The sequence below is a fragment of the Ranitomeya variabilis genome, chromosome 4 (genome assembly GCF_051348905.1).
Source record: "Ranitomeya variabilis isolate aRanVar5 chromosome 4, aRanVar5.hap1, whole genome shotgun sequence".
NCBI classification, from domain to species: domain Eukaryota; kingdom Metazoa; phylum Chordata; class Amphibia; order Anura; family Dendrobatidae; genus Ranitomeya; species Ranitomeya variabilis.
The window spans coordinates 690695730-690767818 of record NC_135235.1 but is presented as its reverse complement, the minus strand read 5'-3'; the positions used below and the strand labels follow the sequence as shown (position 1 = coordinate 690767818).

Sequence of the window (72089 nt, the reverse complement as noted above, 5' to 3'; positions counted from 1 at the left end):
GCTCTGCCAACATTTTGTGAAAGGCCAGAGCCCCCCGGCAGTTTGTCCATGCTTTCCTGTGCAACGGACTTCGGGGAAATGGCCACCGGGAGGCGACGCATGCGCAGATAGTTCTCGGCACCAAAATCTCGGGAGATGAGATTTCAGCGCCGAGATCTCTTCTCTCGAGATCTTGGTCCGGAGATCTCCATCTGCGCATGCGCTGCTTCCCGGCAGCCATTTTCCTGAAGTCCATCGCACAGGAAAGCATGGACGAAGTGCTGTGGGGCTCTGGCCTTTCTCACAATGTCGGCAGAGCCCCCGCAGCACCGGAGACGCAAGCATCACCGGAGACACCTCCGCAGCACAGAACACCTGCACACCCCTCATCCCAGCCTGCAGCAACGCTCCACTCCTGCCTCCTCCAGCAGCGACCCTGGGACCTCCCTTCACTGCAGCCACCACCTCCCGGTAAGCAATAAGATGCATGGATTATAAGAAGCACCACCAATTTATTAAAAAAAAGGTTTTTTTCCTATTTTTTCCTCAAAATTTGAGGTGCGTCTTATAATCCGGAGCGTCTTACAAAGCGAAAAATACGGTATTATTATTATTTATTGTTATAGTGCCATTTATTCCATGGCGCTTTACATGTAAGGAGGGGTATACATAATAAAAACAAGTACAATAATCTTGAACAATACAAGTCATAACTGGTACAGGAGGAGAGAGGACCCTGCCCACGAAGGCTCACAATCTACAAGGGATGGGTGAGAATACAGTAGGCGAGGGTAGAGCTGGTCATGCAGTGGTTTGGTTGATCGGTGGTTACTGCAGGTTATAGGCTTGTCGGAAGAGGTGGGTCTTCAGGCTCTTTTTGAAGGTTTCGATGGTAGGCGAGAGTCTGATGTGTTGTGGTAGAGGGTTCCAGAGTAGGGGGTGATACGCGAGAGAAATCTTGTATACGATTGTGGGAAGAGGAGATAAGAGGGGAGTAAAGAAGGAGGTCTTGTGAGGATCGGAGGTTGCGTGTAGGTAAGTACCGGGAGACGAGGTCACAGATGTATGGAGGAGACAGGTTGTGGATGGCTTTGTATGTCATGGTTAGGGTTTTGTACTGGAGTCTCTGGGCAATGGGGAGCCAGTGAAGGGATTGACAGAGGGGAGAAGCTGGGGAATAGCGTGGGGACAGGTGGATTAGTCGGGCAGCAGAGTTTAGAATAGATTGGATGGGTGCGAGCGTGTTAGAGGGGAGGCCACAGAGCAGGAGGTTACAGTAGTCGAGGCGGGAGATGATGAGGGCATGGACTAGGGTTTTTGCAGATTCTTGGTTGAGGAATGAACGGATTCGTGAAATATTTTTGAGTTGAAGTTGGCAGGAAGTGGAAAGGGCATGGATATGTGGTTTGAAGGAGAGATCAAGGATTTTAGTATATATAGGTATATAGTTCTGCGATTCTCACTGTGGTAAGATTTTTTTATTTTTTCTTATGTCTGATGTCCATGTACAATATGATTTTGTAACCAGCACCTCATACTGAAGGTCCGCTTGCTGTATTTTTCACGCACAGTAACGTTTTCATAGTGAAATTGTAACATGCTGAGAAATTTTCCTCATGCTGGAGACAGCTTAGAAAAATAAACAGTTCGCCAACGCCTCCTTGAATAACATTGGTCCAAGTGCAATTCCTCTTTTTATCAGATTGAGCTTGGCCAATATGGCTACTTCTGCGAGCGAGCCCAAAATGACATCACGTGTACCTCATTCATAAGTGACATGATCTGTGACTCCTACTAGCTGTCAATGCTTCCTCGCCCCCGTCGGGGCCTCTCCTTTGCTCAGCACTTAGGTCTGTATCATCTTTATTATATCTTAGTACCATGTAATACTTCTGGTCATACCCACTGTGGATTTTGGGGTTACCATCTGCTTATCATCTATGATTCTCTTGCATTATGTGTAGGCTATTATGAGTGGACTTATCTATATTATGTACTAGCTATTTGTAGCAGGTGCGCACTGGTGTATACAGGCATACAGGCCACTATTTTATGTCATGCATATGCTAAACTTCATTTCCCCCAGCATTATGGGCTTATCTGTTTGAAACTACTTGGTACTATACATCTTGCTGAGCAATGATCATTTGGTGTCACTATCCCTGTTTATGCTTTATTGTGTTTTTGTTATGGATTTTTAATGATTATTACAATAAAATAATATATTTTATTATATTTTGCTCTGTGACTCACTTTTTTATTTGGGGAAACATTTATATTTATTAACATGTCTGAACATAGAAAATTACAGAAATAAATTACAAAGGTTACTACATAAAAAATGTCTTGTGTTTTGATCTAAGGAATATAATTTCTGGCAATGCAAGATCAACTATGGTTTCTGTCTCTGGTACAAATTGACATTTCACGAGCCTCCTCCGAGCTGGCGTGAAAAGACATTGCACATGACATCTTTCCCCTACGTATGCCATCTCCTCCCTCACACATGCCATCTCCTCCCTCTCACATGCCATCTCCTCCTCTCACATGTCATCTCCCCATCATATGCTGTGAAGATCTGAGGTTGTGGGTTGTAATAATCACCAAGTTAGGTTAATGATGCTACTATTTTTTATTCCATAAGTCTATGGTTTTACAACAAATCCAGGTAGATGGACAAAATACATTGTCCCTAGACCACAAGAGTCCCTCCCCGGGGCTGATAGTCCCATTGCCTCCATACCAGGCGATACTCACTGTCTCACAACTTTTAGTTCGCCCACAGATTTCGTATTTCTCACCAGTATATTGTGCAGTCACAGTCTAGGCTCCTCCGGATGACAAATAACACAAACAACGTCCATGTATCCAGGACCAACAATCCTTTAGAAAGTTTGTGAAATCCAAACGACAGATCCCTCAATCATAGCAGGGGGTCCAGCACAGCCGGCAACCAATCTCCAAGACACTCCATAGGCCATCCATCCACCTCGCCCATGATCCTATCCTGTTCACGTCATTCCAACAACTCCTCACTAAACATTTGGCGTCTTATTCTCCCTCCTCCTTAAACATTTGCTTTTAGCGCAAAATAGTGAAGTATATTCCTTAAATCCATCACCTGAGATTCCATGTGAGACCCCCTGTGGTGGCGGCTCCCCTGGGTCTACTATCCCCATCCAAACTGCTGGCAGCACAATGGCTTGAGACCTTGAGATACAGATGAGATTAAGAGAATGATTGCTTTACCTTTAGCAATCTCCTGCCTGGCCTTAAGGTACCGTTACATTAAGCGACGCTGCTGCGATATAGACAACGATGCCGATCGCTGCAGCGTCGCTGTTTCGCCGTTGTGTGGTCGCTGGAGAGCTGTCTCACAGACAGCTCTCCAGCGACCAACGATGCCGAAGTCCCCGGGTAACCAGGGTAAACATCGGGTTACTAAGCGCAGGGCCGCGCTTAGTGACCCGATGTTTACCCTGGTTACCAGTGTAAATGTAAAAAAAAAAAAAACACTACACTTACATTCCGGTGTCTGACGCGTCCCCCGGCGTCCGCTTCCCTGCAGTGTGTAAGCGCCGGCCCTAAAGCAGAGCGGTGACGTCACCGCTGTGCTCTGCTTTACGGCCGGCGCTGACACAGTGCAGGGAAGCGGACGCCGGGGGACGCGACAGACATCAGAAGGTGAGTATGTAGTGTTTTTTTTTTACATTTACAATGGTAACCAGGGTAAATATCGGGTTACTAAGAGCGTCCCTGCGCTTAGTAACCCGATGTTTACCCTGGTTACCAGTGAAGACATCGCTGGATCGGTGTCACACACACCGATCCAGCGATGTCAGCGGGTGATCCAGCGACGAAATAAGGTGCTGGCCTTCTAGCTCCGACCACCGATATCACAGCAGGATCCTGATCGCTGCTGCGTGTCAAACACAACGATATCGCTATCCAGGACGCTGCAACATCACGGATCGCTGTCGTTATCGTTGTTAAGTTGTTCAGTGTGAAGGTACCTTTAGGTATCCATAAGATCCAGCCTGCACGTCTGCTTGCTGTCACTGAATGGAAACATTGATTCCTGAGGCTGAACTGATGAGCAAGAAAATCTTCCTCTGCTTGCTGTCACTGAATGGAAACATTGATTCCTGAGGCTGAACTGACGAGCAAGAAAATCTTCCTCTGCTTGCTGTTACTGAATGGAAACATTGTTTTCTGAGGCTGAACTGACGAGCAAGAAAATCATTAATAAAACATAGTAAGCAAATATCTAATAAAATTCAATAACATCAATGTAAATGCGGCGCCTCCTGGTCGTCGCAGTGGTATTGCTTTCCTCTCGGGGAGAGTGATGCTACTTTTGGAGGCAAAGAAGGATAACTGCATCCAGGTAACACAAACATGCAACAAATTTCACACCTCAGGCCACCAGGGGGAGCTTCTGCTCCTATTTATTAGGTCACTCCCCACATAGGTAAAACTGGTCGCCTGTAGGGAAAGTTAGTGAGTTGCTAGCTGAGCTCAGCGAGTTGGTCCCTGACGGGTGGGATCCTGTCAGAGAATGGAGAAAGGACACAGAACTGTGCATGCCCTCAGAGCTGTAGCTCCCAGAGACATTGAAGGCAGAACTGTATTGTAGCGAGCGTGAAGGAAGTCATAGCAAAGGAGTGGATACCAGAAGGGAACCAGACCTACACAGGCTGCCTCCTTCGGAGGTGCAGAATCTCGGTAGCCGGAACACCGAGGGAGTTAAGACCTTTATGCTTTGCTCCAGAGACCGGCAGGACAGCCCTACACCCAGGAGGAACAGTGGCACCCCTTAGAGGCTGAGGCATGATAGAGTCTCTATAAACCGCCTCAAGCCACCAGTCATACAGGTTTGTCCTATCCTATACAGGGGACAGAGAGAGACATTACATCTGTGAGGACCTTATGTGAAGCCTTAGGCAGTAAGGAACTACAACACTGCAGCGCAAGGGACAAGGGAAGGCTAATGATTTCCACCTGGACAAGGGGACTCTGGACTTGCCTCCAAACCGGCCGGACTCTGCCTACCCTGTGATCTGGTGCCCTGGACTGTGGATGCTGAAGTCCTCAGTAAAGGTAAAGAGACTGCAACCTTGTGTCCTCGTTCTTTACTGCGCCTCTCACCATTCCCCATCTACACACCGGGAAGCCCTGGAGACATACTTCACCTGTGGGAAGGTATACCATCTAGCTGCCATAACATCACCCCAGTGGACCCCTTAAAGCAGCGTCGGTCACCCTGACCGAATACCACAGGTGGCGTCACGAACTTTTCCCCTTTAAAGACCTTTCCCTTTTACACGTATGTCCCAGGGTCACGGACCGGGTCAGCTACCATGACATTCCCCCTGTGAACCGAAGGACCCGGTAACGAGTACCCCACGGGCCCATGGAGGCGCTCCAAACTTTGTCGACACGAACAGGATCTACTAAAGTCTGAAAAATCGGGTCATGTGCGCCTAGAGACTGCCAGAATTGTGCCTAACCGTGATTTGTGCTAAAAGACTGTGTGACTAATGAACTGTGATTTGCCGCCAAAAATTCCCGCCAAAACTGCCGCCATTACAGCGCCACGAGATGCGCCGGAGAAGAAGGGCGTGCCAACATGGGAGGAGGCTACCAAAGCGGCGCCAGGAGTGATGAATGCTCCCTCCGACTGGTGCTACATGATGGAGACATGCCCATCAGTCAGGGATGCCCGCCTCCTGATTTGCAATTGCGGGAACCAGAAGGGGAAGGAGTCCCGCCCCCAGAAAAAGGAGGAGCAGTGTGCATGTGCGGCCACAGACCGAGGAGCAGGGATGGCGACCAGCAGGTACCTGAACGACAAAAAAGTGACCCAGGACCATCCCAGGTGACCGGAGGCGAACCCGGACTCGTCACTACAGGAGGATCCGGACTTCCTGGAACCACAGGTGGAGGAGCTGAGCCACCAGCTCCTGGACGCAGAGCTGACCGTGGTGAAGAAATGGAAGTCGGGCCCTGTGCAGGAAGATCGCGCTGGAGGAGTCGCAGTTCGGGCAGCAGCTGACTCCAGCATCCTCATCAGCGGAGCGGACCAGCATCGATGGAACCACATCAGACGCAGGTACCGAAAGCGACCCTGCCCCAGTGACCGGTCAGACTCCAGTGACCGCTCTCCCCCAGCCACCGCTCTCCCCCAGCCATTAATCCCGCTTCAGTGACAGTTCCTCTCCCAGACTATGACCGGACTCCAGCCTTCGCTCCAGCTCCAGTGACTCCCCACACCACCGACGAGACACTACTCCCACTCCTGGCATCCGTGGGCATACCGCTGGACGTGAGCCCTGAGGGGGTGATCTTTCGCTGGGACGCTCCGGGAGCCAGGTTGAATGGGTCCATAGGGGAGGCCCAAAAGGGAGGGTCCTACATCGGAGCCCTCAACTGGGAGGAATATCGACGATGCCTGATATTACAATGGAAAGAAGGAACAGGAAGCCCAACGTACAGCGCAGAACCATAAAACCAAACGATGTAATAGGAGTCCGGCGAAGCGGGGGATAGTAGTAGCCTTTCACCCGAAAAGGGGTGGGGGCTTCATTCAGGAACCAGGACTGCTGGCAGAAGTCTATGTCACCAGCCGTGATGTGGAATCCCATCTCCGGGAAGGACACCCTGACCGAGATTTATGTCGAGAGGATCATGTGACCTACACCCATCACTGGAGCGAGAAGGGCTGGTATGCCCCGAACATTAAAAGATGTGCACCTGCAGGGGCTCCACCTGGTGTCAAAACTAGGACCACCAGAGCTATCCCTCCAGCCTCTGAAACAGCAACTCCTCAAACCAACACTACTATTACTGTGTGCATAATCACCACCACTGAAACTGCCGCTGTGGCAAATGCTATAGCTGACATCCGTACTCAGGCAGCTAATGACTTGACCATACATGAGAGGCGAACCGATGACGTTGATGTAGCATCAGATGAGGACTCGGACACAAACCTTCCCAGGCCAGGAAGTGTTTGTTACCGGCTGATGCCTTGCAAACTACTGTAAGAGAACAACCAAAATCTTGATCTGACTGTATATCGTTCACCATTAACTATTTGCCTTTTGCTGCTAAAGTTTATTGAACCCGACCAGGGTTATTTCTTAAAGGGGTCCCCTGTTAAAGGGATCCTATGTTTTGCCCAGTTATTTTCTATTTAATGGACATTTGGATCATGGACAGTGAATGGTCCACAAACTTTCCATTCCACATAGTTGGCACCCACAAGGTGCACCTTGGTTCTGCCCACTTGCCGGCATGGGTAGGGCTGGACTTTCCTGTATATAGTTTGCACCTTCTTAAAGGTGCTTTCTACTGGTTTTACAAAGGAAGCTTTTACAGAGACTGCTTCTAAAAGACTGTTTCTAACCTTGTTGTGAGAACTACTTTGTTTTACAGAGACCTGAAGAAAAACCCGTTTGGCGTGGCAGGATTCCAGGTCGGGATACACACCTTGTAGCCCGCCCAAAGTCAATGTTGAGGGTTAATAATGGGTCCCTCGCATCGTTCCTGCTGTTACAACGTTATTAACTGACTTGAGTATTGATACTTTGCACTACCCCAGTAAAAGAGACTTGAGTATTGTTTGAACCCTTAAAGGGAGTGTTTGCTAATTGTACTTTGTTAGAATGTGTTAGAGAGTTAATACAGTAGATAATATCCTGATACACTTTTGAATAAGAGAAAATAAAGTAACCCGCGGGGGTTGGACAGAAATTTTGCACTAAAAGAAGAATAAAAGTAATAAGATGTTGATTTGCACTTTGAAGCCTTAAAAGATTGTTTACCTGTAGAGGGTACTTGTGTTTCATAGCTAGTTCTTGGTTATATTGTTCTATTACCAAAAAGTGTGCACACAATGTAGATATGTTTTGTTACGCAACGTTTAAGTGACCTCACCTCCCATAAAGGGAAGCAAGTTATATCAATTTGTTTTATAGCATTTCAAAAATTTGTATGTCTTTTGCCAATCTGTAAAATTTAGCTTTCTTTTCCCAGTCCGGGAGTACTGGATTTAATGAGGGGGGGGGGGGGGGGAGTGCGGCGCACCAGGGTCCTGGTCATCGCAGTGGGATTGCTTTCCTCTCGGGGAAAGTGATGCTACGTTTGTAGGCAAAGAAGGATAACTGCATCCAGGTATCACAAACATGCAGCACATTTCACACTCCAGGCCACCAGGGGGAGCTTCTGCTCTTATTTATTAGGTTACTCCTCACATAGGTAAAACTGGTCGCCTGTAGAGTAAGTTAGTGAGTTGCCGGCTGAGCTCAGCTCAGTGAGTTGGTCCATGACAGGGGTGGGATCCTGTCAGAGAACGAAGGAGAAAGGACACGGAGCTGTGCATGCCCTCAGAGCTGCAGCTCCCAGAAAGAGACATTGAAGGCAGAACTGTATTGTAGCGAGCGTGAAGGAAGTCGTAGCAAAGGAGTGGATACCAGAAGGGGACCAGCCCTACACAGGCTGCCTCCTTCTGAGGCACAGAATCCCAGTAGCCGGGATTCAGGCTACTGATTTCCACCTGGACTTGCCTCCAAACTGGCCAGACTCTGCCTACCCTGTGAGCTGGCGCCCTGGACTGTGGATGCTGAAGTCCTCAGTAAAGGTAAAGAGACTGCAACCTTGTGTCCTCGTTCTTCACTGTGCCTCTCACCATTCCCCATCTACACACCGGGAAGCCCTGGGGACATACTTCACCTGTGGGAAGGTATACCATCTAGCTGCCATAACATCACCCCAGTGGACCCCTTAAAGCAGCGTCGGTCACCCTGACCGAATACCACAGGTGGCGTCACAAACTTTTCCCCTTTAAAGACCTTTCCCTTTTACACGTATGTCCCAGGGCCACGGACCAGGTCAGCCACCGTGACATTCCCCCTGTGAACTGAAGGACCCGGTAACGAGTACCCCACGGACCCATGGGGGCGTTCCATAAACAGTGCTGGAAAAAGTCTGCATCCTGTAGAGCTGTGGACTCCACTCTACGTCCATTTGTCCAATAGTCTTTAGTAAGTGGCCAGCGCCTCACATATGCCATCTCACACATGAGATCTCCCCCTCCATATGCCATCTCCTCCCCCTCTTATATGCCATTTCCCCCATCATATGCCATCTCACACATGAGATCTCCCCCCTCCATATGCCATCGCCCTCTCTGTGATATGCCACCTCTCAGAAGCCATCTCTCCCCTCACACATGCCTTCTACCACCTCTCATATTTTGGACTTTGTACAAAAAGCAGCATAGCTGGCCCTTCACCTGTTACCAATGAATGAAGTCACCGCCCCCCTCCTTTCATCGTTGCAGCTTCTCCAGTATCCAGCAGCTCCTCTCCTCTTATGATCTCCTGCAGCTCCACTGGTAGGGGCAGCTTGCCCAGGACCTATTATTCCGGAAGTGAACTGTACAGCTTCCGACATAACAGGGCTTGTGATAGAGTATAAGTGGAGCTCAGCAGATAGCACTGAGCTATAATAAAATGGCTCCCGGCCACACCTACAACTGTGAATTTAGCAGCCCACAGAGGCACACCCAGTTCCCATCTGATGCAGGTAATAATGTAAGAGATAGGGTCGGTGTCTGACAGTTGTCTCGTATGCCCATGGGCTGCCTTCTGTATTTGCAGACTGTAAGTGTCGTACAGCGACCCTTACAGACCTGCAATGTAAAATGGCAGCCATCAGTGGCTGCACTAAAAATGTTTGTTTTTTTTAAAAAATATATACATATATAGTCAATATTAGGTTTAAAAAAAACTTTATTTTTTTTATATATGTGGCACTCCAGGAGTTCAGGTACCACGGTGGTAGTGCCTTCCTCTTGGGGAGGGTAATGCCATGCCTGGAGAGAGGAGGGATCCCTTTGGCAGGTAATCTTACATGCAACATTTTCTGACTCCAGGCCCAAAGGGGGAGCTCTAAACCCGGTTTAAGGGGAACTTCCCTATATACATCCTTGTCTGGGGGAGGAGCCAGTTAGTCTGGTGCAGACGAGTTGACAGTTGGTAGCAGACAGTGAAGGAGGACAGAAGGACTTAGGAGCTAGAGGAGGGCTGCACCTGGGCCTCTCTAAGCTGATAGCAGAAACTGAGGACTGGGAGCCAAAGGTCACGAGGAACCACAGGTCCCACAGCAGAAGCGGAGGGCAGGAAGCTAAAAGGGACTTGCCCACATAATAACTGAGGTACATCAGTAATCAGAGCCCGGAGTCACCGTGGACAGAGACCCCAGAGAGACAGCTCAAGCTGCCTACCGTGCAGGTACTGTCCCTGGACAGGGGAAAAAGATGACCTTGTTAGACAACTACAGGCAGCAAGGGACCACAGACCAGCACATAGTGGAAGGCTCCCAAACTGACCTGTCAAAGGGATTTCCACTTCTCTTCAGACTGCGTGGACTCCATCTGTACCTGTTACTGGTACCCTGGACTGAGGCTGCTTAACACCAGTAAACCAGGTAAAGACTGCAACCCTGTGTCCTCCATTTATTTGCCAACATTCATCATCCCTGCCAAGCACGCCGGGAGCCCTGGGGACACCGCTTCACCTGTGGCAAGCGACACCATCTTTGGTGCAGCACCATCGCCCCAGAGGACCCCTTTAAGCAGCATCGGTCACCTCTGACTGAAAACCACAGGTGGCGTCACGAACCTTCATTATTTCACACACCCCTTTAAAGACCATCCCCTTTACTTTGGCTCCCAAGGCCACGGACCAGGTCGCTGCCACCGTGACCACCCATTTAATTATGACCGGACTCAGTACCAAGTACCCCACTGCCCTGACGGACGACTCATATACATAATAAAAAAGTCATGGCACCTTCACTTCTTTACAGTTAGAGCCGTGAAACTGTGGAACATCCTACCTCAACAGGTTTTAATGGCCGACACTAGAGCAGCTTTTAAAAAAGGGCTGGATGATTTCCTCAGTACACATAACATTGTGGGTTATAGATAATGGAGTGACAAAAATCTATAACGGGTGAAGGAAGGTTAAACTTGATGGACCTAGGTAGTTTGAAAAAAATATGTACCATATATACTCAAGTATAAGCCAACCCGACTATAAGCCGAGAGTCGAGACCCCTAATTTTTCCACAAAAAACTGGGAAAACATAATGACTCAAGTAAAAGCCTAGGGTGGGAAATGCAGCAGCTACTGGTAAATTTCAAAAATAAAAATAGATACCAATAAAAGTAAAATTAATTGAGACATCAGTAGGTTAAGTGGTTTTGAATATCCACATTGAATCAGGAGCCCCATGTAATGCTCCCTACAGTTCATGATGGGCCCCATAAGATGCACCATACAAAATACGTCCCATATAATACTCTATAACGTTCATGATGGGCCCCATAAGATGCTCCATAATAAAATATGCCCCATATAATGCTCCATAAAGTTTATGATGGGCCCCATAAGATGCTTCATACAAAAGTATGCCCCATATAATGCTGCACAAAGGTTGATTATGGCCCCATAAGATGCTCCATAGAAAATGTGCCCCATATAATGCTGCAAAAAGGATGAATATGGCCCCCTAAGATGCTCCATAGAAAATGTGCCCCATACAAATTTACATAAAGGTAGATTATGGCCCCATAAGATGCTCCATAGAAAGTTGCCCCATACAATGATTAAAAAAAAAAAATGACACACTCACATCTTGTCCTGAGCAGGCGGGTACACCAGCACTTGCGATATTCATCTGTCCCCTGTTATGTTGGGCTGGTGGTTAGGAGTAGGGTTGAGCGAAACGGGTCGATCATTTTCAAAAGTCGCCGACTTTTGGCTAAGTCGGCGTCTCATGAAACCCGATCCGACCCCTGTGCTTGTCGGCCATGCGGTACGCGACTTTCGCGCCAAAGTCGCGTTTCAATGACGCGAAAAGCGCCATTTCTCAGCCAATGAAGGTGAACGCAGAGTGTGGGCAGCGTGATGACATAGATCCTGGTCCCCACCATCTTAGAGAAGGGCATTGCAGTGATTGGCTTGCTGTCTGCGGCGTCACAGGGGCTATAAAGGGGCGTTCCCGCCGACCGCCATCTTACTGCTGCTGATCTGAGCTTAGGGACAGGTTGCTGCCGCTTCATCAGAAGCAGGGAGAGCGTTAGGCAGGGTCCACTAACCACCAAACCGCTTGTGCTGCAGCGATTTCCACTGTCCAACACCACCTTCGGTGTGCAGGGACTGTGGAAGCTATTTTTTTTTTTTTTTCCCCTCAGCGCTGTAGCTCATTGGGCTGCCCTAGAAGGCTCCGTGATAGCTGTATTGCTGTGTGTACGCCACTGTGGAAACCAACTGCTTTTTTCAAAGCACATATCCTCTTGTTCCTTCCTTTCTGCACAGCTATCTTTTATGTTTTTCCACACTTTTTATTTAATTTGTGCATCAGTCCACTCCTATTGCTGCCTGCCATACCTGGCTTACATTACTGCAGGGAGATAGTAATTGTAGGACAGTTTTTTTTTTTTTTTTTTTTTTTTTTTTTGTGGGAGATTAAGATTGGCATTTCTGCTACAGTGCCATCCCTGTGTGTGCCATCTCTCACTGAGTGGGCCATAGAAAGCCTATTTATTTTTTCCGTGATTTGTGTTCTAAAATCTACCTCAACACAAAAACAGTACATCAATCAGTGGGAGAAAAATATTGGCCTCAGTCAGGGCTTGTGTGCCACTGCTGTGTGTGCTATCTCTCATTCAGTGGGCTATAGCAAGCCTATTTTTTTTTTTTTTTTTTAATATTATTTGGTTTCTAATTCTCCCTGAAAAAAAAAAAAAAAACCTAAAAAAACAGTGGGAGAATAATATTGCCCTTTCAGCTTGTGTGCCAGTCTTGACTCCTGGGTGTGCCACCTCTCTCCCTCTCATTCAGTGGGCCATAGAAAGCCTATTTATTTTTTTTTTTAAATATTATTGGGTTTCTAAAGTCTCCCTGAAAAAACAAAAAATACATAAAAAAACAGTGGGAGAGTAATATTGCCCTTTCAGCTTGTGTGCCAGTCTTGACTCCTGGGTGTGCCACCTCTCTCCCTTTCATTCAGTGGGCCATAGAAAGCCTATTTATTTTTTCCGTGATTTGTGTTCTAAAATCTACCTCAACACAAAAACACTACATCAATCAGTGGGAGAAAAATATTGGCCTCAGTCAGGGCTTGTGTGCCACTGCTGTGTGTGCTATCTCTCATTCAGTGGGCTATAGCAAGCCTATTTTTTTTTTTTTTTTTTTTTTTTAATATTATTTGGTTTCTAAAGTCTCCCTGAAAAAAAAAAAAAAACATAAAAAAACAGTGGGAGAGTAATATTGCCCTTTCAGCTTGTGTGCCAGTCTTGACTCCTGGGTGTGCCACCTCTCTCCCTTTCATTCAGTGGGCCATAGAAAGCCTATTTATTTTTTGGTTTTTTTAATATTATTTGGTTTCTAAAGTCTCCCTGAAAATAAAAAAAAAAAATACATAAAAAAACAGTGGGAGAGTAATATTGCCATTTCAGCTTGTGTGCCAGTCTTGACTCCTGGGTGTGCCACCTCTCTCCCTCTCATTCAGTGGGCCATAGAAAGCCTTGTTTTTTTGTTTTTTTTTTAATATTATTTGGTTTCTAAAGTCTCCCTGAAAATAAAAAAAAAAAACATAAAAAAACAGTGGGAGAGTAATATTGCCATTTCAGCTTGTGTGCCAGTCTTGACTCCTGGGTGTGCCACCTCTCTCTCTAATTGTGGGCCATAGAAAGCCTATTTATTTTTTGGTTTTTTTAATATTATTTGGTTTCTAAAGTCTCCCTGAAAATAAAAAAAAAAAATACATAAAAAAACAGTGGGAGAGTAATATTGCCCTTTCAGCTTGTGTGCCAGTCTTGACTCCTGGGTGTGCCACCTCTCTCCCTTTCATTCAGTGGGCCATAGAAAGCCTATTTATTTTTTGGTTTTTTTAATATTATTTGGTTTCTAAAGTCTCCCTGAAAATAAAAAAAAAAAATACATAAAAAAACAGTGGGAGAGTAATATTGCCATTTCAGCTTGTGTGCCAGTCTTGACTCCTGGGTGTGCCACCTCTCTCCCTCTCATTCAGTGGGCCATAGAAAGCCTTGTTTTTTTTTAATATTATTTGGTTTCTAAAGTCTCCCTGAAAATAAAAAAAAAAAACATAAAAAAACAGTGGGAGAGTAATATTGCCATTTCAGCTTGTGTGCCAGTCTTGACTCCTGGGTGTGCCACCTCTCTCTCTAATTGTGGGCCATAGAAAGCCTATTTATTTTTTGGTTTTTTTAATATTATTTGGTTTCTAAAGTCTCCCTGAAAATAAAAAAAAAAAATACATAAAAAAACAGTGGGAGAGTAATATTGCCCTTTCAGCTTGTGTGCCAGTCTTGACTCCTGGGTGTGCCACCTCTCTCCCTTTCATTCAGTGGGCCATAGAAAGCCTATTTATTTTTTGGTTTTTTTAATATTATTTGGTTTCTAAAGTCTCCCTGAAAATAAAAAAAAAAAATACATAAAAAAACAGTGGGAGAGTAATATTGCCATTTCAGCTTGTGTGCCAGTCTTGACTCCTGGGTGTGCCACCTCTCTCCCTCTCATTCAGTGGGCCATAGAAAGCCTTGTTTTTTTGTTTTTTTTTTAATATTATTTGGTTTCTAAAGTCTCCCTGAAAATAAAAAAAAAAAACATAAAAAAACAGTGGGAGAGTAATATTGCCATTTCAGCTTGTGTGCCAGTCTTGACTCCTGGGTGTGCCACCTCTCTCTCTAATTGTGGGCCATAGAAAGCCTATTTATTTTTTGGTTTTTTTAATATTATTTGGTTTCTAAAGTCTCCCTGAAAATAAAAAAAAAAAATACATAAAAAAACAGTGGGAGAGTAATATTGCCCTTTCAGCTTGTGTGCCAGTCTTGACTCCTGGGTGTGCCACCTCTCTCCCTTTCATTCAGTGGGCCATAGAAAGCCTATTTATTTTTTGGTTTTTTTAATATTATTTGGTTTCTAAAGTCTCCCTGAAAATAAAAAAAAAAAATACATAAAAAAACAGTGGGAGAGTAATATTGCCATTTCAGCTTGTGTGCCAGTCTTGACTCCTGGGTGTGCCACCTCTGTCCCTCTCATTCAGTGGGCCATAGAAAGCCTTGTTTTTTTTTTTTTTTTTAAATATTATTTGGTTTCTAAAGTCTCCCTGAAAATAAAAAAAAAATACATAAAAAAACAGTGGGAGAGTAATATTGCCATTTCAGCTTGTGTGCCAGTCTTGACTCCTGGGTGTGCCACCTCTCTCTCTAATTGTGGGCCATAGAAAGCCTTTTTATTTTTTTCCTTCATTTGTGTTTTAAAATCAACCTCAACACAAAAACACTACATCAATCAGTGGGAGAAAAATATTGGCCTCAGTCAGGGCTTGTGTGCCACTCCTGTGCGTGCCATCTCTCATTCAGTGGGCCATAGAAAGCCTTGTTTTTTTGTTTTTTTTTTAAATATTATTTGGTTTCTAAAGTCTCACAGAGAAAAAAAAAAAAATAAATTAGGTGGGAGATTAATATTGACATTAGTGCTTGAGTGACAGTCCTGCGTGTGTGTCATCTCTGTGATTTGGTGTCACAGAAAACAGAGAGTGTAACATTGTGCCTGATTTTCCTTGTGGTCTCACCAACCTGTTAAGGGATATTGAAATCATACTGAAGTTATAGCTCACCGTGTAAGTTGTTTGACAGCAACAAATAAAGTTAGTTTGGTTACGATTTTTAAACAATGAGGAAGTCTGGTGCAAGAGGTCGTCGTGGGCGTTCATTGTCAGCTGGTAATGATGGTAGTGGTAGTGGAGCATCAGGTGGTCGTGGGGATAAAAATATTCCACCTAAGTCTGGAGCTGTGGAGCCAGTTTCGTCGTCAGGCTACACAAGGCCTCGAACGCTCTCTTTTCTGGGAGTAGGAAAACCGCTTTTAAAGGCTGAGCAGCAACAGCAAGTTTTGGCTTACATTGCAGACTCAGCCTCTAGCTCTTTTGCCTCCTCTTCCGAAACTGGTAAATGTAAAAGCAGCGCGTCGCTTGTGGATGTTCACGGTCAGGGACAAGTCGCTTCCTTGTCCTCCTCAGCAAAAACTACAACAAGAGAGAAGGATGCAGCAGGCGACACAACGGGTCACTCCATGGAGCTCTTTACACATACCGTCCCTGGCTTAGAAAGTGAAACATTTAACAGGCCATGCCCATTACAAGTAGATTCTGACATGGAGTGCACTGATGCACAGCCACAGCCAGAGTACTATGCTGCTCCTTTGACTCAGACCACCACATTGCCCTCTCAGGGTACAGATCCACAATCAGACCCTGATGAGACTATGTTGCCCCGCCACGAACGCTATACCACCGACCGACACAGTGACACAGACGAAGTTGCACACGAGCTCGAAGAGGAGGTAATAGATGACCCAGTTATTGACCCCGATTGGCAGCCATTGGGGGAACAGGGTGCAGGCGGCAGTAGTTCAGAAGCGGAGGTGGAGGAGGGGCCGCAGCAGGCATCAACATCGCAACAGGTTCCATCTGCCGGGCCCGTATCTGGCCCAAAACGCGTGTCAAAGCCAAAACCTGTTGGAGGACAGCGTGGCCATCCGGTTAAAGCTCAGTCTGCAATCCCTGAAAAGGGATCCGAGTCTAGGAAGAGTGCAGTCTGGCATTTTTTTAAACAACATCCAACTGATCAGCGCAAAGTCATCTGTCAAAAATGTTCAACTAGCTTAAGCAGAGGTCAGAATCTGAAAAGTCTAAATACTAGTTGCATGCATAGACACTTAACCACCATGCATTTTCAAGCCTGGACTAACTACCAAACGTCCCTTAAGGTTGTAGCACCCTCGGCCAATGAAGCTAGTCAGCAACGCAACATCCCTTCCGTCACTGTAAGGCCACCATTTTCCGCACCACCGGCAGTATCTGTGCAGGTTTCTTTGCCAGCCAAAAGCAGTCAGGGTCAGGGAATCACCAGTTTAGTAGGAGGAAATATTGCATCTAGGGCACCGGCGGAAACAATACCGTCTCCAACCGTCTCTCAGTCTGCCATGTACACCGGCACACCCGAAAGTTCCACGATCTCCTGCTCTCCAGTCCAGCTCACCCTACATGAGACTCTGGTTAGAAAAAGGAAGTACTTATCCTCGCATCCGCGTACACAGGGTTTTAACGCCCACATAGCTAGACTAATCTCGTTAGAGATGATGCCCTACCGTTTAGTTGAAAGCGAAGCTTTTAAAGCCCTGATGGAGTACGCTGAACCACGATACGAGCTACCTAGTCGACACTTTTTTTCCAGAAAAGCCATCCCAGCCCTGCACCAGCATGTTAAACAGCGCATCGTCCATGCACTTAGGCAATCTGTGAGTACAAAGGTGCACCTGACTACAGATGCATGGACCAGTAGGCATGGCCAGGCACGTTATGTGTCCATCACGGCACACTGGGTGAATGTGGTGGATGCAGGGTCCACAGGCGACATCAATTTAGGGACAGTTGTGCCTAGCCCACGGTCTAGGAAACAGTTGGCTGTAGGCGTTCGCACCCCCTCCTCCTCCTCCTCGTCCTCCTGCAGAAGCTACAGCTCTTCCACAGAACGCAGTCGGCCAACCACTCCATCGGCAGATGACACTGTTGCACACCAGTTGTCCCATTATGGGCCAGCTACTGCCAAGCGTCAGCAGGCTGTATTGGCTATGAAGTGTTTGGGCGACAACAGACACACCGCGGAAGTTCTGTCCGAGTTCTTGCAACAAGAAACGCAGTCGTGGCTGGGCACAGTAGATCTTGAGGCAGGCAAGGTAGTGAGTGATAACGGAAGGAATTTCATGGCTGCCATCTCCCTTTCCCAACTGAAACACATTCCTTGCCTGGCTCACACCTTAAACCTGGTGGTGCAGTGCTTATTGAAAACTTATCCTGGGTTCTCCGACCTGCTCCTCAAAGTGCGTGCACTTTGCTCACATATCCGACGTTCGCCTGTACACGCCAGCCGTATGCAGACCTATCAGCGGTCTTTGAACCTTCCCCAGCATCGCCTAATCATAGACGTTGCAACAAGGTGGAACTCAACACTGCACATGCTTCAGAGACTGTGCGAACAGAGGCGTGCTGTTATTTATTTGTGGGAGGATACACGGGCAGGCAGTAGGATGGCAGACATGGAGTTGTCAGGTGTGCAGTGGTCGAAGATACAAGACATGTGTCAAGTCCTTCAGTGTTTTGAGGAATGCACACGGCTGGTTAGTGCAGACAACGCCGTAATAAGCATGAGCATCCCCCTAATGCGTCTGCTGATGCAAAGTTTGACGCACATAAAGGAGCAGGCGTCTGCACCAGAGGAAGAGGGAAGCCTTGATGACAGTCAGCCATTGTCTGGTCAGGGCAGTGTACAGGACGAGGTAGCGGGCGAAGAGGAGGTGGAGGACGAGGAGGATGATGGGGATGAGTATATTTTTAATGCGGAAACTTTCACGGGGGCACAGGAAATTGGTTGCGTGTCACGGCCGGGTTCTGGTTTTTTGAGGGACACAAGTGACGTAGATTTGCCTGCAACTGCCCCTCAACCAATCACAACCGGAGATTTGACAACTGGAACTTTGGCCCACATGGCGGATTATGCCTTACGTATCCTAAAAAGGGACACACGCATTACGAAAATGATGAACGATGACGATTACTGGTTGGCCTGCCTCCTTGATCCACGCTATAAAGGCAAATTGCAAAATATTATGCCACATGAGAACTTGGAACTAATATTAGCAACCAAACAATCAACTCTTGTTGACCGTTTGCTTCAGGCATTCCCAGCACACAGCGCACGTGATCGTTCTCACACAAGCTCCAGGGGGCAGCAGACTAGGAGTGTTAGGGGTGCACACATCAGAAGTGGCGTTGGACAGAGGGGTTTTCTGACCAGGTTGTGGAGTGATTTTGCTATGACCGCAGACAGGACAGGTACTGCTGCATCAATTGAAAGTGACAGGAGACAACATTTGTCCAGTATGGTTACTAACTATTTTTCATCCCTTATCGATGTTCTCCCTCAACCGTCATTCCCATTTGATTACTGGGCCTCCAAATTAGACACCTGGCCAGAATTGGCAGAATATGCATTGCAGGAGCTTGCTTGCCCGGCAGCAAGTGTCCTATCAGAAAGAGTATTCAGTGCTGCAGGTTCAATATTAACCGAAAAAAGGACTCGTCTGGCTACCCAAAATGTTGACGATCTAACATTCATTAAAATGAACCACAACTGGATTTCGAAATCTTTTGCCCCACCTTGCCCGGCCGACACCTAGCTTTCCTATGAAAAGCTCTTGCCTGTGAATTACTTTTCTAATGTCTAATTTGCTGCAGCTGATTGTACAGCATACGACATGTTTACACCTCCCTAAATGGCAAAACTCCCCACACGGGGCCGTGGTATCGCGACTTGGCGCAAGCACCCGTGAGACTGCTGTTTGTCTGAAGAGGTGGGTGTGCTCGCTTTTGGTTGACGGCATTGCTACTGGGTCCCTCATAGTACAATGTAGTGTCTCTGGCGGTGGTGGTGCGCACCCAACGTCAGACACACCGTTGTAACATGAGGGGCCCTGGGGCGGTCCCGCCGGCCTCAAGAGAGTTCCCCCCTACCCCAGCTCAAAATGTGCTCTACCACGTGCAAAATTATGTCGCACAGCTCCACCAATCTTTAGTCTATTCGCTGACATCATTCAATGTCTGGCACTGACAATACAAATTTGTAGACATCTATGATGCAACTTAAAGTAGTCTGTGTCTGTGTCCTATATTGGCACCATTAAATAGTTACTGCCAAATTACAATGTCAGAAACTCAGTAGATGAGCCCACCCCTGTACCTAAGTATGCCACCTTTTTTTTTTGTTTTGGTTGTTTTGCGAGACATTAACATCTATTTATATTTTGGGAGTACTGGGACAGACACTCCTTGCACTACTCCTCCACTCACCACCAAGCTGCCTGTGTATCCATGTAACCGCTGTAAAACTGCCATGAGCCTATTGTTTGTTATTTTAGGCCTTTGATAGCCTGTCTGCGGTCCCTACTTTAAATACTCCTCCACTGACCACCAAGCTGCCTGCCCGTGTATCCATGTAACCGCTGTGAAACTGCCATGAGCCTATTGTTTGTTATGTTAGGCCTTTGATAGCCTGTCTGCGGTCCCTACTTTAAATACTCCTCCACTGACCAGACCACTGCTGCCCGTGTACCCCTGGAACCAATTATAAAGTGCCTACAGCCAGCCCATTTTCTTATGTTAGGCCTTTGAAGCCTGTCTGCGGTCCCTACTTTAAATACTCCTCCACTGACCAGACCACTGCTGCCCGTGTACCCCTGGAACCAATTATAAAGTGCCTACAGCCAGCCCATTTTCTTATGTTAGGCCTTTGAAGCCTTTCTGCGGTCCCTACTTTAAATACTCCTCCACTCACCACCACCAAGCTGCCTGCCCGTGTATCCATGTAACCGCTGTGAAACTGCCATGAGCCTATTGTTTGTTATTTTAGGCCTTTGATAGCCTGTCTGCGGTCCCTACTTTAAATACTCCTCCACTCACCACCAAGCTGCCTGCCCGTGTATCCATGTAACCGCTGTGAAACTGCCATCATGAGCCTATTGTTTGTTATGTTAGGCCTTTGATAGCCTGTCTGCGGTCCCTACTTTAAATACTCCTCCACTGACCAGACCACTGCTGCCCGTGTACCCCTGGAACCAATTATAAAGTGCCTACAGCCAGCCCATTTTCTTATGTTAGGCCTTTGATAGCCTGTCTGCGGTCCCTACTTTAAATACTCCTCCACTCACCACCAAGCTGCCTGCCCGTGTATCCATGTAACCGCTGTGAAACTGCCATCATGAGCCTATTGTTTGTTATGTTAGGCCTTTGATAGCCTGTCTGCGGTCCCTACTTTAAATACTCCTCCACTGACCAGACCACTGCTGCCCGTGTACCCCTGGAACCAATTATAAAGTGCCTACAGCCAGCCCATTTTCTTATGTTAGGCCTTTGAAGCCTGTCTGCGGTCCCTACTTTAAATACTCCTCCACTCACCACCACCAAGCTGCCTGCCCGTGTATCCATGTAACCGCTGTGAAACTGCCATGAGCCTATTGTTTGTTATTTTAGGCCTTTGATAGCCTGTCTGCGGTCCCTACTTTAAATACTCCTCCACTCACCACCAAGCTGCCTGCCCGTGTATCCATGTAACCGCTGTGAAACTGCCATCATGAGCCTATTGTTTGTTATGTTAGGCCTTTGATAGCCTGTCTGCGGTCCCTACTTTAAATACTCCTCCACTGACCAGACCACTGCTGCCCGTGTACCCCTGGAACCAATTATAAAGTGCCTACAGCCAGCCCATTTTCTTATGTTAGGCCTTTGAAGCCTGTCTGCGGTCCCTACTTTAAATACTCCTCCACTCACCACCACCAAGCTGCCTGCCCGTGTATCCATGTAACCGCTGTGAAACTGCCATGAGCCTATTGTTTGTTATTTTAGGCCTTTGATAGCCTGTGTGCGGTCCCTACTTTAAATACTCCTCCACTCACCACCAAGCTGCCTGCCCGTGTATCCATGTAACCGCTGTGAAACTGCCATGAGCCTATTGTTTGTTATTTTAGGCCTTTGATAGCCTGTGTGCGGTCCCTACTTTAAATACTCCTCCACTCACCACCAAGCTGCCTGCCCGTGTATCCATGTAACCGCTGTGAAACTGCCATCATGAGCCTATTGTTTGTTATGTTAGGCCTTTGATAGCCTGTCTGCGGTCCCTACTTTAAATACTCCTCCACTGACCAGACCACTGCTGCCCGTGTACCCCTGGAACCAATTATAAAGTGCCTACAGCCAGCCCATTTTCTTATGTTAGGCCTTTGAAGCCTGTCTGCGGTCCCTACTTTAAATACTCCTCCACTGACCAGACCACTGCTGCCCGTGTACCCCTGGAACCAATTATAAAGTGCCTACAGCCAGCCCATTTTCTTATGTTAGGCCTTTGAAGCCTGTCTGCGGTCCCTACTTTAAATACTCCTCCACTCACCACCACCAAGCTGCCTGCCCGTGTATCCATGTAACCGCTGTGAAACTGCCATGAGCCTATTGTTTGTTATTTTAGGCCTTTGATAGCCTGTCTGCGGTCCCTACTTTAAATACTCCTCCACTCACCACCAAGCTGCCTGCCCGTGTATCCATGTAACCGCTGTGAAACTGCCATCATGAGCCTATTGTTTGTTATGTTAGGCCTTTGATAGCCTGTCTGCGGTCCCTACTTTAAATACTCCTCCACTGACCAGACCACTGCTGCCCGTGTACCCCTGGAACCAATTATAAAGTGCCTACAGCCAGCCCATTTTCTTATGTTAGGCCTTTGAAGCCTGTCTGCGGTCCCTACTTTAAATACTCCTCCACTGACCAGACCACTGCTGCCCGTGTACCCCTGGAACCAATTATAAAGTGCCTACAGCCAGCCCATTTTCTTATGTTAGGCCTTTGAAGCCTGTCTGCGGTCCCTACTTTAAATACTCCTCCACTCACCACCACCAAGCTGCCTGCCCGTCTATCCATGTAACCGCTGTAAAACTGCAATGAGCCTATTGTTTGTTATTTTAGGCCTTTGATAGCCTGTCTGCGGCCCCTACTTGCAATACTCCTCCACTGACCACAATGCTGCCTGGAGTGCCTGCCTGTGTATCCATGTAACCGATGTAAAACTGCCATGACTGCCTACTGTTTGTTATTTTAGGCCTTTGATAGCCTGTCTGCAGCCCCTACTTGCAATACTCCTCCACTGACCACACCAATGCTGCCCGTGTACCCCTGGAACCTATTTAAAAGTTCATAGAGCCTAGTTATATATTTTATTTACTATTAATAAGGCCATGATGGACTACGCTATACCACGCTACAAGCTAACCAGTCGACACTTCTTTTGCGAGAAAAGCCATCCCAACCCTCCACCAGCATGTAGAAGACCGCATTGTCCATGCACTCTGGCAATCTGTGAGTACAAAGGTGCACCTGACAACAGACGCATGGACCTGTAGGCATGGCCACGGAAGATTACGTGTCCATTACGGCGCAATGGGTTAATGTGGTGGATGCATGGTCCACAGGGGACAGCCTACTAAGTCTGTCTGCAGTCCCTAATTCAAATTGTGCTCCACTGTCTAAATCGGAACTTCCACCTTCTGGCTTTCGGCCTATAGTATCAGAAATTAAACTGCATTTGGCCTTCAACTTTGGTTAGGGCCTACTAACGGCTTCTGCCCCTCCCTGGTGTTGCCCTCAACTAAATAAAGCTGAGCTTCAACCTTCTGCTCCAAATTACCATTTTGAAAAATGCAATAGGCTTTTCAGGCCTACTAAAGGAGTCTGTCTGTGTGCCCCTCCCTGGTGTTGTCCTCAACTAAATAAAGCTGAGCTTCAACCTTCCGGCTCTCATTATGTGGTTTTAAAAAAAAAAAAGGTGGTTAGGGCCTACTAACGGCTTCTGCCCCTCCCTGGTGTTGTCCTCAACTAAATAAAGCTGAGCTTCAACCTTCCGGCTCTCATTATGTGGTTTTAAAAAAAAAAATGGTGGTTAGGGCCTACTAACGGCTTCTGCCCCTCCCTGGTGTTGTCCTCAACTAAATAAAGCTGAGCTTCAACCTTCCGGCTCTCATTATGTGGTTTTAAAAAAAAAAAAGGTGGTTAGGGCCTACTAACGGCTTCTGCCCCTCCCTGGTGTTGTCCTCAACTAAATAAAGCTGAGCTTCAACCTTCCGGCTCTCATTATGTGGTTTTAAAAAAAAAAAAGGTGGTTAGGGCCTACTAACGGCTTCTGCCCCTCCCTGGTGTTGTCCTCAACTAAATAAAGCTGAGCTTCAACCTTCCGGCTCTCATTATGTGGTTTTAAAAAAAAAAAAGGTGGTTAGGGCCTACTAACGGCTTCTGCCCCTCCCTGGTGTTGTCCTCAACTAAATAAAGCTGAGCTTCAACCTTCCGGCTCTCATTATGTGGTTTTAAAAAAAAAAAAGGTGGTTAGGGCCTACTAACGGCTTCTGCCCCTCCCTGGTGTTGTCCTCAACTAAATAAAGCTGAGCTTCAACCTTCCGGCTCTCATTATGTGGTTTTAAAAAAAAAAATGGTGGTTAGGGCCTACTAACGGCTTCTGCCCCTCCCTGGTGTTGTCCTCAACTAAATAAAGCTGAGCTTCAACCTTCCGGCTCTCATTATGTGGTTTTAAAAAAAAAAAAGGTGGTTAGGGCCTACTAACGGCTTCTGCCCCTCCCTGGTGTTGTCCTCAACTAAATAAAGCTGAGCTTCAACCTTCCGGCTCTCATTATGTGGTTTTAAAAAAAAAAAGGTGGTTAGGGCCTACTAACGGCTTCTGCCCCTCCCTGGTGTTGTCCTCAACTAAATAAAGCTGAGCTTCAACCTTCCGGCTCTCATTATGTGGTTTTAAAAAAAAAAAATGGTGGTTAGGGCCTACTAACGGCTTCTGCCCCTCCCTGGTGTTGTCCTCAACTAAATAAAGCTGAGCTTCAACCTTCCGGCTCTCATTAAGTGGTTTTAAAAAAAAAATGGTGGTTAGGGCCTACTAACGGCTTCTGCCCCTCCCTGGTGTTGCCCTCAACTAAATAAAGCTGAGCTTCAACCTTCTGCTCCAAATTACCATTTTAAAAAATGCAATAGGCTTTTCCGGCCTACTAAAGGTGTCTGCCCCTCCCTGGTGTTGTCCTCAACTGAACAAAGCTGAGCTTCCACATTCTGGCTTTCGCCCTATACTATCAGATATTAAACTGCATTTGGCCTACTAGTGTGGTTAGGCCCTTGAAACAGTGTCTGCTGCTCTTGGGTTTGCTACTCCACTGAACAAAGCAATGCCGCCTGTTTAGTCCTGTTACCAATTTTGAACTGCATGTAGCCTACTTTATTCTTTGGCCCTATATCTGTTTCCTCCTCATCCTGCCCATTGCCCAGCCACTGCTAAATGAGTCTGCTGGTACATTGACCGAGACCACTACATTCCCCTTGTACTCTACACAGCCAGAATCTGTCCCTGCTGAAAGTAAGGTTCCCCTTCCCGCATGTTATACCACCTTACACAGGGACAAAGAGGAAGGTGCAGATGAAAGTGCAGGTTCCTTCATCAGGTGGGGGGGCATACTCGTTGGCGACGTCACTGGCACAGGGCCCCTCAGAGTACGCAAAAGTGTCGCTGCTGGTGGGAGGCGCCCCCGCCATGCAAACACACCGCCGTACTTTGAGGGGCCCTGTGCCAGTGGCAATGCGAACGAGTGGGCCCCCCCCCTGCTTGCTCAGGATCACAGCACTTGCAACTTTTAAATAATTACCTTTCCCTGCAACACCGCCGTGACGTAGTCCGCATTTCCTGGGCCCACGAAAAACTTGAGCCGGCCCTACTCCCCCCACAACTTTTGCCAAATGACCCCCAATTCCCTATGCCCAACTATTATTATAAAGTTAATTAAGATTGACAAGCTTCAGAAACAAGAATGGATGTTTTTGGCATTAAAATGGGCACTGTAGGTGTTTTCCTGGCCTCCACTCACTGCCGACTATGCTTCCCCATTGACTTGCATTGGGTTTCGTGTTTCGGTCGATCCCCGACTTTTAGCGATAATCGGCCGACTGCACTCGACTCGACTCTGGACAAAATCGGGTTTCCCAAAACCCTACTCGATCTTAAAAAAATGAAAGTCGCTCAACCCTAGTTAGGAGCACTAGAATTGACCAGATGAGCAAACTAGCAATACAGGATGAGCTCTGGGAAGTGGGAGCTCTGCTGACCGCAACCCCTAATCCTATCACAACAACTAGAAATAGCCGTGGAGCGTTCCTGACTCTGCCTAGACGCCTCTTCACAGCCTAAGAGCTAACTACCCCTAAAGATAGAAAATACAGCCTACCTTGCCTCAGAGAAATTCCCCAAAGAAATAGGCAGCCCCCACACATATTGACTGTGAGTTAAGATGGAAGTCACAAACACAGGAATGAAATAGGTTTCAGCATAGGAGGCCAGACTGAACTAAACAGACTGAGGATAGAAAAGGTATCTTTGCGGTCAGCATAAAAAACTAACAAAAAACCACGCAGAGTGTGCAAAAGAAACCACCGCACCGACTCACGGCGCGGTGGTGCCACTCTGCATCCCAGAGCTTCCAGCTAACAAGATTAAATCATAATAGCAAGCTGGACAAAAACACAGTGATATAAAATAAGCTAGCAGGGACTTAGCTTTTGCTGAAGTAGACAGGTCATCTGAAAGATCCAAAAGAACTGAACCAGTACTAGGACATTGACAGCTGGCATCAAGTAACGATCAGAGTGGAGTTAAATAGAGCAGCCAGCCAAGACCTGAACGAGATCAGCTGGAGAAGGAATCTCAGAACCAGCAGCTCCACTCACAGCCACCAGAGGGAGTCCATGAACAGAACTCGCCGAAGTACTATTCATAACCACAGGAGGGAGCTGGAGAACAGAATTCACAACAGTCCCCGTTCCACCGCTGCACGCCGCTCTTTCTTCCGTGTCCTCTGCAGTGACTGTTCAGGCAGAGGGCACACACTTAACACGTCATCGCGCCCTCTGACCTGAATGTCACAGGCAGAGGATGCGGAAGAAGGAGCGGCGCGCAGTGGTGGAACGGGGACAGGTGAATATCGGAATGCTCACCCTCCTGTTTTGTCGCAGAGAAGCTCTGATTGCTCTGTGATGAAGCCTTGTGCTTTCTTTTCAAGAAAGTTTTCGCCTGCCGAGTGGAATTATGATGTTGGTAATAGGGAGTTGTTGGCTATGAAGTGGGCATTTGAGGAGTGGCGAGATTGGCTCGAGGGAGCTAAGCATCGTGTAGTGGTCTTAACTGATCACAAAAATCTGATTTATCTCGAGTCTGCCAAGCGGCTGAATCCTAGACAGGCTCGTTGGTCGTTGTTTTTCTCCCGTTTCGATTTCGTGGTCTCGTACCTGCCTGGTTTGAAGAACGTGAAGGCTGATGCTCTTTCTAGGAGTTTTGTGCCTGACTCTCCGGGAGTTTCAGAGCCGGCTGGTATCCTCAGAGAGGGAGTGATTTTGTCTGCCATTTCCCCAGATTTGCGACGAGTGCTGCAGAAATTTCAGGCGGATAGACCTGACCGTTGCCCACCAGAGAGACTGTTTGTCCCAGATAGATGGACCAGCAGAGTTATTTCCGAGGTTCATTCTTCGGTGTTGGCAGGCCATCCTGGGATTTTTGGTACCAGAGATTTGGTGGCTAGGTCCTTCTGGTGGCCTTCCTTGTCGCGGGATGTGCGTTCCTTTGTGCAGTCCTGTGGGATTTGTGCTCGGGCTAAGCCTTGCTGTTCTCGTGCCAGCGGTTTGCTTTTGCCTTGCCTGTCCCGAAGAGGCCTTGGACGCACATTTCCATGGATTTTATTTTGGATCTTCCAGTCTCTCAGAGAATGTCTGTCATCTGGGTGGTGTGTGATCGTTTTTCTAAAATGGTCCATTTGGTGCCCTTGCCTAAGTTGCCTTCCTCCTCCGATTTGGTTCCTCTATTTTTTCAGAATGTGGTTCGCTTGCACGGCATCCCTGAGAATATTGTGTCTGACAGAGGATCCCAGTTTGTGTCCAGATTTTGGCGGATCTTTTGTGCTAAGATGGGTATTGATTTGTCTTTTTCGTCGGCCTTCCATCCTCAGACGAATGGCCAAACCGAGCGAACTAATCAGACCTTGGAAACTTATTTAAGATGTTTTGTTTCTGCTGATCAGGATGATTGGGTGACTTTTTTGCCATTGGCCGAGTTTGCCCTTAATAATCGGGCTAGTTCTGCTACTTTGGTTTCGCCTTTTTTCTGCAATTCTGGTTTTCATCCTCGTTTTTCCTCGGGTCAGGTTGAGCCTTCCGACTGTCCTGGGGTGGATTCTGTGGTGGATAGGTTGCAACAGATTTGGAACTATGTGGTGGACAATTTTAAGTTGTCACAGGAGAAGGCTCAGCTCTTTGCCAACCGCCGTCGCGGTGTGGGTCCCCGACTTCTTGTTGGGGATTTGGTATGGCTGTCTTCTCGGTATGTTCCTATGAAGGTTTCCTCTCCTAAATTCAAGCCTCGCTTCATCGGTACTTATAAGATTTTGGAAATCCTTAACCCGGTGTCATTTCGTTTGGACCTCCCAGCGTCGTTTGCCATTCATAACGTGTTCCATAGGTCTTTGTTGCGGAGGTATATGGTGCCTGTGGTTCCTTCTGTTGAACCCCCTGCTCCGGTGCTGGTTGAGGGCGAATTGGAGTACGTGGTGGAGAAGATCTTGGATTCTCGTATTTCTAGACGGAGGCTTCAGTATTTGGTTAAGTGGAGGGGCTATGGTCAGGAGGATAATTCCTGGGTTGTCGCCTCTGATGTTCATGCGGCCGATTTGGTTCATGCCTTCCATGTGGCTCATCTTGATCGCCCTGGGGGTTTTGATGAGGGTTCGGTGACCCCTCCTCAAGGGGGGGGTACTGTTGTGAACTCTGTTTTTGGGCTCCCTCTTGTGGTCACAACTGGTACTATGTAGTGCTGTCTTTGGCTCCCTCTGGTGGTTCTTTGTGTCATTCTGCAGGTCTGAGACTGATCAGCTGTCTCGTTATCTTTTAGCTGGTTTCCTATTTAGTTCACCTGGAATCTCAGTTGTTGCCTGCTGCCAATGTCTTCAGTGCTATTTTGGAGCTCTCCTGCAGTCCTTCGTTATCAGTCTCTTCGAGAGAAGCTAAGTTTTGCTTGGTTCATTTTTTGACAATCTGTGGTCATATGTTTCTTGGTTTATTTTTGTTTCTTGTCCAGCTTGCTAATATGTGATTTCCTTGCTTGCTGGTAGCTCTAGGGGGCTGAGTTTCTCCCCTCACACCGTTAGTTGGTGTGGGGGTTCTTGAACTCTCAGCGTGGATATTTTGTATAGGGTTTTTTACTGACCGCACAGTTCCCTATCTGTCTTCTGCTATCTAGTATTAGCGGGCCTCATTTGCTGAATCTGTTTTCATTTCTACGTTTGTGTTTTCCCCTTACCTCACCGTTATTATTTGTTGGGGGCTTCCTATATCTTTGGGGTGATTTCTCTTGAGGCAAGTGAGGTCTTACTTTCCCTCCAGGAGTAGATAGTTTCTCAGGCTGCGTCGAGACGTCCAGGATTTTAGGCACGTTCACCGGCTACCTTTAGTGTGTTGGTTAGGATCAGGTTTGCGGTCAGTTCAGTTACCACCTCCCTAGAGCTCGTGTCTATGTTCATAAACTTAGCAAGTCCGTTTTGTGATCCTCAGCCACTAGGATCATAACAGGAAAGCAAACGAATTGTCAAAGGATCTACAGGAAAAGGTAGTTGAATTGTATAAAACAGGAAAGGGATACAAAAAGATATCCAATGAATTGATAATGTCAGTCAGCAGTGTTCAAACTGATTAACAAATGGAAAATCAGGGGCTCTGCAAAAACAAAACCATGGTCAGGTAGACCAACAAAAATGTCATCCACAACTGCCAGGAAAATTCTTTGGGATGCAAAGAAAAAACTCACAAATAACATCAGCTGAAATATAGGACTCTCTGAAAACTAGTGGTGTAGCTGTTTCAAGATGCACAATAAGGAGGCACTTGAAGAAAAATGGGCTGCATGGTTAAGTCGTCAGAAGAAAGCCATTACTGCCACAAGCCTCAAAACTTCTGGAACAAGGTAATTTGGAGTGATGAGACCAAAATTGAACTTTTTGGCTGCAACCAAAAATGTTACGTTTGGAGGGAGGTCAACAAGGCCAATGATGAAACGAACATCATTCCTACTGTAAAGCACGGAGTTGGATCGCTGATGTTTTAGGGATGTGTGAGCTACAAAGGCACATGAAACTTGGTCAAAGTTGAAAGAAAGATGAATGCAGCCCGCTATCAGAAAATACTGGAGGCAAATTTGCAATCATCAGCACGGAAGCTGCGCATGGGACGTACTTGGATGTTATAACATGACAACGATCCAAAACACAAGACCAAGTCACCCTGTCATTGGCTACAGCACAACAAAGTGAAGGTTCTGGAGTGGCCATCTCAGTCTCTTGAACTCAGTATCATTGAGCCACTCTGGGAAGATCTCAAGCATGCAGTTTATGCTAGACAGCCCAGGAATAAATTTACAGCAAGTGGAGGCTTTATGCCTAGAAAAGTGGGCAGCTTTACCATCAGAGAAAATGAAGAACCTCCTCCACAACTGCCACAAAAGACTTCAAGCTGTCATTGCTGTTACAAGGGGCAATACACGGTAATAAGAAATGGGGTATGTGAACTTTTGATCAGGGTCATTTGTACTGCAGAGGTCGCTTCTTTCCCTTTGATGTGGGCTCCGGTGCTGAGCCACTTCTTTCCTGGGACATGTCAGCTGTTGTGAACAGTTGACATGTGCTCTGAATAGTCTCAGGTGGAATCACGATCCATAGCAAGTAATTCCATAGCATCATAGCAAGTAATTCTACTGCATAGAGGCGATTTGATCATCGCCTCTATAGAGCAGAGTTGATCGGGCTATGGTAGCTTCTATTCTCCCATGGAGACTATTAAAGCATGCCAAAAGTAAAAAAATGTTTTTAAAAATATAAAAGTTTAAATCACCCCCTTTCGACTCAATCAAAATAAAAAAAAAATAAAATCCAACATACACATATTTGGTATCACCGAATTCAGAATCGCCCGATCTATAAAAAAAGGATTAACCTGATTGCTAAACAGCGTAGTGAGAAAAAAGTCAAAACGCCAGAATTAAGTTTTTTGGTAGCTGCGACATTGCATTAAAATGCAATAACGAGCGATCAAAACATTGTATCTGCACCAAAATGGTATTAACAAAAACGTCAGCTCGGCACACAAAAAATAAGCCCTCACTCAACCCAAGATCATGAAAAATTGAGACATTAGAGGTCTCGGAAAATGGCGCAATTTTTATTTGTTTTGTTTGGATTTTTTTCACTACTTAAATAAAAAATTAACCTAGACATGTTTGGTGTCTATGAACTTGTAATGACCTGTAGAATCATAATGGTAGCTCAGTTTTAGCATTTGTTGAACATAGTAAAAAACAAAATCCAAAAAAACATTGTGGAATTGCACTTTTTTTTGCAATTTCACCGCACTTGAAATTTTTTCACCGTTCTAGTACATAACATGGTAAAACCAATGATGTCATTCAAAAGTAGAAAAGTCCCGCAAAAAAACAAGCCCTCAAATGGCCGTATTGATGGAAAAATATAAAAGTTATAGCTCTGGGAAGAAGGGGAGCAAAAACTGAAACGCAAAACCTAAAAAGGGCAGGGTCTTGAAGGGGTTAAAATGAGAAAACAATAGTTTGACAATAAATGGCTTCACCCATCCACTAACCAAGAGTGGAAAAAAAGGATTGGTGTTATTCATATTCTCTGAAAAAAGGCCAAGAAAGCAAAAATTCTGTCGGGGTATGTAAACTTTTGAGCACAACTGTATGGTGCACTTAATCTCATTTCAACCTTGATAGTGACACTCTCATAGGATACATTTTACTCTATGGTGGCACTTTTGCGCATAGCCACTAGATGGAGCTACATTTGCCTGAATTTTTATATCTACACATGGCTTACCCAGATTATATTTTATTGTCTTAATTATATACTATTTATCATTATAAGCTGTGTGTTTTTGTAATTATTTGTATGTATTCATGATTGATTACCACTTCTGTCTCTGCTAAAACGATTCCCTGTAATGCCTTTCTGATATAGGGCGTAAATGTATGCCGATGTCGGACTCCTTCCCTTTGATGTGGGGTCCGGCGCTGAGACACATCTTTTCCGGCATGGGTCACCGATGGGCTCGTATGACAACCAGTGGTCTCCAGCAGACCTCTGTGGCTGTCACTGCTGGATTGCTATTATATTATATAGTGGTTGGCGCTCATAGCAAGTGATCAAGTCTGCTACATACAGGCAATTAGATCATCGCCTGTATGTAGCAGAACCAATCAGGTTATGACAGCTTCTAGCCTCCAATGGAGACTATTGATGCATGCCTGTAAACACACGGGGGGGGGGGGGTGTCGGGGGCCTAGCCGAAACTGCATGGACCAGGGATCATCCCGCTACATGCCTGCTATCCTTTTAATATGGGGAAAATGCTACTCAGACAACACAGGGTGAGGGTAAAACAGTGCAGCATTGATTTATTGAACAGTCTCAGTAAAATACCTGAGTTGGTGCACATGACAGAGTCTCGCCCTTCCGCTGACTCGCTGAGATAATGGCAGCTGTGACTTCAGATCTTCCAGGGTCGCTACACCACCTGTGGCACACACACAGAGAGGAGGTAACGACAAGTGTAGGAAGATGACAGTCCATTGAGTCCATACGAGGTACAAGGCCAGTTGACCCGAGAGTCACAACCTGGCTTCTCCAAACATATCCATAGTTCAGCGATGGTCAATGGAGCAGATCTGTATTCTTCCAACTGAGGCCGAAAACCCCTAGGTTGTTTCCTATACAATGATAGATCCGCGTCCCTCGTAATGGAGCCATGATGTAAAATGGCTGCTGTCCTGTCTGGTCTCTCTCTCTCCTCCGTCCCTGCAAAGTTTGTGTTTCACTGTGCAAATCGCTATATCCCAAACGTTAAGATGGCGGTTTTACCCCCTGTGACGCCGCACAAAGCAAGCCGGAACCTATGTCATCACGCTGCCCACACTCCTTCATTGGCTGAAAAAATGGCGGGTAAAAAGCGTCATATGAAACGCGACTTTGGCGCGAAGATCGCCGACCGCATGGCCGATCCCACAGTGGGATCGGGTCAGGTCTCATGAAACCCGACTTTGCTGAAAGTCGGCGACTTTTGAAAATGTCCGATCCGTTTCGCTCAACCCTAGATCAAGTAGCATTACTTTATTTAAAGTATTTGCATAGTTTTTCCCTCTCTGCTTTATAAGTCAACAAACTGGCTCAATAACACAATGCATAATTAGCAGTTCAGCAAACATCATTAGTGATCAAGGATAAGCGCACAATAAAAGTCAATATTACCAGCTTACACAAACAAAAGTCTGTTTTCTTGACCATCCAGAAGTCAAATTTGGTAGCCAACATACAGATAATATTCTATTATTCTTCACTTGCTAAAAATATTCGTCTGGATAATTAAGATACAATGCTGTATGTCTTCACAATACCAAAAGTAAAAAAAATGTTTTTAAAAATATTAAAAAAAAATAAAAGTTCAAATTACCCTTTCGCCACATTCAAAATAAACCAATAAAAAAATCAAATATACACATATTTGATATCGCCGCGTTCAGAATCGCTTGATGTATCAATATAAAAAAAAAATTAACACGATCGCTAAACAGCATAACGATTAAAAGTCAAAACACCGGAATTACCTTTTTTTGGTCGCCGTAAGATTGCATTAAAATGCAATAACGGACGATCATAAATGGTATTAATTAAAAATGTCAGTTTGGCACACAAAAAATATGCCTGCTCTCAACCTGAGATCATGAAAAATGGATACGTGACAGGTATCGGAAAATGACGCAATTCTTTTATACTTTACCTAATAAAGATGAGCTATTTTTACTGAAAAATGTTTATTTTGGGTCATTTATTTTCTGATGGTATCTGGATTATCCTATAAAACGCCCATATAATATTCCATTCTTGAACTCACGCCGTGCGCATCATGTTTTTGTACAATTTGTCAATAATATATATAGGTTCTCCCCGTCTGAGTTATTTTTGAAGGTCAACAAAATACGATTTTCCTGTAATTCATTTCTCACCCTCTAGGTATAATAATGGCTTTTTCCTGGGTGGGATTTTTGATGTTTATAAAGCTTGACAACTAGTTGGACAAGCCCTTCTCGTTCCTCATGTTTGGTCCTGTTAAAATAAAAATACTCATACAAACCTCCATGGTGGCGCCCTTTCAGTGGTGTTGGCGCTTGTGTTCTTGGGCCTCTTTTGAGGTTTTTACATCATGTGAGCCCTGTGCCCAATCAGCGCTGACGTCACTGTCCCAACCTTCGGACAAATTGAGCATCATGAGGCAGTCAGAGAGCAGTCGCGGCCCTGGCTTCCTGTTCATGTTCAAAACATCCAAAGGAAGAAACAATGAAGCTGCCGCTGATCGGGTGCAAGGCTCGTGTGATGTAACAACCTCACATAAGCCCCAGGACAGTGAGTCTCGACACCGCTGAAGTGGAGCCGGCATGCCAATGGAGTATGAGTGTTTTTATTTTAATGAGGCCAAACATGAGGAATGAGTTCACTGAGAAAAAAATATATATATACCATATTTTTTGGACGATAAGATGCACCTAGGTTTTAGAAAAAAAAATTGAAGCAAAAAATGTGGAAAATTCTGTACTTAATATCTGTACAATGAACACACCAGCGCTTATAGAAATAGACAGTACCCTTAGCAGCTGGACTCAAAACAGGTAAACGCCACCCCTGATATAAACAACAGACAAGAAAAAAGGATTGAGACCGCGCATAAGGGAATACCTAGAGACAACAGGAAAATATAGATTGTATGCAATGCCTTGACACCCGGAGGCATATGATGGGACAAAGAAAGAAACTTCCTAAAAGCCGTGAGACCTTCTAATCGATAAATCCTTCTGATCAATAGACAGCAATATATAAAACAACCTCAGTAGAATCACTGCTGTATGTACATGACCAGCAAAACAAATGAAATAAAGCAGACTACTCGGCACTAATAGTACACATACCTGTGATTCGTGTGTTCCGTATGGGGAAACTGTAGATGTGTCGGTAAATGTGGCTATATGGTAAGCCGGAGTTCGGGCACCTCGGTGCCAGGTGTGGAGCCGAGCGTGGCGCTATTGGGTAAGGTGTCCGGCATCAGATGTGTGGATGCAATAGTGGGTCGGCGAATGCTGGAGTGCTGCCGCCCAGAGGCCCTGCGGGGAAGCTGCGTAGAGCCAGGGAAAGCCCCGGCCGGTGGCGTCCCTGGATACGAGCGTGAGGGAAGATGGCCGACAGAGAACAGAGCGTGTGACGTCACAGCTGGGGAGCTACTGAGCGGTACTGGGACAAGGTAGTAACCAACGCGTTTCAAAGGAACAGCGTCCTTCTTCGTCAGACCCTGACGAAGGACGCTGTTCCTTTGAAACACGTTGGTTACTACCTTGTCCCAGTACCGCTCCGTAGCTCCCCAGCTGTGACGTCACACGCTCTGTTCTCTGTCGGCCATCTTCCCTCACGCTCGTATCCAGGGACGCCACCGGCCGGGGCTTTCCCTGGCTCTACGCAGCTTCCCCGCAGCGCCTCTGGGCGGCAGCACTCCAGCATTCGCCGCCCCACTATTGCATCCACACATCTGATGCCGGACACCTTACCCAATAGCGCCACGCTCGGCTCCACACCTGGCACCGAGGTGCCCGAACTCCGGCTCACCATATAGCCACATTTACCGGCACATCTACAGTTTCCCCGTACGGAACACACGAATCACAGGTATGTGTACTATTAGTGCCGATTAGTCTGCTTTATTTCATTTGTTTTGCTGGTCATGTACATACAGCAGTGATTCTACTGAGGTTGTTTTATATATTGCTGTCTATTGATCAGAAGGATTTATCGATTAGAAGGTCTCACGGCTTTTAGGAAGTTTCTTTCTTTGTCCCATCATATGCCTCCGGGTGTCAAGGCATTGCATACAATCTATATTTTCCTGTTGTCTCTAGGTATTCCCTTATGCGCGGTCTCAACCCTTTTTTCTTGTCTGTACTTAATATCCCCTATCCTGGTATATGTGGTCCCCTCACCCCCATCCTGATACCCATGGCCCCTTCATCCCTACCCTGGTATGTATGACCTCCTCATCCCTATCCTGGTATGCATGGATCCCTCATCCCTATCCTGGCAGGAATGATCGCTGTCATCCCTATACTAGTATGCAGTGCCCCCATCTCATCCTAGTATGCAGGGCCTCATCCTTATTCTGGTATGACTGGCCCCCATCCCGGTCCTGGTATGCATGGCCCAATCCTTATAACTGCCCCCTACCCTCCTGGTATGCATGGCCCCAATCAGAAAATATTAAAATAAAAAACCATTACCATTACCTACCCAGCGCTCCCTCACAGCGTTCTACTCCGATGCCAGCAGCTGCTTAATGCTTGTAAGCAGCACATGGAAGGGACGTCACAAGCAGAGCACAGCTGCCGGAGTACTTGCCGGGACTGTCACAGTTCAGTATATAGCATGAGGAGACGTATACACACTCACTCAAACTATCCACATATTGGCAGACCCCAGACTTCAAACTATATACTTTGTAAGTTTATAAGCCACTCCAGTGTCAGGAATAGATAGTATGTGAAAATACAGTATATACCGCTCAGGGAACACAACTTTCACGGATAATTTCCATATTCATACTAAATAATGGCACAAATCTTCCAGACATTATGATTGCACACATCCCTAGTCTTTATAACGATATTGGGGCAGCACGATGGCTCAGTGGTTAGCACTGCAGCCTTGCAGCGCTGGAGTCCTGGGCTCAAATCCCACCAAGGACAATATCTGCAAGGAGTTTGTATGTTCTCCCCGTGATTGCGTGGGTTCCTCCCACATTCTAAAGTCACACTGATAGGGAATTTAGATTGTGAGCCATCGGGGACAGCGATGAGAATGTGTGCAAACTGCAAAGCGCTGCAGAATATGTCAGCGCTATATAAAAATAAAGATTATTATTATTATTATTCCTTGACAGACCGCAGCATGGCCATTCATTACAAGCTGCTATTGATCTTTGGAGCAGGTAAGTTTTCCCTGAGTGGTACATATTGGGCCGTCTGAAAGCGGAGTTTAGTCTAGGACAATTTGTCTGCACTACTAATTAACATCTGTTACAATACCAAATTAGGGCAGTCCCTATAGGAGGAAAAACACAAGAATTATACTGTATTTTCACCTACTATCTATTCCTGACACTGGAGTGGCTTACAAAGTATATAGTTTGAGGTCTGGGATCTGCCAATATGTGGCTAGTTTTTTGTTTCAGATAACAGGATACATGATTTTAGTTTTTTTTTTGTCTAGTTTCGCTTGAATATAGGTCAATATTAAATAGTCTCCTGATGAATCGCCTTTGGTGAGGACGATGAAACCCGTAGAAATGGAGAGTGAGTGTATACATCACCTCACCCTATATACTGAGCTGTGGGGTACATGTTATTCCTATTAGTCACCTACTGACTAACCTTCAGGGGGTGAATTATGGGTATAGTTTTACATTTGGAATTAATAAAGTTTAGTTTTATCCTTTTGTCAGTGAATTTTATAATCAATGGATCATTTTATATATAATTATCTCTTATTAGATTTTTTTTTCTCAGTGAACTAATTCCTCATGTTTGGCCTCATTAAAATAAAAACACTCAAACAAATTTAAGATGATTCAATTTTGGTTAAAACTATTCCAACATTATGAACATAAAAAAAGGCTTCTCCCCTATGTGACGTCTCTGATGTTTATTAACAGTTGATTTGCAAGTAAAATATTTCCCACATTAAGAAAATGAAAAAGGCTTCTCCTCTGTGTGACTGCTCTGATGTCTAACAAGAAGCACTTTCCATTTAAAACATTTCCCACATTCTGAACAGGAAAAAGGCTTCTCCCCTTTTTTGGTTCTCTGATGACTAACCAACAGTGATTTATGGATAAAACATTTCCCACATTCTGAACAGGAAAAAGGCTTCTCCCCTGTGTGAGTTCTATGGTGATTAACCAAATCTGATTTCTCCTTAAAACATTTACCACATTCTGAACAGGAAAAAAGCTTCTCCCTTGTGTGAGTTCTCTGGTGATTAACAAGATGCCATTTCTGGTTAAAACATTTACCACATTCTGAACAGGAAAAAAAGCTTCTCCCCTGTGTGAGTTCTCTGGTGATTAACAAGATGCCATTTCTGGTTAAAACATTTACCACATTCTGAACAGGAAGAAGGCTTCTCCCCTGTGTTAGTTCTCTGGTGATTAACAAGATGCCATTTGTGGTTAAAACATTTCCCACATTCTGAACAGGAAAAAAGCGTTTCCCCTGTGTGAGTTCTCTGGTGATTAACAAGATGCCATTTCTGGTTAAAACATTTACCACATTCTGAACAGGAAAAAAGCTTCTCCCCTGTGTGAGTTCTCTGGTGATTAACAAGATGCCATTTCTGGTTAAAACATTTACCACATTCTGAACAGGAAAAAGGCTTCTCCCCTGTGTGGGTTCTTTGATGGCTATCAAGATTTATTTTCCATTTAAAACATTTCCCACATTCTGAACATGAAAATGGCTTCTCTGCTGTGTGAGTTCTATGGTGTCTAGCCAAATCTGATTTCTGGATAAAACATTTCCCACATTCTGAACAGGAAAAAGGCTTCTTCCCTGCATGAGTTCTATGGTGATTAACCAAATCTGATTTTTCCTTAAAACATTTCCCACATTTTGAACAGGAAAAAGGCTTCTCCCCTGTGTGAGTTCTCTGGTGATTAACAAGATACCATTTCTGGTTAAAACATTTACCACATTCTGAACAGGAAAAAGGCTTCTCCCCTGTGTTAGTTCTCTGGTGATTAACAAGATGCCATTTGTGGTTAAAACATTTCCCACATTATGAACAGGAAAAAAGCGTTTCCCCTGTGTGAGTTCTCTGGTGATTAACAAGATGCCATTTCTGGTTAAAACATTTACCACATTCTGAACAGGAAAAAAGCTTCTCCCCTGTGTGAGTTCTCTGGTGATTAACAAGATGCCATTTCTGGTTAAAACATTTACCACATTCTGAACAGGAAAAAGGCTTCTCCCCTGTATGAGTTCTATGGTGTGTAACAAGCATTGATTTACGTGTAAAACATTTCCCACATTCTGAACATGAAAATGGCTTCTCTGCTGTATGAGTTCTCTCATGTGTAACAAGATGTGAATTCTGAGTAAAACATTTCCCACATTCTGAACATGAAAAAAGCTTCTCTCCTGTATGGATTCTTCGGTGTTCATCAAGATGCCCTTTCTGATTAAAAGATTTCCCACATTCTGAACAAGAAAAAGGCTTCTCCCCTGTGTGAGTTCTTTGGTGTGTAACAAAATGTGATTTCTTGTTAAAACATTTCCCACATTCTGAACATGAAAAAGGCTTCTCCCCTGTGTGAGTTCTATGGTGAGTAACAAGCATTGATTTACGTGCAAAACATTTCCCACATTCTGAACAGGAAAAAGGCTTCTCCCCTGTGTGAGTTCTATGGTGATTAACCAAATCTGATTTATGGTTAAAACATTTCCCACATTCTGAACATGAAAATGACTTCTTTGCTTTAGGAGCAGTTTGTTTTTTAATGCCTGTTTTGTGACTTTGATTTTCCTTAGTAGTCAGTAATGAATCAGAAGATGGGACCTGTTTCATAGGATCAGATGATAGATCTTTGCTGTGAATGGATGATGATATATCTGGAGTAACATCAATCACTTCAGTTGTATCTTGTAAGATCTCAAGATGATCAGATTTAAAAATTGAAGATGTCAGCTGTCCCTCTGATCTCCTGGTACAGTCATCTGCTAAGATAAACATTTTTTTAATAAAATGTCCTTGAATTTTATATTATTTAACATTTCTACTTAAACTGTCCATAGAAATGGCAATCTATGTAAAAAATATTTAAAATTAATTAATTATTTACCAAGACAATGACAGTTCACAGTCTAATAGAAAACCGTGTTGGATGAACCAGTAGTGTGTGGTGTTCCTGTTTGTTCATTCTGACTCCCAAATATCAAATAAAAAGAAACCAATCAATGTTATATAGGCGAAAATAATACCAAATCTTATCTCAAAAAACAAATCCCCACTCAGGTCCATCATCTGTCAATGGAAAAAGAGGTTCCCACACTATTAGTGGCTCAAAGGCTGTTGAAAAGCAACAGCGTTTCTATAAACCAATCCAGAAAAATCCGCTATCACTTCGGAGTCTTGCAGTGAGTGCTCAAACAACATTTAGGATCCCTGTATTTAGTAAAATTATAGTGAGAAGAAACCACTTAATTTGAGGTGTGTGTCTCCTGAAGCACAATCTGGGCACTATGTCCTGTGTAATAAAATGGCAAATGTGTAATTTTCACTCTCTAACATCCACTGCGTGTTAATTTTCAGAAAGTGGCTGTGGAGTAAAAATAATCATTCCTCCTACACACGTAGTCTAAATAGTTGTTACCCATGTCCCGGCTTTGATGCGGGCTCACCGCCGGAGCCCGCATCAAAGCAGGAGTTCTGACCTCGGACGTACTATCCCATCCGAGGTCAGAAAGGGGTTAATGCCATTCCTGGTATAAATGTGGAGGTGGAAAATTTTGGACCAGTTAATGGTTTTTAATTTGTTTCTGAAAGATAGCTTACTAGAGCATATTGTTGTTCAAATTTATATGCGTCCCAATTCATCAGCCAGAATTCACGATCCTATTATGCTAAATCAAATTTATGAACACCAACTTATGTCCTAGAAATGAAAAAACATTTAGGACTTAAATTCGCTATGGTGCTTGTTAAAAAAACGAGCATTAGGTCCTATTGGTCCAACTGCCCTGTTCAAGCCACCCCTATGTTTTCTGCCGTTCTTCCTAGGACCTGTTATGAAATGCTCATGATATTTTGGTATTTTAATGACAATAGTCAATGCCTGCCCAGAAATGCCCCAGAACATGACAGACTATTCAAAATCAGACCCATCATCGAAGACTTGACAGACAAGTACTTAAAGCTCTACACCCCAACAGAAGACATTTCCATTGATGAGTCCCTTGTAAAATTGAAAGGAAGACTGCACCTCAAGCAATTTATTCCTTCCTTCTAAGAGGGCAAGGTTCGGAATAAAGCTCTATAAAATGTGAGACAGTTCAATTTATGAGGGGAAAGATTGCTAACTAAACTCACCAGGACGCCCTACTTATCTGGGGACATCTGGAAAAATCGTTTGGGAGCAGATAACTCAATTTTTACAAAAAGGCTACAATCTGTATGTTGACAAGTACTACACCAGCATACCCCCATTTATAAGTTTGGTTGAACGTAACATGGGGGCTTGTGGGACCATTTGCAAAAACTGACAGGGGTTTCCACAATCATTGGTCAACGTAAAGTTCCGAAAAGGGAAGTCAGTGGCTTTACACAATGGAGAGCTGCTTGCCCTTAAGTATAAAGATAAAAAAAGGTATTTTTATCCTGAGCTCGATCCACACAGATGTCTCAAGGGCCACTGCAGACCAACAGGGATCCACTACTCCAAAACCTGTGTCTGTCATTGACTACAACAAATACATGGGGGGTGTGGACCTTGCAGAGCAGGTTCTACAGCCATACCAGGTATCAAGAAAATCATACACCTGGTATAAAAAGTTAGTCATTTATTTGTTTCAGGTGGCCACATACATAGTTATTAAGGTTGAAGGAAGACTGTAAGTCCATCTAGTTCACCCCACATATAATTCTTTTGTGTTATACAAAAAAGCCTGAAATGCAGATACTTTCCTTGATTATCAGGAAAAGGTCATTGAAAATCTTGTTTTTGAAAATGTTGTCCCCGTCAATCCTTTAGAATCTGAAGATCTTCGAAAACTCACTCAGCAACATTTTATTGCACTCATTCAAGCAACTGAAACAAGAAAGAACCCCCAGAGAAGATGTTGTGTATGTTCCAAGAGAGGAATGAGGCATGATACCCGCTATTATTGCCCACAATGCCAATGAATGCCTTCATGGCTCAATGCCTCCATGGCTGATTTAAAATCTTCCACACAGAACCAAGTTTTTAAACAGTTTTGACATGCAAGCATTTGGTTTATTTAGTGACAGACACATTTGAGTAGAGCTAACTTAATTTCCGGGGGTACGTGGAGGGATGTCTCCAGAGAAACATGCTGGGCACAATATATTGGGTACTACAATGACATTTTTGAAATTTCCAAAATGGGGTCCCTTCAGGGGGATTCTGTTGTTCTGGCACTTAGCGACTCTCCAAAGTACCATAACAGCAGTATCCCCACTGAAGTGATCCCATTTTGGAAATGACACCCCTCTGCAAATTCATCTATGGGTGTAGTAACCATTTACATATCTACCTATTTTCCAAAGTAAAATTTTGGGTTAAAGCAACATTTTAATGGTAAAAATGTAATTATTTTTTCTTCACTGCCCAATGGTATAATTTTCTATGGAACAGCTGTGGTGTCAGTATGCTCACTGCACCTCTAGAAGAATTCATTCAGGGAAGTATTTTGTAAAATGCAGTCACTTTTGGGGGCTTATGCAGTTCTGGCACCTCAGGGGCTCTGACAATGTGACATGTCACCCACAAACAATTCCAGCAAAATCTGCTCACCAATATGGCGCTCCTTCCCTTCCGAGCTCTGCCATGCGCCAAAACAGTGGTTTACCCCCACATATGGGATGTCAGCATACTCAGGACAAATTGCACAACAACGTTTGGGGTCCAATTTCTCCTGTTACCCTTTTTAAAAAAAATTGAGGGCGAAAAGTTCATTTGTTGTGGAAAAAATATGATTTTTCATTTTCATGGCTCTATGTAATTAACTTCTGTGAAGCACTTGGGGGTTAAAAGTACCCACCACAGATCTAGATAAGTTCCTTGGGGGGTCTAGTTTCCAAAGTGGTGTCATTTGTGGGGTGTTTCCACTGTTTAGGCACATCAGGGGCTCTCCAAACGCGACATGGCAACCGCTCATTATTCCATCATATTCTACATTCAAAAAGTCAAATGGCATGCCTTTCATTCTGAGCCCTGCCGTGCACCCAAACAGTAGAGTTCCCCACATATGGGGCATAGGCATGCTCAGGAGAAATTGCAAAACAAAATATATAGTCCATTTTCTCCTGTTACCCTTGCGAAAGTAAAAAAAATTAGGAAAATTTTTGTGAAAGAAAAGTAAATGTTTATTTTTTCCTTCCACATTACATTCATTGCTGTGATGCACCTGAAGAGTTAATAAACTTCTTGAATGTGGTTTTGCGCACCTTGAGGGGTGCAGTTTTTAGAATGGTGTCACTTTTGGGTATTTTCTGTCATATTGACCCCTCAAAACTCACTTCAAATGTGATTTGGTCCCTAAAAATAATGGTTTTGTAAATTTAGTTCTAAAACTGAGGAATCACTGGGCAATTTTTAACCCTTATAACTTCCTAACAAAAAAATTTGTTTCCAAAATTGTGCTGATGTAAAGTAGACATGTGGGAAATGTTATTTATTAACTAGTTTGTGTGATATGCCTCTCTGATTTAAGAGCATAAAAATAAAAATTTTGAAAATTGCGAAATTTTCGCCAAATTTCCATTTTTTTAACAAATAAACGCAAGTTATATAAAATACATTTTTATCACGATCATAAAGTACAAAATGTCACCAGAAAACAATCTCATAATCACCAGGATTCGTTGAAGCGTTTTAGAGTTATACCTCATAAAGTGACACTGGTCAGAATTGAAAAAATTAGCCCGGTCAAGAAGGCAAAAATGGGCTCTGGCGCGAAAGGTTTAATATTTTGTTGCTGTCATGCCGGCCTCCACTGACATGCTGGCATCCGCTGCCGCCGCTGCTTCCGCCTCCAGGTCCTCTTCCCTGCTCACCACTCCAGGCACCGCGCTGGTTCCCCGACCTGTCATCCTGCCACCCAGGGGTTCCAGCGTGGTGTCCTCTCTCTCCTTTCTCCTTCCGGTCTATGTCAGCCCCGTGCATGCATCTTAGGTTGTGGGCGCGCGCTCCTCTTCCCTCTTAACTCTCTCTGTACCTTCCCAGAGGTGTTAGCGCTCCTATCAGGTGTCAGCACAGGGTATATCAGGTGGCTCCTCCAAATTGGAGGCGCCTGATTACAGTGTGCTTACTGTACGCTGTTTTGGCCCTTTTTTGACTACCTGTCCGGTTCTGACTACCTGCCCCCTCCTGACTACCTGCCCTCTCCTGACTACCTTGTTCAGTCCTACCCATCTGTTTCTCCCCGTTACATAGCCTGTACTTCCGTTCGAGTATTCTGTCTTGGTGGTTCCGTCTCTCTAGCTCCGGTCCAGTCCAGAAGAGGACGTCATCGAATGAAGACAGGAGGCGCCGGACGCCCCTCGGATCGGACCACAGCGGGACCGCCCCTGGGTGAGTATAATATAACCTTTATTTCTCATCTTACCTTCTCTCCTTGGTCCGGTCTGCGGTCCTCCTGTCTCCTCTTGAGCTGCCCCTCTTGGTGCCAGCTGTCACGGTACTTGACTCCCTCGGGTCTGCCCCTAATGATCCCGGTATAGGGGTTGGCTCTCCCAGGTCCACTCGCTCGTAAGAGCTTCAGTGCTGCGACCCAGAGGGTCCACTCTCGTAGCACGTCCCTCCTTAGACATCACAGTGTAATCAGGCCATGCACCCCGCTGGTACCTCAGCTCAAAAAGAATTGCTCTTTTGCATGAAAATCAGACCCGGATCATGTCCGTTTTGAAATCTATGGACACTTTGGCTGACCGCCTTACAGACTTCCGATCCAGGGAATGTGCCTCTGCTGGCAGGGCTCCAGCAGGAGTTCGCGCAGTAACGAGCGTGATACTCAGTCCCATATTCTTAGTTACATGGCGTCTGTTGATGACCGCTTACTTTCTCTTCAGTCCTCTGCCGCTGCTTCTGCCTCTCTCCGTAATCCTTCACCTCATCCGCCGCCTCGTTTGGGAAAGCCTCCTAGATATAGCGGAGATCCCAAATTGTGTCGGGGATTTCTGAACCAGTGCAGTCTACACTTCGAGCTCTTGCCCCAGCAATACCCTTCTGATCGAGCCAAGGTGGCGTTTATCATGTCCCATCTCGAGAAGGAGGCTTTAGCTTGCGTGAACCCCCTGCGGGAGTGGGATGACCCGGTTGTCTCTAGTATTCAGAACTTCTTGGACACTTTCCGTAAGGTCTTTGATGAGCCGGGGCACTTGGGGACAATACAGGACAATACGCTATCCGCTTCCGAACACTATCGTCAGAGCTGGGGTGGAATAATGAGGCATTGGTAGGGGCCTTTTAGGTAAGATAAAGGATGAGCTCGCCTACCACTTTAGAGGACCTTATATCCCTGGCCACACGTATTGATTTACGGTTCCAGGAACACTCTCGTGAGGCGGTTAGGGAAAGGAGGTCCTTTAGGTTTAACCGGGTTCCTAGTCCTTGTCCGACCAGGCTTCCCAGTACTTCTGCTCCAGAGCCTATGCAAGTTGATCATATAAAGTTGTAGCAGCGGCGCAGGGAGAGAATTGCGTAGGGTTTGTGTCTCTATTGCCGCCCTGGTTCCCCGACCTGTCTTCTTGCCGCCTGCGTGTTCCTGCGTGGTGTCCTCTTTCCTTCCGGTCTATGTCAGCCCCATGCATGCACCTTTGGTCACGGGCACGCACTCCACTACCCTCTTTGCACATTCCCAGAGGCGTTAGCGCTCCTATAAGGTGTCAGCACAGGGTACATCAGGCGGCTCCATATTGGAGGCGCCTGATTACCGTGTGCTTACTGTATGCTGTTTTGGCTCTTTTTCCTGACTTCCTGTCCGGTCCTGACTACCTGCCTGCTCCTGACTACCTGTTCCGTCCTACCCCTCTGTTTCTCCCTGTTACCTAACCTGTACTTATGTCAGAGTATTTTGTCTTGGTGGTTCCGTCTCCGTAGCTCCGGTCCAGTCCAGTTTACCTTTTTTCCTTGGTCCAGTCTGCGGTCCTCTTGTCTCCTCTTGAGCTGCCCCTCTTGGTGCCAGCTGTCGCGGTACTTGACTCCCTCGGGTCTGCCCCTAACGATCCCTGTATAGGGGTTGGCTCTCCCAGGTCCGCTCGCTTGTGGGAGCCTCAGTGCCATGACCCAGAGGGTTCACTCTCATAGCACGTCCCTCCTTGGACGTCACAGTTGCACCACCTTTTGAGGCAATCACTGCAATCAAATGATTCCTGTAACTGTCAATGAGACTTCTACACCTCTCAACAGGTATTTTGGCCACTCCTCAAGAGCAAACTACTCCAGTTGTCTCGTGTCTGAAGGTTGCTTTTTCCAGATGGCATGTTTCAGCTCTTTCCAAAGATGCTCAATTGGATTTAGATAAGGGCTTATAGAAGGCCACTTCAGAATAGTTCAATGTTTTCCTCTTAGCCATTCTTGGGTGCTTTTAGCTGTGTGTTTTGGGTCATTATCCTGTTGAAAGACCCATGACCTGTGACTGATACCAAGCTTTCTGACACTGGGCAGCACATTACTCTCTAGAATCCCTTGATAGTTTTGAGATTTCATTGTACCCTGTACAGATTCTAGGCATCCTGTGCCAGATGCAGCAAAGCAGCACCAGAACATAACAGAGCCTCCCTGTCTTGATGGTGGGTGTATCCCCTCTCTCGTTGGGAGCCGTCGTGGCGATAGGAAAAAGTTCAATTTTTGTCTCATCTGTCCATAGGACATTCTCTCAGAAGCTTTGTGGCTAGTCAACATGTAGTTTGGCAAGTTCCAGTTTGGCTTTTTTATGATTTTTTTTCATCAATGGTGTCCTCCTTGATCGTCTCCCATGAAGTCCACTTTGGCTCATACAACGATGGAAGGTGCGATCTGACACTGATGTTCCTTGAGCTTGAAGTTCACCGCTAATCTGTTTAGAAGTTTTTCTGGGCTCTTTTGTTACCATTCGTATTATCCGTCTATTTGATTTGTCATCAATTTTGCTCCTGTGGCTAAGTCCAGGGAGGTTGGCTACAGTCCCATGGATCTTACATTTCTGAATAATATGTGCAACTGTAGTCACAGGAACATCAAGCTGCTTGGAGATTCTCTTATTACTTAAGCTGTAACATGTTTGTCTATAATTTTCTTTCTAATCTCCTGAGACAACTCTTTCCTTTGCTTCCTCTGGTCCATGTTGAGTGCGATACACACCATGGCACCAAACAGCACAGTGAGTATCTGTAGCCCTATATACAGGTCACTCACTGATTCCAAGATTGTAGACACCTGTGATGCTAGTTAGTGGACACACCGCGATTTAACATGTCCCTTTTGTCATATTACTTTCAGGGGTACCATCATTTCTGTTCAGGAATATTTCATGAGTTTTATTTTTTTTTATTTTGTGGAAGCATGGCTGAAAAGCAATGTCTGACTTTCATTTGTTCATTTTCATAGATCTTTTATTTCTTATTACTTTTGTCAGATTCAAGTTATTTCGGTCACCATTGTGGGTTTTTCTGTCATTAACCCCTTCCCGACATGCGCCGTACTAGTACTGCGCTGCCGGCACTGCATTACTGACAGCCGCAGTAGTAGTACGGCGCCCCGATCACCGCGGTCTCGCGCTGAGCGCCGCGGTGATCGGGTGCGGGTGTCAGCTGTATATGACAGCTGACACCCCGCAGCAATGCCCACGATCGGCGCTATCGCCGATCGCGGGCATTTAACCCCTCTGATGCCGCTGTCAATAGTGACAGCGGCATACAAGGGGATCGCGCAGGGACGGGGGCTCCCTGCGCTCTCCCACCGGAGCAACGCGATGAGATCGCGCTGCTCCGGTGACCTGGAAGGAGTCCCCGTATCCAAGATGGCCGCGGGACTCCTTCCGGGTCATGAGATGACCCTGCTTGCCGGCGTCTGCTGAGAATTCCTCATAGCAGGCGCCGGCAAGCCTCTGCAATGTGCCTGTCAGATCGGTGATCTGACAGAGTGCTGTGCACACTGTCAGATCACCGATCTGTGATGTCCCCTCCTGGGACAAAGTAAAAAAAAAATTTTCCACATGTGTAAAAAAAAAAAAAAAAAAAAAAAAAATTCCTAAATAAAGAAAAAATAAAATAAAAATTCCCATAAATACATTTCTTTATCTAAATAAAAAAAAAAAATCACACGATAAAAGTACACATATTTGGTATCGCCGCGTCCGTAACGACCCCACCTATAAAACTATATCACTAGTTAACCCCTTCAGTGAACACAGTAAAAAAAAAAAAAAAAACGAGGCAAAAACAACGCTTTATTCTCATACCGCCAAACAAAAAGTGGAATAACACGCGATCAAAAAGACGGATATAAATAAGCATGGTACCACTGAAAACGTCATCTTGTCCCGCAAAAAAAAAGCCGCCATACAGCATCATCAGCAGAAAAATAAAAAAGTTATAGCTCTCAGAATAAAGCGATGCAAAAACAATTATTTTTTTATATAAAATAGTTTTTATTGTGTAAAAGCGCCAAAACATAAAAAAATTACATAAATGAGGTATCGCTGTAATCATACTGACCCGAAGAATAAAACTGCTTTATCCTTTTTACCAAACGCGGAACGGTATAAACGCCCCCCCCCCCTAAAAGAATTTCAGGAATTGCTGATTTTTGTTCTTTCCGCCTCCCAAAAATCGGAATAAAAAGCGATCAAAAAATGTCATGTACCCGAAAATGGTACCAATAAAAACGTCAACTCGTCCCGCAAAAAACAAGATCTCACATGACTCTGTGGACCAAAATATGGAAAAATTATAGCTCTCAAAATGTGGTGATACAAAAACTATTTTTTGCAATAAAAAGCGTCTTTTAGTGTGTGATGGCTGCCAACCATAAAAATCCGCCCAAAAAACGCTATAAAAGTAAATCAAATCCCCCTTCATCACCCCCATAGTTAGGGAAAAATAATACAATTTAAAAAAATATATTTATTTCCATTTTCCCGTTAGGCTACTTTCACACTAGCGTCGGCCCGACATACCGACGCATACTGTGCAAGCGCCGCACAACGGGGGCAGCGGATGCTGGGTTTCCACGCATCCGCTGCCCCATTGTGAGGTGCGGGGAGGTGGGGGCGGAGTTCCAGCCGCGCATGCGCGGTCGGAAATGGTGGACCGTCGGCACAAAAAAGTTACATGTAACGTTTTTTGCTGCCGGCGGTCCGCCACAACACGACGCAACCGTCGCACGACGCTTGTGACGTGTGTCAATATGTCGCTAATGTTAGTCTATGGGGAAAAAACGCATCCTGCAGATGACTTTGCAGGATGCGTTTTTTCGCCAAAACGACGCATTGCGACGTATGCAAAAAAAACGCTAGTGTGAAAGTAGCGCTAGGGTTAGGACTAGGGTTAGGGCTAGGGTTGGGGTTAGGGTTGGGGTTAGGGTTTCAGTTAGTATTGGGGAGTTTTCACTGTTTAGGCACATCAGGGGCTCTCCAAACGCGACATGGCGTCCGATCTCAACGCGTTTGTTTGCGTTAAAAACGCATGCGTTTTTATAGAAAAAAACCAGAACACACACTGAAAAGTCACCCACCACCATCAAGGTGATAAAGGGATCCAAACCCTAACCCTACCCCTAAACTCACCCCTAACCGTTTAATGAACATTTTCTGACAGTCATAGTGCCACGTATTTCAGTGCCACGTATTTCAGTGCCACGATATTTCAGTGCCACGATATTTCAGTGCCACGTCTTTCAGTGCCACGATATTTCAGTGCCACGATATTTCAGTGCCACGATATTTCAGTGCCACGATATTTCAGTGCCACGATATTTCAGTGCCACGTATTTCAGTGCCACGTCTTTCAGTGCCACGATATTTCAGTGCCACGTCTTTCAGTGCCACGATATTTCAGTGCCACGTCTTTCAGTGCCACGATATTTCAGTGCCACGTATTTAAGTGCCACGATATTTCAGTGAAATACGTGGCACTGAAATATCGTGGCATTTACGTGAAATACGTGGCACTTATATACGTGGCACTTATATACGTGGCACTTATATACGTGGCACTTATATACGTGGCACTTATATACGTGGCCACTGAAATATCGTGGCACTTATATACGTATATACGTATATAAACGTATTTCAGTGCCACGTATTTCAGTGCCACGTATTTCAGGTTAGGGGTAGGGTTAGGGTTTTTTGTTTTTTTCTCGTTTTCTTGTGTTTTTCTATAAAAACGCATGCGTCTAAAAAACGCATGCGTTTTACCGCATTTACATGCGTTTTTTCACACATGCGTTTTTTTTAAAAAGGCATGCAGATAAAAACGCAAGTGTGAAACCAGCCTTACCCTTGGGAAAATAAAAACGTGGGGGCTAAAATATAATTTTCGTGGAAAAAAAAAATATTTTTTATTTTCGCGGCTCTGCGTTATAAACTGTAGTGAAACACTTGGGGGTTCAAAGTTCTCACAACACATCTAGATAAGTTCCGTGGGGGGTCTAGTTTCCAATATGGGGTCACTTGTGGGGGGTTTCTACTGTTTAGGTACATCAGGGGCTCTGCAAATGCAACATGACACCTGCAGACCAATCCATCTAAGTCTGCATTTCAAACGGCGCTCCTTCCCTTCCGAGCTCTGCCGTGCGCCCAAACAGTGGTTCCCCCCAATGTATGGGGTATCAGCGTACTCAGGACAAATTGGACAATAACTTTTGTGGTCCAATTTCTCCTGTTACCCTTGGGGAAAAAAATTGCGGGCTAAAACATAATTTAGTGGAAAGAAAAAATGATTTTTTAATTTTCATAGCGCTACATTCTAAACTTTAGTGAAACAATTGGGGGTTAAAAGTGCTCACCACACATCTAGATAAGTTCCTTAGGGGGTCTTCTTTCCAAAATGGTGTCACTTGTGGGGGTTTCCACTGTTTAGGCACGTCAGGGGCTCTCCAAACACGACATGGGTTCCGATCTCAATTCCAGCCAATTTTGCATTGAAAAGTCAAATGGCGCTCCTTCCCTTCCGAGCTCTGCCATGCGCCCAAACAGTGGTTTATCCCCATATATGAAGTATCAACGTACTCAGGACAAATTGCACAACAACTTTTGGGGTCCAATTTATCCTGCTACCCTTGGGAAAATAAAAAATTTGGGGCAAAAAGATCATTTTTTGTAAAAATTAATATTAATTTTTTTTTACGGCTCTACATTATAAACTTCTGTGAAGCACTTGGAGGTTCAAAGTGTTCACCACACATCTAGATTAGTTCCTTAGAGGGTCTACTTTCCAAAATGGTGTCACTTGTGGGGGTTTCCACTGTTTAGGCACGTCAGGGGCTCTCCAAACACGACATGGGTTCCGATCTCAATTCCAGCCAATTTTGCATTGAAAAGTCAAATGGCGCTCCTTCCCTTCCGAGCTCTGCCATGTGCCCAATCAATGGTTTACCCCAACATGTGGGGTATCGGCGTACTAAGGACAAATTGTACAACAACTTTTTTGGTCCAATTTCTCCTGTTACCCTTGGTAAAATAAAACAAATTGGATCTGAAGTAAAAATTTTGTGAAAAAAAAGTTAAATGTTCAATTTTTTTTAAACATTCCAAAAATTCCTGTGAAGCACCTGAAGGGTTAATAAACTTTTTGAATGTGGTTTTGAGTACCTTGAGGGGTGCAGTTTTTAGAATGGTGTCACTTTTGGGCATTTTCTGTCATATAGACCCCTCAAAGTCACTTCAAGTGTGAGGTGGTCCGTAAAAAAAATGGTTTTGCAAATTTTGTTGCAAAAATGAGAAATCGCTTTTCAACTTTTAACCCTTATAACTCCCTAACAAAAAAAATTATGTTTCCAAAATTGTGCTGATGTAAAGCAGACATGTGGGAAATGTTGTTTATTAACTAGATTATGTGATATAACTCTCTAATTTAAGGGCATAAAAACGAAAAATTTGAAAATTGCGAAATTTTCATAATTTTCGACAAATTTCTGTTTTTTTCACAAATAAATGCAAGTCATATCGAAGAAGTTTTACCACTATCATAAAGTACAATATGTCACTAGAAAACAATCTCAGAATCACCAGGATCCGTTGAAGCGTTTCAGAGTTATGACCTCATAAAGTGACAGTGGTCAGAATTGTAAAAATTGGCCGTGTCAGTTAGGTGAAAACAGGCTTCGGGGTGAAGGGGTTAAAAGAGGGATACCAACAATTTTGACCACATACAGTACAGACCAAAAGTTTGGACACACCTTCTCCTTTAAAGATTTTTCTGTATTTTCATGACTATGAAAATTGTACATTCACACTGAAGGCATCAAAACTATGAATTAACACATGTGGAATTATATACTTAACAAAAAAGTGTGAAACAACTGAAATTATGTCTTATATTCTAGGTTCTTCAAAGTAGCCACCTTTTGCTTTGATGACTGCTTTGCACACTCTTGGCATTCTCTTGATGAGCTTCAAGAGGTAGTCGCCGGGAATGGTTTTCACTTCACAGGTGTGCCCTGTCAAGTTTAATAAGTGGGATTTCTTGCCTTATAAATGGGGTTGGGACCATCAGTTGTGTTGTCCAGAAGTCTGGTGGATACACAGCTGATAGTCCTACTGAATAGACTGTTAGAATTTGTATTATGGCAAGAAAAAAGCAGCTAAGTAAAGAAAAACTAGAGGACATCATAACTTTAAGAAATGAAGGTCAGTCAGTCCTAAAAATTGGGAAAACTTTGAAAGTGTCCCCAAGTGCAGTGGCAAAAACCATCAAGTGCTACAAAGAAACTGGCTCACATGAGGACTGCCCCAGGTAAGGAAGACCAAGAGTCACCTCTGCTTCTGAGGATAAGTTTATCCGAGTCACCAGCCTCAGAAATCGCAGGTTAACAGCAGCTCAGATTAGAGACCAGGCCAATGCCACACAGAGCTCTAGCAGCAGACATATCTCTACAACAACTGTTAAGAGGAGACTTTGTGCAGCAGGCCTTCATGGTAAAATAGCTGCTAGGAAACCACTGCTAAGGACAGGAAACAAGCAGAAGACACTTGTTTGGGCTAAACACAAGGAATGGACATTAGACCAGTGGAAATCTGTGCTTTGGACTGATGAGTCTAAATTTGAGATCTTTGGTTCCAACCACCGTGTCTTTGTGAGACGCAGAAAAGGTGAACGGATGGACTCTATATGCCTGGATCCCACCGTGAAGCATGGAGGAGGTGTTATGGTGCTTTCTGGTGACACTGTTGGGGATTTATTCATAATTGAAGGCACACTGAACCAGCATGGCTACCAAAGCATCTTGCAGCGGCATGCTATTCCATCCAGTTTGCGTTTAGTTGGACCATCATTTATTTTTCAACAGGACAATGACCCCAAACACACCTCCAGGCTGTGTAAGGGCTATTTGACCAAGAAGGAGAGTGATGGGGTGCTACGCCAGATGACCTGGCCTCCACAGTCACCAGACCTGAACCCAATCGAGATGGTTTGGGGTGAGCTGGACCACAGAGGGAGGGCAAAAGGGCCAACATGTGCTAAGCATCTCTGAGAACTCCTTCAAGATTGTTGGTAGACCATTCCCGGTGACTACCTCTTGAAGCTTATCAAGAGAATGCCAAGAGCGTGCAAAGCAGTCATCAAAGCAAAAGGTGGCTACTTTGAAGAACCTAGAATATAAGACATAATTTCAGTTGTTTCTCACTTTTTTGTTACCCCTTAATCCCATATGACGTACTATCCCGTCGAGGTGACCTGGGACTTAATTCCCAGTGACAGGATAGTACGTCATAGTCGATTGGCCGCGCACACGGGGGGAGCGCGGCCGATCGCCGCTGTTTGTCAGCTGATTATTACAGCTGACATCCGGCATAATGTGCCAGGAGCGGTCACGGACCGCTCCTGGCACATTAACCCCTGGCACACTGCGATCAAAGATAATCGCAGCCTTCCAGCGGCACAGGATAGCATCGCGCAGGGAGGGGGCTCCCTGCGTGCTTCCCTGAGACCCTCGGAGCAACGCGATGTGATCACGTTGCTCCGAGGGTCTCCTACCTTCTCCTCTCTGCAGGCCCCGGATCCAAAATGGCCGCGGGGGGCCTTCCGGGTCCTGCAGGGAGGTGGCTTTCAAGCGCCTGCTCAGAGCAGGCGCAGGGAAGCCTCCCTGCAGTACCTGTCAGATCACTGATCTGACACCATGCACTGCAAAGTGTCAGATCAGCGATCTGTCACTATACAGTGATGACCCCCCTGGGGCAATGTAAAGAAGTAAAAAAAAAATCCTAAATAAAAAAAATATATATATATTGTTCCAATAAATACATTTCTTTATCTAAATAAAAAAAAACAATAAAAGTACACGTATTTAGTATCGCAGCGTCCGTAATGACCCAACCTATAAAACTGTCCCACTAGTTAACCCCTTCAGTGAACACCGTAAAAAAAGGAAGCAAAAAAACAACACTTTATTATCATACCGCCAAACAAAAAGTGGAATAACACGCGATCAAAAAGACGGATATAAATAACCATGGTACTGCTGAAAACGTCATCTTGTCCCGCAAAAAGCGAGCCGCCAAAAAGCATCATCAGCGAAAAAATAAAAAAAGTTATAGTCCTCAGAATAAAGTGATGCAAAAATAATTATTTTTTATACAAAATAGTTTTTATGGTATAAAAGCGACAAAACATAAAAAAATGATATAAATGAGGTATCGCTGTAATCGTACTGACCCGAAAAATAAAACTGCTTTATCTATTTTACCAAACGTGGAACGGTATAAATGCCACCCCCCCAAAAGAAATTCATGAATAGCTGGTTTTTGGTCATTCTGCCTCACAAAAATCGGAATAAAAAGCGATCAAAAAATGTCACATGACCAAAAATGGTAGCAATAGAAACATCAACTCGTCCCGCAAAAAACAGGACCTCACATGACTCTGTGGACCAAAATATGGAAACATTATAGCTCTCAAAATGTGGAGACGCAAAAAATATTTTTTGCAATAAAAAGCGTTTTTTAGTGTGTGACTGCTACCAATCATAAAAATCAGCTAAAAATCCCTCTATAAAAGTAACTCAAACCCCATTCATCACCCCCTAAGAGAGGTAAAAATAATAAAATTTTAAAAAATGTATTTATTTCCATTTTCCCCATTAAGGTTATGGTTGGGGCTAAAGTTAGGGTTAGGGCTGGGGCTACAGTTAGGGTTGGGGCTGGGGCTACAGTTAGGGTTGGGGCTAAAGTCAGGGTTGGGGCTAAAGTTAGGGTTAGGGCTAAAGTGAGGGTTAGGGCTAAAGTTAGGGTTGGGGCTAAAGTTAGGGTTAGATTTGGGGCTAAAGTTAGGGTTAAAGTTAGGGTTTGGATTACATTTAGGGTTGGGATTAGGGTTAGGGGTGTGGTTAGGGTTGGGAATAGGGTTAGGGGTGTGTTGGGATTAGGGGTGTGTTGGGATTAGGGGTGTGGTTGGGATTAGTGCTAGGGGCATGTTCGGGTTAGGGGTGTGGTTAGGGTTATGGTTAGGGTTGGGATCAGGGTTAGGGGTGTGCTTGGGTTAGAGTTTCAGTTAGAATTCGGGGGTTTCCACTGTTTAGGCACATCAGGGGCTCTCCAAACGCGACATGGCACCCGATCTAAATTCCAGCCAATTCTGCGTTGAAAAAGTAAAACAGTGCTCCTTCCCTTCCGAGCTCTCCCGTGCGCCCAAACAGGGGTTTACCCCAACATAGGGGGTATCAGCGTACTCAGGACAAATTGGACAACAACTTTTGGGGTCCAATTTCTCCTGTTACCCTTGGAAAAATACAAAACTGGGGGCTAAAAAATAATTTTTGTGGAAAAAAAAGGATTTTTTATTTTCACGGCTCTGCGTTATAAACTGTAGTGAAACACTTGGGGGTTCAAAGTTCTCACAACACATCTAGATAAGTTCCTTGGGGAGTCTAGTTTCCAATATGGGGTCACTTGTGGGGGTTTCTACTGTTTAGGTACATCAGGGGGCTCTGCAAATGCAACGTGACACCTGCAAACAAATCCATCTAAGTCTGCATTCCAAAACGGTGCTCCTTCCATTCCGAGCTCTGCCATGTGCCCAAACGGTGGTTCCCCCCACATATGGGGGTATCAGCACACTCAGGACAACAACTTTTAGGGTCCAATTTCTCCTGGTACCCTTGGGAAAATAAAAAATTGGGGGGCGAAAAGTTCATTTTTGTGAAAAAATATGATTTTTCATTTTTACGGCTCTACATTATAAACTTCTGTGAAGCACTTGGTGAGTCAAAGTGCTCACCACACATCTAGGTAAGTTCTTTAGGAGGTCTACGTTTCAAAATGGTGTCACTTTTGGGGTGTTTCAATGTTTAGGCACATCAGGGGCTCTCCAAACGCGACATGGCATCCGATCTCAATTCCAGTCAATTTTGTATTGAAAAGTTAAACGGCGCTCCTTCTCTTCCGAGCTCTGCTTTGTGAAAAAAAGTTACATTTTCTTTTTTTTTTTTTTTTTAAACATTCCAAAAATTCCTGTGAAACACCTGAAGGGTTAATAAACTTCTTGAATGTGGTTTTGAGCACCATGAGGGGTGCAGTTTTTAGAATAGTGTCACACTTGGTTATTTTCTATCATATAGACCCCTCAAAATGACTTCAAATGTGATGTGGTCCCTAAAAAAAAATGGTGTTGTAAAAATGAGAAATTGCTGGTCAACTTTTAACCCTTATAACTCCCTAACAAAAAAAATGTTGGTTCCAAAATTGTGTTGATGTAAATTAGACATGTGGGAAATGTTACTTATTAAGTATTTTGTGCGACATATCTCTATGATTTAAGGGCATAAAAACTCAAAGTTGGAAAATTGCGAAATTTTCAAAATTTTCGCTAAGTTTCCGTTTTTGTTCACAAATAAACACAAGTAATATATAAATTAATAAAGAAATTTTACCACTATCATGAAGTACAATATGTCACGAGAAAACAATGTCAGAATCATCAGGATCCGTTGAAGCGTTCCAGAGTTATAAACTCATAAAGGGACAGTGGTCAGAATTGTAAAAATTGGCCCGGTCATTAACGTGCAAACCACCCTTGGGGGTTAAGGAGTTAAGTATATAATTCCACATGTGTTAATTCATTTTTTTCTTGCCATAATACAAATTCTAACAGTCTATTCAGTAGGACTATCAGCTGTGTATCCACCAGTCTTCTGTACAACACAACTGATGGTCCCAACCTCATTCACAAGGCAAGAAATCCCACTTATTAAACCTGACAGGGCACACCTGTGAAGTGAAAACCATTCCCGGTGACTACCTCTTGAAGCTCATCAAGAGAATGCCAAGAGTGTGCAAAGCAGTCATCAAAGCAAAAGGTGGCTACTTTGAAGAACCTAGAATATAAAAGACATAAATTTCAGTTGTTTCACACTTTTTTGTTAAGTATATAGTTCCACATGTGTTAATTCATAGTTTTGATGCCTTCAGTGTGAATGTACAATTTTCATAGTCATGAAAATACCGAAAAATCTTTAAATGAGAAGGTGTGTCCAAACTTTTGGTCTGTACTGTATGTATAGATTATAACCCTCAGTGATTTAATTTATAAAATGGAAAAACTTTATGGGGATTTCGACTATTCTGGTTTTCTGTCATTTAGTCATATTAGGGCTTCTGCATATGGTGTGCCCAATCTCATCTGGAATCTGTTCCTGCTGTCCAGCTGGAGTAATCTGCTCCCTACTTCAGCCAATCGGAAAATACCACACCCTACTAAAGCTCAAATCACATGGCCGGAATCTGCCAGAAACAGCGTTGTTCTCCTCTGGTTCAGCCCTCTGTGCTCAGCTTGCGGCTTGTGTATTTGTTTACTGTTGTGACTGTGGCCCAATTACAGACTACTTTTGTGTCTTCTGATTCTGTATTCTGTCTTTCTGCTTCTGACCCAGCTAGCTGATAATGCTTCTTGCCATCCAATACCACAGAATAGCAGGTAACACCATGGTCCAAGCCTAGGGGTCCCAGTGTAAGTCCAGATCCATGTAATGGTGTTAAAGGGCGATGAACAAGGCAATCCTTGGGATACAGAAAGCAGAGAAGATAGCGCCAAGCTTGTTCATTGTAGAGATCTTTTGAGCTGCCAGTTGACCACGAACCGTGCTCTCAATACATTGTGTCTGCAAACTATTCCAGCTAGATCTGCATTCAAACAGCTAAATGGCTCTCCTTCCCTTCCCTTATGCACAGTGCGCGGCTGGCATTCCTGGGCATGCGCACTGCGCTGTTCAGGCGCTCCCCCATCTCGGACGCTCCCCCGCCTTCCCAGGAACCCCAGCCCCGCCCTGTGCATAATGAATAACACAGTGCGGGGCGGGGATTCAGTAACAGGACGCAGTCAGGCACCCGGCATCTGAGATGTGACTGACAAAGAACACTGCGCAGGCCCCAGGCAGGCACGCACAGCGCAGGCGCCGGATTTAAGAAGCAACAACGCGAAGGGGGCGGGTACCATCGGCCCTGAAGAGAAGAGCGACGGCAGTTGGGGGATTCATACAGGACGCTTCGGACCGCCTCCTGGGACAATATCTGGTATGTGTGGCCAATTCTTAAAACGCTTTATTGAGGTAATAAATGAATCAAAAACTAAAAGAGCCACCTTGTTAGACTGCAGCATTACTGCTGCACAAGGTGGCTCTTTTAGTTTATAACGGCTGGAGGGGGTGACAGTGGCCCTTTAAATCAGAGTATTTTGAACACTACTGTAATCAAAAACTGACTACAGACAATAACATCTACTGAAATGCTCAAACTGAACAGTCTCCATCAGTAATAAATGAGTAGCTAGTGGTGAAACCTCTCTGGGGTAATTAGAGCACGGGGCTCGGTGAGTTCACAATCTAAACTATCGTAAGCTCCAATATTTTCTGTCAGATGAGTTTCAAGAAGAAATATTACACATTTAAAGAGAACTCTGTATAGTAGTGCAGAGCAGAGATGTCTTAAAAGGAACCTGTCAGCAGGATTGTGCACAGTAACCTACAGACACTGTCAGGTCGATGCCGTTAGACTGATTACAATGATGCCTGGTGATGAAATCTGTCTTGTGGTTGTTGTTTAATCTGTATTTGTAGCATTCAGTTAATGAGATTCTAGTGCTCTGGGGCGGGGCTTTGTGGTGCTCTCGGGCGAAGCTGTGGGCGGGGCTTTGTGTTGCTCTGGGGCAGGGCTGAGGGTGGGACTGTGGGCAGGGCTGAGGGTGGGACTGTGGGCGGGGCTTTATGTGGTGCGCTGATTACATATTCATCTGTATTGCCTTATGACCTGTCGCTGATCCCTCACTGACCTGCCCCCCATTTTTACATAATGCATATAATAGTGTTGATAATGCCTATAATATTGTGGCTATAGTGAGGCTTAGAAAAAAATTACATCCAGCAAAATGTCACCGGCGATGGCGGCACCTGCACAGTAGCATCTATAAGTAAGAGACAGATGCTATTGGACAGGCGCCGCAGGTGTCATTTTGCTGGATGTTATTTTATTTTTTTCTAAGCCTCCCGATAGCTACAATATTATAGGCATTATCAACAATAATATCAACACTAATATATGCATTATGTAAAAATGGGGGGGGGGGCAGGTCAGTGAGGGATCAGCGACCTGTCAGGAGTCAATACAGATGAATATGTAATCAGCGCACCACATAAAGCCCTGACCAGTCTCACCCTCAGCCCTGCCCCAGAGCAACACAAAGCCCCACCCACAGCCCCATTCCAGAGCACCACATAAAGCCACGCCCCAGAGCACAACATAAAGCCACGCCCCAGAGCACGAGAATCTCAGTAAGGCTACGTTCACATTAGCGGCGGGCGCCGCAGCGTCGGGCGCCGCAGGCGTCATGCGCCCCTATATTTAACATGGGGGCGCATGGACATGCGTCGCACTTGCGTTTTGCGCCGCATGCATCGCTGCGGCGCCCGCGTCCGGGTGCAGAGGACGCAGCAAGTTGCATTTTTGCTGCGTCCAAATTCAATTAAAAAAAGGACGCATGCGGCGCAAAACGCAGCGTTGTGCATGCGTTTTGCTGCGTTTTTGTTTGCGTTGTGCGCTGCGGCGCCGACGCTGCGGCGCACAACGCAAATGTGAACGTAGCCTAACTGAAAACTACAAATACAGATTAAACAGTTTACAGATTGTGCAGTAATCTGAATTTCTTAGGATCAAAAAACAATGTAATTTATGACGTGGAGTGAATCCATGAAACCAGGGTTCGAGCAACACATCTCCTGCAGGCGTGAATAAATGTATATTACAGCCATCAGCCACGCACAGCTTAGAGATATATCATGGCACAGGTGTAATGTCTTTTATGTAATTTACCACAATACTCCTTGAAGTAAGTCGCTTTTAAAAGAAATTGAAGTCAGGATAAAGAGAAACTCTGTTGTTATTGGACAGAAATTCACACTTGGCCTCACTGCACCTTCAATGTTGTCAGTCATAAAAGTGAAGTTTGTCCAGAAAGACTGGACCTGGTCTTTTAGGGACCATATGAGCACATTCAGCAGCACAGAAGGGAGAGAAGGTAGATTCGTCCAATAAGATATCAGGGTTCTAGGAAGCCAACAGCATCATTACCCTCCACTTTCTCTTAGAGGCCAATCATATTTTTCTTCAAGTGATTTTCTAACTTGTCAGCACATTCTATGTATGCTGTCATTTGGCTATGTAGTTTACAGATCTGGGCAGATAACAGCGTCTCCTTTCAATGTCAAAAGTAATTTGTGCAGTTTGGGGTGAAGGAGAATATTGTGGTCTAGAGGCAAAATGGTGATCACACCATTGCGATACGGCCGGACTACACCACCGATAAAGCAGCCACAGCTGGTGGCTGAGACGAATCTGTGACTTCTCTGCATTTAGTGGTTACTACTCACCTGAGTAGTCATATGTAGGAATCTCCTCTTTACACCACTCATCACCCCTCACATATGTCTCTGTAAGATTAATATGGGTCAGATCTTCACTCTGAAACAAATATTATAAAAGTCACAGACAGATGGAGAAGTCACATCTATGATCATCTCTAATCCTGTCATCTCCATCGTTCTCATTACACAAGTATAAAACATATAATACTGGTGGATAAAACAAGACTGAGCACAAGACCTTCACAGCCATCTACACATCATAGGGGAGATCTCCTGACACCTTCTCTCCATCTACCTGATGATCCTGAGGAACACTGGGTTCTTCTTGTTTACAGTCCCGTGGAAGAAGAGGACGGGGACATCTCTCTGGTGTTGTCCTCTTACTGGATAGAACTGGAGGAAACACATACATGGACTGAATTCATTCTTTACATACAGATATAGGCAGTGTGTATTTAGTCCTATCTATTACCTGGTGATGTGAGGGGCTGGGGAACCTCCATCATGATGTCATTGTAGAGATCTTTGTGTCCTTCTAAAAACTCCCACTCCTCCATGGAGAAATAGACAGCGATTTCCTGACATCTTATAGGAACCTGACACATACAATGATACCGTCATCCCCCTGATCCCTTCATAGTGGTACTGTACAATGTCCCAGCATTCCCAGCAGTGTCACCTCTCCAGTCAGCAACTCAATCATCTTGTAGGTGAGTTCTAGCATCTTCTGGTCATTAATGTCCTCACGTATCAAGGGATGAGGCGGAGCCACCGTGATTGGGCTCAGGGGTCTTCCCCATTCCTCAGACACAGGGTCCTGATCGCGCTCACTAGAGGTCTTCTTCACTACTGTGTAATCCTGGTTATGGAGAGACACAATAATAAATCTCACTACAGACATTTCCAGAGTCCTCACCTCTCCAGTTCTGTCCATCTGTTATTCCCATAGATAAGAATGATGTAATGTGACGTCATCAGAGTCTCTCACCTCTCCAGTAAGCCGGAAGAGGATCTCTAGGGTGAGGTGTAATATCCTCTCCGCCATCTTGTCTCTGTCCATATCCATTTTTGATGGGTAAATCAGGAAAAATCTCTTATATAGAAGATCTTCACTGAGAGGATCTGATATTGTAGAGACCTGACTGAGAAGAAGATGAGCCGATGTAACCTCATAAAAATCCTGTGTAATAATACAATTACTGGAGATAATAAAGGAAACATATAAGGAGATAGAACGTGTAGATGTTGTATTCTCTAGTCTTGTACGGATTGGAACAAAAGTTGAATTATTGACTAATACATTTCCTCCATGCTCCCAGTCACTGGCTATGTTACCCACTGCTTCGGGAGCTGATTAGCTGTAGGAATTACAAGGTCGTTAGGGCTGACTAGGAAATGCAAAGACTGGCGGGGACCCAAGCAGCAATGGTATTTTTATTGTTTTGCAGCATTCAGCTATGTCATAATAAGTTGCCATGGTGATGATGTCAGAATGGTTGCCACAGCGAAGATTATGTCATAATGGGTATATGGGCACGGAACTATGGGATGGAGGATATGTATGATGGGTATATGGACACGGGATTATGGGATGGAGGATGTGTGATGGGTAAATGGGCACGGGACTATGGGATGGAGGATATGTATGATAGGTACATGGGCAATAGACTATGGCATGGAGGATGTACGATGGGTATATGGGCACTGGACTATGGGATGGAGGATGTTTGATGGGTATATGGGCACTGGGCTATGGGATAGAGGATATGTATGATGGGTATATGGGCACTGGACTATGGGATGCAGGATGTGTGATGATCTCCCGCTTTGACTACTGCAACATCCTTTTCTGTGGCCTCCCTGCTAAATCCCTTGCACCTCTCCAGTCCATCCTTAGCTCGGCTCCCCGACTAATTCATCTCTCTCCTCGCTACTCCTCCGCTTTTCCCCTCTGCAAAAGTCTTCACTGGCTACCATTCCCTCAGAGTATGCAGTTCAAATTACTAATACTGACCTACAAGGCCATCTATAACCTGTCTCCTCCATATGTCTCTAAACTTATCTCCCGATATCTTCCCTCACGTAATCTCCGATCCTCCCATGACCTCCTTCTCTCCTCCACACTTATTCGCTCCTCACCCAACCGCCTCGAAGACTTCTCCCGAATATCCCCCACCCTCTGGAATTCTGTGCCCCAACAAGTCCGACTATCAACCACATTCGGATCCTTCATACGGAACCTGAAAACCCATCTCTTCAGGAAAGCTTACAGCCTGCACTGACCCCGCTGCCTCCTCACCACTACCGGAGCTACTGCCTCACCAACACCGGAGCTGCTGCAACCTCCAACCTACTGTCTCCTTCCCCATAATCCTGTAGAATGTAAGCCGGCAAGGGCAGGGTCCTCTCCCCTCTGTATCAGTCTGTCATTGTTAGTTTACTGTAAGTGATGTCTGTAATTTGTATGTAACCCCTCCTCATGTACAGCACCATGGAATCAATGGTGCTATATACATAATAATAATAATATTATATGGGCACTGGACTATGGGATGGAGGATAATCATTATGATTTGTTATACCTAACCACAGTTAGTTACTATGCCCGGGCAATGCCGGGCTCTTCAGCTAGTATATATATATATATTTGGCAGTCATATCTCCCGACTCTGCATGCTGTCATTGTAGGCCCAGACCAGATGGTATGGAGATGACTGAGGGATATCAAAGTTCAAAAATAGACTTTCATTTACTTAACAAGAACTTGATGAGAAGTATATACATCAGATAGCAGGCACAACACTTTATGAATGATTCTTCTGCATTGTGCAGAGTCAGGAACTTTCCGGTTACATGTGGCAGTACATAACTTTTGTTATAAGCCACAATAGTGCAGCAAACCTGAGCTAATGACATCTTCCTGCTCTTTGGATTCCAGACAGGGAGCATAGTGGAGACAAATTCTTACTGCCATTATATATTTGCTTACCTTCAGGACATACTATCTGATATCTCCCTCCTGACACACAACACTATATCAATTCAGGAGGACTGCAATCATATAGACCAAAGGTCTGTGTTTCTCACTTTCTATCTGACTCATCACAAAGAATTTGTTCTAATTGTGCCCATGTAGCTCAGTATTAGGTCTCCCACACAGTATGACGGCCCCCACAGCACCTCACACTCAATGTTCTGTTCGGCTCACTATCACCGAATTCTGCAACATTCGCCGATTTGTTGATTAAATCGCCGAGTATAGCCGAACATGCACAGCACAAAAGCCAGTGTTTCCCCAAGCTGTGTGACAGCGTGGTAATCACTGGCGTAGCGCTTCTGATCGGCGGTAAAATCATCCCCGCCGCTCACCTGTGATCAGAGGTATAAAGTTTACCTCCGGTCACTGGTGTCAGCTGATGGGACTACAGCTCCCATCATCACCTACAGTCGCTAATAACAGTGAGAGCCGGCGCGGCTGATGGGTGTACACATCAGGCACTACTGTGCGGTAAATAAATATTAAAAAAAGAAACTGCATGGGTTCCCCTGTATTTATGATAGCCAGCCAGGCAAAACTCACAAGCTGGGGGCTGCAACCCTCAGCTGTCAGATTCCTCAAGGCTGGTTATCAAGAATAAAGGGGTCCCCACACTTTTTATTAAATAAATAATTTAAAAAAATGGTGTCGGGTCCACCCCAATTTGTGACAAATAGCCTTTTTTAAAGCTGACAGCTGGGGGCTGGTATTCTCACACACTGTACTAATTGTATTTGTCACTGACATCTATATACAACCCCTGGCAAAAATTATGGAATCACCGGCCTCGGAGGATGTTCATTTAGTTGTTTAATTTTGTAGAAAAAAAAGCAGATCACAGACATGGCACAAAACTAAAGTAATTTCAAATGGCAGCTTTCTGGCTTTAAGAAACACTAAAAGAAGTCTAGAACATAAAATGTGGTAGTCAGTAATGGTTACTTTTTTAAACCAAGCATAGGGGATAAATTATGGAATCACTGAATTCTGAGGAAAAAATTATGGAATCACCCTGTAAATTTTCATACCCAAAAATAACACCTGCATCAAATTAGATCTGCTTGTTAGTCTGCATCTAAAAAGGAGTGATCACACCTTGGAGAGCTGTTGCACCAAGTGGACTGACATGAATCATGGCTCCAACACGAGATATGTCAATTGAAACAAAGGAGAGGATTATCAAACTCTTCAAAGAGGGTAAATCATCACACAATGTTGCAAAAGATGTTGGTTGTTCACAGTCAGCTGTATATAAAATCTGGACCAAATACAAACAACATACGAAGGTTGTTAAAGGCAAACATACTGGTAGACCAAGGAAGACATCAAAGCGTCAAGACCAGAAACTTAAGGCAATAGGTCTCCAAAACAGGAAATGCACAACAAAACAAATGAGGAATGAATGGGTGGAAACTGGAGTCAATGTCGGTGACTGAATTGTTAGAAACCGCCTAAAGGAAATGGGATTTACATACAGAAAAGCTAAACGAAAACTATAATTAACACCTAAACAGAAAAAAACAAGGTTACAATGGGCTAAGGAAAAGCAACCGTGGACTGTGGATGACTGGATGAAAGCCATATTCAGTGATGAATCACGAATCTGCATTGGGCAAGGTGGTGATGAAGCTGGAACTTTTGTTTGGTGCCGTTCCAATGAGATTTATACAGATGACTGCCTGAAGAGAACATGCAAATTTCCACAGTCATTGATGATATGGGGCTGCATGTCAGGCTAAGGCACTGGGGAGATGGATGTCATTACATCTTCAATAAATGCACAAGTTTATGTTGATATTTTGGACACTTTTCTTATCCCATCAATTGAAAGGATGTTTGGGGATGATGAAACCATTTTTCAAGATGATAATGCATCCCGCCATAGAGCAAAAATTGTGAAAACATTCCCTGAAAAAAAGACACATAAGGTCAATGTCATGGCCTGCAAATAGTCCGGATCTCAATCCAATTGAAAATCTTTGGTGGAAGTTGAAGAAAATGGTCCATGACAAGGCTCCAACCTGCAAAGCTGATCTGGCAACAGCAATCAGAGAAAGTTGGAGCCAGATTGATGAAGAGTCCTGTTTGTCACTCATTGAGTCCATGCCTCGGAGACTACAAGCTGTAATAAAAGCCAGAGATGGTGCAACAAAATACTAGCGGTGTGTTTTTTTGTTTGTTTGTTTTTCATGATTCCATAATTTTTTCCTCAGAATTGAGTAATTCCATAATTTATCCCCTATGCTTGGATAAAAAAGTAACCATTACTGACTACCACATTTTTTATTCTTGATATCTTTTAGTGCTTTTTTTAAAGCCAGAAAGTTGCCATTTGAAATGACTTTAGTTTTGTGCCATGTCTGTGATTTGCTTTTTTCTACAAAATTAAACAACTGAATGAACATCCTCCAAGGCGGGTGAATCCATAATCTTTGCCAGGGGTTGTATCTACCTATTCTAAATACTGTATGTAATCCATGTCTTCTATCCTGTTGGCTCCTGCAGTAATTTTACACTACCGCAGCTGCTGAATTACCGGCTTTTCTTCTATCTATCTATGTAATATACATACATTGTATCACTGACATCTATAAAAAACTTCCTTCTCACCCCCAATGGAGGTGGTCTTTATTGTCCTTTCTCATTCTCAGGTCCTCTACCAGAGGCCTGGGAGTTTAGGGTTCTGCGCAGGATCTTAGTTTTTCTCAGCATTGCGCTTTTCTGGACAGAGTTCAGATGTTGCTCCTGGGATCTGTCGTAGTCATTCTTCCCACTTAGTGGTCACTGCTCAAAGTGCTCCCATCACCACTGGAATCGAATCACTGTTGCCTTCACCTTCCACATCTTTTCGAGTTCTCCTTTGAGGCCCTGGTATTTCTCCAGCTTCTCATATTCCTTCTTTCTGATGTTGCTGTCACTTTGCGCTGCCACATCTATTATCACTGCTGTTTTCGGATCCTTGTCTACTATCACAATGTCTGGTTGATTAGCCAACACCTGCTTATCAATCTGGATCTTGAAGTCCTGCAGGATTTTAGCCCTTTCTTTCTCTACCACTTTTTCTGGGGTCTCCCACCTGGACTTAGGGGGAATTAGCTCATATGCTGTGCATATGTTCCTGTATACAATTTCCACTACTTGGTTGTGGCATTCAGTATACACTATTCCTGCTTGCATTTTGCATCTTACCACTATGCGCTGGACGGTTTGTGAGTTTTTTTTCTGCACCTTGGGTCTTGTTTTGTGTGGTAGATTTCTGCTTCTATGGATCTGGTACTTCGCACTTGCTCTTGTGCTGCTATGATTAGTGCCTCTGTGCTGTCTCGGAATCAAGCTTTCTCCAGCCATTGGTAGGATTTCTCCATGTCGGCCACCTCCATTATCTGTCGATGGAGGCTTGTCTTGCCATGACACTTCATGTTCCTGTTCTTCCTTCCAGATCTGTTGTTGTTGCTGCCTTAGGATTTCTCTCAGCATCTCATCTTTTGGTGCCATCTTTTTGATGTATTCCTGGATACTCCTTGTTTCATCCGTGATGGTGGCTTGGATGATTATCAAGCCTCGACCACCCTCCTTTCTCTTAGTATACAATCTTTGGGTGTTAGCCCTAGGGTGGAGACCTCCATGCATTGTGAGGAGCTTTCATGTTTTCACATCTGCAGCTTCCATCTCTTCTTTTGGCCAGCACACTATGCCAGCAGGGTATCTGATACAGTTATGGCCAAAAGTATTGACACCCCTGCAATTCTGTCAGATAATACTTAGTTTCTTCCTGAAAATGATTGCAAACACAAATTCTTTGGTATTATTAGCTTCATTTAATTTGTCTTAAATGAAAAAACACAAAAGAGAATGAAGCAAAAAATTGATCATTTCCCACAAAACTCCAAAAACGGGCCAGACAAAAGTATTGGCACCCTCAGCCTAATACTTGGCTGCACAACCTTTACCCAAAATAACTGCGACCAACCGCTTCCGGTAACCATCAATGAGTTTCTTACAATGCTCTGCTGGAATTTTAGACCATTCTTCTTTGGCAAACTGCTCCAGGTCCCTGATATTTGAAGGGTGCCTTCTCAAAACTGCCATTTTTAGATCTCTCCACAGGTGTTCTATGGGATTCAGGTCTGGACTCATTGCTGGCCACCTTAGAAGTCTCCAGTGCTTTCTCTCAAACCATTTTCTAGTGCTTTTTGAAGTGTGCTTTGGGTCATTGTCCTGCTGGAAGACCCATGACCTCTGAGGGAGACCCAGCTTTCTCACACTGGGCCCTACATTATGCTGCAAAATTTGTTGGTAGTCTTCAGACTTCATAATTCCATGCACACGGTCAAGCAGTCCAGTGCCAGAGGCAGCAAAGCAACCCCAAAACATCAGGGAACTTCCACCATGTTTGACTGTAGGGACCGTGTTCTTTTCTTTGAATGCCTCTTTTTTTCTCCTGTAAACTCTATGTTGATGCCTTTGCCGAAAAAGCTCAACTTTTGTCTCTTCTGACCAGAGAACATTCTTCCAAAACGTTTTAGGCTTTTTCAGGTAAGTTTTGGGAAACTCCAGCCTGGCTTTTTTATGTCTCGAGGTAAGAAGTGGGGTCTTCCTGGGTCTCCTACCATACAGTCCCTTTTCATTCAGACGCCGACGGATAGTACGGGTTGACATTGTTGTACCCTCGGACTGCAGGGCAGCTTGAACTTGTTTGGATGTTAGTCGAGGTTCTTTATCCAACATCCGCACAATCTTGCGTGAAATCTCTTGTCAATTTTTTTTTTCCGTCCACATCTAGGGAGGTTAGCCACAGTGCCATGGGCTTTAAACTTCTTGATGACACTGCGCACGGTAGACACAGGAACATTCAGGTCTTTGGAGATGGACTTGTAGCCTTGAGATTGCTCATGCTTCCTCACAATTTGGTTTCTCAAGTCCTCAGACAGTTCTTTGGTCTTCTTTCTTTTCTCTATGCTCAATGTGGTACAAACAAGGACACAGGACAGAGGTTGAGTCAACTTTAATCCATGTCAACTGGCTGCAAGTGTGATTTAGTTATTGCTAACACCTGTTAAGTGCCACAGGTGAGTTACAGGTGCGGTTAATTACACAAATTAGAGAAGCATCACATGATTTTTCGAACAGTGCCAATACTTTTGTCAACCCCCTTTTTTAAATTTGGTGTGGAATTATATCCAATTTGGCTTTAGGACAATTCTTTTTGTGTTTTTTCATTTAAGACAAATTAAATGAAGATAATAATACCAAAGAATTTGTGTTTGCAATCATTTTCAGGAAGAAACTGAGTATTATCTGACAGAATTGCAGGGGTGTCAATACTTTTGGCCACAACTGTAACTGGCAGGGCATATATATTGATGGCACAGATTTTATTCTTCCCATTGAGCTGGCTCTTCAGGACCTGTCTTACCCTTTGATGGTATTTGGATGTTGCTGCTTTCCTTGCCTCCTCATCATGGTTACTGTATTCCTGTGGGATGCCGAGGTACTTGAAGCATGTCTGTACATCTGCTATGTGCCCTGCTGGTAATTCCACTCCATCAGTCTTTGTCACGAATCACAGGGGAATAACTTTATCATCCCACCAGCTCACACCAATATGTCCTGAACCGGGGTTGTTTGGTTGCCCTGATTCTTTTCTGAAGGGGATTTATCTATATGCCACTTCCCAGATATAGTTTGGAACTTGCAGCTGTCTGGCGCCCCCCCCTTCCCCTCAGGTCAGACAGGGTACTGCACCTAGGATAAGTAGCTCTCAGAAAGGCTGCCTTACTATGTACTGACTAATGGGCAAACTGCAGCGAGGGCGATATAACTACTTCCACTCAGACGGGAACAAAAATTATCAACGCCGTCCGTCGCTACCAGGTTTCCCAAAGACGCAGGACAAATCTGCTGCCACCAGCTCCGATTTCTTAATTAATAACGGGTCAGAGCCAACCCACTTAGTAGCGTAATTCACTTCAGAGGACGTGACGGTACATTATAAAGCAAGGAGAAACGAAGCTAGTAATTTTATATAATTTACTCCAAAAGATAGACAGTGTTTACAAAAGGGTAAAAAGATATTATACAAGAAGACAAGTATCGCATGTACAGACAATTACAAATAAAAAGAGATTAACAATGAAAATCAACTTACAGTTCTTTCATATAATTCAATGGTACGCCATGTGGTGGCTGGGCAAGGGGACCTTCCCCAAAATCTTCAGGTCAGATTGCTTCTCACACATGTACCTCATGGTCAATAAGCTAAAAACAATGTTCCGATAATTAATACTTTCCATCTGAGGCACTTGTGATGAGACCCTTCTTACTTCGTCAACCATGGTATCATGCCCCTTGGGCTAATTTTTGGAGACACTATGGCTATGCCTGGACACTGCAACTACTGTGCTAGTAACATAATTGTTTGGCCCTCCAGGCCTGCCTTGCTTCCTTCATCAACTATGATACAGCCCCTTGGCTAATTTTTGAAGACATTATGTCTATGCCTGCACATTGGGCACTGGAACTACCGTGCTAGTAGTCTACTTTCATAATTGTTTGGCTCTTGAGGCCTCCTTCCTGCGTCAACCATGATAGAGCCCCTAGGGCTAATGTTATAAAGACACTATGTCTATGCCTACACATTGGACAGTGGCAGTGGAATAACAAGAACAGTAGTCCAAGCTTTATAATTGTGAATCCCTTGTAATGATGTTGAGGGGTGGCTTCTTCCTGCATTAACCATCACACAGCCCCTAGGCAGATCGCTCTCCTTACATCACTTACCCACTTAGCTGTCCATCATCACTCGCTCTTACGGCACTTCTGATATATCACTGGCACTGCATAAGTGGCGTATGAGTCCCGCTGTGCCGGCAAGTAATGACAGGACTTCAAATAGTGTTTGTACATTCTAGTGAAGCAGTGGTGTAAAACAACTCGTGTAGCCCCTGACCAGGTGCCCCCATGTTATATACATTTGTTTACAGCATACTTTTTCTTTTAACATTTACACCTTTTCTAGCCTTTGCCTCAGCCCCCAGACCGCTTTGTAGGGTCCAGAAGACTATTACTCACATTTTCCATTGACTAACATTGGACTCGCTACTCGTACCAAATACCCGAGTATTACGGTATCCCTAGAGATGAGCGAATATGTTCGGAAACGATTGCCAAACATAAATTCGGCACGAATATGGTACATTCAGATTCATGATCGGTAACATGAGCATTTTTCTTAAGATCGGAAAAAGTCGGTAACATTCGGTAAAATATATAATAGTAGCCGGCAATACATGTGCCGCGTTTAGTAAAGTCACAGCCACCAATGTGGGAGACTGGGGTTCAAATCCTGGCTCTGCCCTGTTGGACATAATATACAGTACCAGTAGTGGTCCATAACACTATGGTGCCTACCTCAATAAACATGAGAGTGTCACGAACAAAGAGAGTCATGCTGGCTCAGACGTCTTCTGGATTAACAAGGTCCCCGTTAGATGTCGAGGAACCAGGACAATCTGATGATAAATGGACTACTGGACCAAACCATACATGGACAAGGCAAGAGAACCTGAATCTGATGAAATGCTATTATAACAGCAGACCAAATGAGAGAGGATATATGAAGCATATGAGGAAACTGGATGGATACAAGACATGCATGTCAACTAACTGAGAAACAACTAGTCACCCAACGTTTCAATATCCTAAAGAGAAAGCTATTATCACAACTTGAGATGGATCAACTGCACTGCAGATCCACCTCACATGAAGTGAAGTATATCGTGGCACAGCTGTGTTGGTGCACAAGATAGGTTCCCCAAACCAGTAAGTATATAGTAAATAATTTGGCACTCAACTTAACGGATGATGCTTTGTAAGAAAATCATTTATTGCAGTCCAAAATAAATAAACGTTTCGGTCAATGCCAGATCTTCTTCAGTAAACCGACTGCTCTTGTGTTATATCAGATAAGTATCACTGTACATCAAAGTAGGTCCAAGTGTGTGGAGACTAAACAAAGAAAAATCTATAGGGAGAGTAATCTCCCAGATGCAATCATACGTCTAGTGAGACATCCAAGTATAGGACTTCAGTTTGTTACTAGGAAAATAACTGATATAGATCACTTGGTGTTAATAGGGCATAGGGTGCTTATGGACCAGGCTCAGTGTAGTTAAATGGAATACGTCATTAGAAATAAGGAGGACGTTATTGATGAATTGGCGTCCCTAGATGGGCCAGTAGTACTGCGCATCTAACGTGGTGTCCGTACCAAGGGCTACTGGTTTGAGCAGAGTGCGAAGTGTGTCAACTGTTGCCAAGAGCAATCCCTCTGTGCCCCAAGTCAAGGCAAGGA

General features: G+C 44.7%; 1 pseudogene across 1 annotated transcript; it reads right to left on the bottom strand.

The window, feature by feature from the left end:
• Positions 1-37922: 37922 nt before the first annotated feature.
• Positions 37923-70055, bottom strand: LOC143768215 (uncharacterized; annotated as a pseudogene). The gene is made up of 7 exons (XR_013213792.1): positions 69885-70055; positions 61688-61837; positions 61379-61558; positions 61172-61295; positions 60995-61092; positions 60706-60796; positions 37923-39625 (listed from the first exon to the last, which is right to left on the bottom strand). The product of XR_013213792.1 is annotated as an uncharacterized LOC143768215 (transcript).
• Positions 70056-72089: the final 2034 nt, after the last annotated feature.